Consider the following 72,089-nt stretch of genomic DNA (forward strand, 5'->3'; position numbering starts at 1 on the left):
TATTCCCAAGTAGTTTCCTTCATTACTAATCACAAGGAGCAAGATATAGAATCAAGTGAAAGGTCTACAAGCAGATGGATAAAGAAAATGTGCTATGTATACTGAATAATACACTGAGCCAGATAAAAATGAAATCATCATCTCTAACAACTTGGATGGAACTGGAGATCATTATGTCATATGAAATAAGCCAGACACAGATAAAGAATACCAAATTTTGTGAGTTCTAGCTCATGGAAGTCACCTGGGGCCTGGGTTTGAGGTGGGGGTAGAAGTATGTTAGTCAAAACATAAAACACATTATTTGGATAGGAAGAGTAAGTTCAAGAGATATCTCATACAATAGTGGTCATATTACAACAATGTGTTGTGTATTTGAAAATCACTATGAGAGTACATTTTAGATATCCTCATCACAAAATATTATAAATATGCCTAGTAATTCATATGTCTGGATCCTGATTTAGCCATGCTATAGTATATGCATATTTTTGGAACATCACATTATACTATTGTATACAACTTAAAATAATAATAATAATAAATAGTACTTAGAAATTTACCCCAATTTTTCATTTTAAATAACATTTTAGTTAGATGATGTGAGATATAACATGTTTAGCATTTCTTATTCTTCTTTTTATTAGTGAATTATGAGTTACAAATAGAATATAAAATGATACATCTCCTATATTAATTGATTAATTTTATGCCAGTTATTTTCATTTTAATACCACTCACACTTCTATTACAAGTGATGTCCTAAAAACATGAGATTTTACTTTTCTTATCAAAGGAAGGCAATTTCATTTTCTACCTCGGAGAGCATCCAATGCAAAATAGCGCTGGCATAGTTACATACGTACTTTTATAACTTCAATATCATAATATTTTGATTTTGCTTTACATCACATTCGTTCCCAGCTGGTGGGCAGCTTTTGTTTTAGCTTTGTGGATTATATTAGAAGCAGGGGAAAGAGATATCACACACATTGTGAAACTAATGAGACCAACATTCTGGTGTCACTTGAGGATATGATAATATGTGTCTGCTTGATAGTCTTTGACTTGTTTTATTATTACAACACCTTACTTCAGAGGCAGTGGTACTTATCATTATTTATAGCATCCTGGAGCTTAGGCAGCAGCAGCAGAATTTAAGTACAAGGCGCAGAACCAGGAAAGGAGTCTCCAGGAGGACAGATGAGGGAGGCTGATGACAAGAACAGAGACACCGTTGATGATGGTCAGAAAAGAGGCCACATAGAGCAGGAGAGCAACAGGACTCCTGGAGAGCTGAGCACACACCCTCAGGTCAAATAAGGTTCAGGAAAAGCGGTACTTTCCTCTTTTATCAGTTTATTTCCTGGAAGCTAATTCCTCAACCCAGTGCTTCTAAAAGTCAATGAGCATAGGACTCTTCCAGAGGTCTTTTTAAATGCAGATGTGGATTCCAGAGGTCTGAGGGAGGCTGCAAATTCTCCAGCCCTAACCTGCTTCTGGTTGATAGGGGATGCTCCTGATATAGAGACCAGTATTATACAGCAAAGGGTGAGAGCGCCCCAGAAGGAGGAGACGAGCGAGAGGCACATGGGCAGTTCTGAACAAGGCAGGATTTGCAAATGTAGTGTATTTCAAATGAAAAGGTCAGCATTGCTGACGGCTGCTTATTATGGGTTAAAATGTATCCTACCTACAACAAAAAATATCTCGAAGTTTTAGCACCTCAAATATCTCAATGTGATCTTGTTTGGAAATAGAGTCTTTCCAGAGGAGATACTGTTCAGATGAGTTCATTAGAGTGGATTGTGATCAACAGGATGGGCGTACTTATGAAAACAGGAAATTCAGCTACAGAGACAGCCACGCTCAGTGTGAGACGAGGTGCAGACGCACAGGGCGAAGTCTGGGGAGCTGGCTCAGTGGGTAAGAATGCTCACTGCACAAGCATGAAGACCAGAGTTTAATCCCCAGCGCCCATGCACAAAGTGGCGCAGGGCCATGCCTATTTTATTCCCAGGGCTAAGGGGCGCAGAGCTCACTGGGGCTCCATGGTCAGCGAGACTCACTGAGAGACATGGAGCTCCAGGTTCCGTGAGAGGTTCTATCCCAGGGAAATAAGGTGGCGTAGAGATCGAGGCATCTCTTCTGTCCTCTGCATGTCATCACGTGGGACACGTGCATCTCTACACACAGGTGCACACCCACCCCCCAAAAGGAGGAGGAGGACGAGAAACAGACACACGGAGGGCAATGTGGCCGAAGCTAACCAGTTATACAGCTAACAAAACAATGAACACAATACTGACGGGTTTGGAGGAGATGATGTGGGAACTGAAAAATGAAATATTTAAGACCCATCTATGCAGCTAACGTTTCTTCAGAACAGTCCCACTGAGCCAAAAGACAGATTTTTTTTTTTTTACCCTTTCTGTACTTTATATCACTGGTGAGGACACACCACTGGCAAGTACTCCACAAGTATCAGGCTGAGTGTTCACACCAGGTAGCGCTGCCGTGGACACTGGAACAGCAGGAATGTCACCACGCAGTTTGTGTGCTCAAGGGGCGTGTGGTAGATTTGTGTAATGTTGGGGATAATCACGGCAGTGAAATCCTCACAAAATCAGCAGCATATCACAACAATCTGCAAAGAGAAGGAAAGCATCTTGAGGAAGGGCGGTCCTAGTCTAAGCCCCTGCTGGCCTTGCACAAGTGATCAGGAGTCTTGGGACCCTTTCTCACTATCTGTAAAGTTCAGAACCCAATTCAGTTAGGAAAATTGTCTGATGCCATCGTCTGACAGTTGGATGGCAGAAGAGGCCATAAGAAAAATAATGTTGCTCCATCCAAGAGACCTTCACCGTGTGCTGGGAACAGGACTACCGGCTTCTCTCCCCTCCTCTGCGGAACCGGGAATTGCCAGACAAGAAGAATTAGTTTTCCATCCAGGGAGAGTCCTCAGCCCTTCGAACCTGTTTTTCAGATAGATGCAGACATGCAGAGCTTCACTTCTCTTGAGCTCACGGGATGCCAGGGAAGACAGGTTTTCAGGGGTGTCACACAAGCAAGCACAGAGCGCCTTAACGAAGATCTTGGGAAGTGAAACTGCGCAGCGCTCGGGAGCTGATGAGGAAAGGGCTCAGTGAACACTGCTTCTCTAGGGAAGAGCTCCTAACGCTGGAAAGCAAGTGGAAGCTCAGCAGCGGTGGCCCGGGGGCGGGGGTGCCTGTGCTCAGGTCAGAAGGTGTTATCCTGAGGCTGGGGAGGATGTAGAACATTCAAGAAACTGGTCGGGCGTGGTGGCGCACGCCTTTAATCCCAGCACTCGGGAGGCAGAGGTAGGAGGATCGCCATGAGTTCGCGGCCACCCTGAGACTCCATAGTAAATTCCAGGTCAGCCTGGGCTAGAGTGAGACCCTACCTCGAAAAACAAAAACATAAACAAGAAACTGAATAGAGGCCAAAGCAGTACAATGAAAGAAAATGGGTCCTGGGGGGAAGGGGATGTGATTCTGCAGGTTGAGGTGAGGTTGGAGATGATTGATTCTTTCACAACAGAAAAAGAAAGCCCTCTTTACTTGGGTGTGGTCTGTCCTGGGAAGACCCTGTGCTGGAGGCATGGTCCCCAGGGTTCTGGTGTCAGGGTGGGGTGGGACTTTGTGAGGGGACAACCGGATCAAGGCTTCTGTACTCAAGGGACAATGTCGGGTTCAGAGAGGGGTGGGTTCTTACAGGAGTAGAGTGACCTTCCCAGTCTCCCCCAATGTTACATACTGTTGCAATGTGACCCTCAGGCCTTCTCCAGAGGCCAAGAAAATAGAACTGCCAAGAAAAACCCCAACACAGGCACACGAGAATGAGGGTAATGAGGCAGGTTGAGCATGGTAAGAAGGGAAGAAGGGGGAGGGGTGACCAGAAAAGACTGCTGAAGATTCACATTTAAACAAAGATCTGATCGAAGTGAGGGGTGCATCAGGCCAAGATGTGGGGACAGAATGCTAGGCACTGAGGTTGGAGTAGGAACAACCAATAGAATCATTGTACCATTACTATAATAACAAATACAGTTATGTTATAGAAACACATATTTGAATGTTGTATAATATAATGTAATCAAAACTTATTCCCTTCAATTTTGTGGAAGAGGGGGAGCGGAAAGAATGTCAGAGCCACATGTTGAGTCATGATATCCAGAGACATTTATCTTACCCATAACTGTGGGCTAACTCCACAATGCATGAGCCATATACCTCAACAAGGAGGAGCCAATGGGGAGGGGGTAGGTCACGGATGAGCCTAATAATGGTGCCAAACTGACTGTATTTGCTGAATACAAAACTAATTAATAAAAAAATAATAAACAAAAAATTTTAAAGAAAAAAAAACTTATTCCCTAGAGCTCTCTCCATGAATTCACTGTAGGGGCTGGTGGGGTTCTCCTGGTGTCCTCTGCAGGGCTGGAGAGACTACAGCCCCGTCACCGTCACCCTCCACTCCCATTGTCTTGGTTCCAGCACAGTCTTCCCTTGCACCCTAGCCATAGCTGTAGGGATAACCTTTTGCAAATATGTCTTCTTCCCAATGCATTAATGTGAGCGTCATATTTCGCGTTTAAAAGAAGCTGACCCATGCTTGACAAGGATTTACAGAAAGTGGTAGAAACTTTGGTCCTGGTAAAAAAGTTATTATACATTTGGAGATGTTGATTCAAAGTTAAAAGTGCTAGAACGACACAAATGTAAACATCACCTATTTTTCCTTGAGTATATTTTATATGTAATTAAAAATAAGCATTCGTGGTAACTGAGGCTTTCACAGTAAAAACGTTAAATTTTCTTTGGTTCTTGATTAGGAACATTGAATACCAAATCATTTTGATTTCTGCTTTAAAATTTTAGATGTTTCCTCAATTCCTATTCCATGTAGAAGAAATATCTGACAAGAAGAGGCAACTCACTTATGAGAAATTGTTCATCCTAACCGGTAACCAAAGACATGCATACAAGAAAATAATGAAATTGGCCTTCATGTTTTCCAACTCCAGTATTTACTATTATTTGTTGATGACGTAGGAAAACAGGCTGTCTCATGCTATGCAGCACTAGAAAACTTTGTAACAATCATGTCTATAAAGTTATTTGGGGGCTGGAGAGCTGGTTCAGTGGCTAAGGTGCTTGCCTGCCAAGCCTAATGATCTAGGTTTGATTCCCCAGCGCCCACGTAAAGCCAGACGCACAAGGTGGCACATGCGTTAAGAGTTTCTTGTGCAGTGGCTGCTGGCCCTGATATGTCCATTCTTTCTGTCTGTCTCTCTTCTCTCTACATCTCTCTTCTCTCTCTATTTCACTGCTTGTAAATAAATAAGTAAAACCAAATTTAATGTTATTTGGCCATTGAATGCCCTCAGTCAAGCTGAATAAACAAGCTTCTAAGAATTTCATCTCAGAGATAATCCCAATGATAGATACACACTTCAGGATTACTGGCAGCATCCTCCCTTCAAAGGCAAAAGGAACAGTATAAATGGCCAATAATAGTGGGGACAAGCTAATTGTAGGCTGCATACCTATGATGCAACCAGAAACACAGCTATGGAAGTAGACCATCCCGCTAAGTGCTAAGTGCTGAGGTCAGCTGGGAAACTTCTTAAAAGCTGTAGATGCCAGGGCTCTACAGGGAGAGTTAAGGGGTCAGATCCAGGTTGCTGTGTTTTCAAAAGTCCACACAGGTGAGTGGGTGAGGGATTGAAACCCACTAAATACAGGGCAATAAATAACATGGATGAATGAATGGAACACTCATAATGGGCTAACATTTAAGGATAACTAGAAAATTAACCAGAAGAATAAGTCACACCAGAAGTTTTTTGCTCTGGGTAGTAGCATTACAGATATTAATCATTATTATTATTACTATTTTATTTATTTGAGAGCAACAGACAGAGAGAGAAAGAGGCAGATAGATACAGAGAGAATGGGTGTCAGGGCCTCTAGCCATGCAAATGAACTCCAGATGCATGCGCCCCTTGTTCATCTGGCTTACATGGGTCATGGAGAATCAAGTCTCAAACAGGATCCTTAGGCTTGACAGGCAAGCGCTTAACCACTAAGCCATCTCTCCAGCCCCAATATTTTTTAATATCTCCCTATACTTTTAAATTTTCTGTAAAATGTATGATTTTTAAGCTTAAAACAGTATCAGAGGCTGGAGAGATGGCTTAGTGGTTAAGGCACTTGCCTGAAAAGCCAAAGGACCCAGGTTCCTCAGGACCCATGTAAGCCAGATGCACAAAGTGGAGCATGCATTTGGAAATTTTTTGCAGTGGCTGGAGGCCCTGGTATGACAATTCTCTATATATCTCTCTCCTGCTTTCTGCTTAAAAATGAATAAATAAGTGTAAAACTTGACAAAGCTTCATTTTGCTTTGAGACAAAGCCACCACCTTCATGCACAGAATGGTGTACATTGCTGTCCGTTATCTCTTCACTACTGAATGGAACAGGAAATGCTTCAGGTTTCTTTCATGTCTGCAGAACATTGTATTGCCAAGGAGAGAGCCCCTTCCCCAAGATCCCATGCGAGAGTCATACCAGAGAACAAAGAAAATGCAACCATTACAAATTTTAAAAAGGACTTTCCTATAATATGATGTCAACTTATAACCTGCCTTTTCTAAAAAGGAATTAAAAGCCACTGTAAGATTACTATTTGCATGAATTAATTCTAAGTGATGCTACTTATCTTTAGATAGCAAAATGTTTTCCATTTTCAAATGGAAATAATTTATCACCATGATTTAATTGAAAAGTGCTTCTAAAGCTATCCACTATTTTGAAAAAATATTTTATTTTACCTTTGATTAGCATGTATTAATTACACAGACTAACAGGTTTCATTGTGATATTTCAATGAATGCATTCAGCATGACACCAGTCAAATCTATGTACTTTCCTTCTTTTGTTTTTGTTTTTGTTTTTCAAGGCAGGGTCTTGCTGTAGCCCAGGATAACCTGAAATTCACTATGTAGTCTCAAGGTGGCCTGGAACTCACAGCGATCCTCCTATCTCTGTCTCCCTAGTGCTGGGATTAAAGGCATGTGCCACCATGCCCAGCTCTTCCTTCTTTTTATTCTCCCCCCAGTCTGACACACATTCCCAATCCCTAGTAATCATTGTCTACATTCTGGCCAACTTTCTTTAGCGTCCACGTATGAGAGAGAACATACAGTATTTGTCCTGTTTGTCTTGCTTAAAATTATGGTCCATCCATTTGCTAAGATGGCCAAACTCACTGCTCCTTATGGCTGAATAATGCTCCACCAGCTTTATTCAGTTGATTGACACATATTCTGATTCCATGTCTTGGTTAATAATGCCACAATAAGCATAGATGTGTGGTTTCACCTTTGGTGTGCTGATTTCATTTTTAAATATTTATTCAGAAATAAAATTAGTTAGGTGTTATGGTAAATCTATCTTTAGTTTTTTGAGGAACCATACGTTAGGAACCTTCTCATTGTTGGGCAAAAAAATCAGTTCAAGGAAGGAAGCGTTTACTCCATAGTTCCAGATTACAAGCATCGTGATGGGAAAGGTGCAACAGCAGGAGCCTGAGGCAGCTCGTCACATAAAGTCCCCAGTGAGGAAGTGGAGTCAGGAATGCTGCTGCTCAGCTTGCTTCTTCATTCCTGTGGTGTTTTATTTAGCTTGTGTATTGACAACGTCCCTAAGAATACATAATATAATGTGACCATATTCCACTCTTACCACCTCCCGTTTCCCTCTTTCCCAGCCCCCCTCCACTGAATCCCTTCTTCTTTCCAACTAGCCTATCTTCTATTTTTCAATTTATTAACTAATTTTCAGACAAGACAAAGCAATACACACAAAGAGAGAGAGAGAGAGAGAGAGAGAGAGAGAGAGAGAGAGAGAGAGGGGGGGGGGGGGAGAATGGGCATACGAGGGCCTCCAGCCACTACAAACAAACTCTGTTGTTGGGCATGTACAACACAGAGCTGTTGTGGAGCTTTGCCATGGTTTACACTGATTGTCAACTTGACAGGACTTCGACTTGCCCCTGAGGGATTATCTAGACTAGGTGAGCTTCTGGGTATGCCTGTGAAGGATTCATTAGGTTAACTGGTGGTGGGAAGAGCCACCATATCTGTGAACAACATAATCTTATGGGCTGGGATCCTGGACTGAATGCAAAGGATAAAGCATCACAAAGTAGCCTTGGCATTAGTGAACTCAGAGTGGCTGGTGCTATGTGCCCAAAACCTACATAATTAGGAGGGAAAAATAAGGGCATCAAAATAGAAGGTAGGACTGGAGAGATGGCTCAGCGGTTAAAGTGCTTGTCTGCCAAGCCTAACGACCCAAGTTCAACTTAGATGCACAGGGCAGCATATGCATCTGTGCATAATGACATGATCATATGAATAGATGCAGGAAAAGCCTTGGAGACACACCAACAGCCTAACACTCTGAGGAAAATTAGGTACAAAAGGAGAATACCTAACAAAGGTTAAACATGACATTATTTGTTTTTTCTTTTCCTTTTCACTTCCTTCCTTCCTTTTCTTTTCTTTTTTTGGCTAGCTGAGGGAGGCACCTCACCATGTTGCCCATCATGTTGGGCAACTAAATAATTGGGATTACAGATACATGCTACTAACACCTGGATACTTTTTTAAAAACTGTGTGTGTGTGTATGTGTGTATACATATTAACAGGTTATGCTCTTTTATCCTCTCACCCCTGCTCCTGTTCACATGGGGGGCCCTCCTCAGTGAGGTTATGGTATTTGCTGTGTGGTGATGAAGGTCTCACACAGTACCTGTGTGGTGGCGGGGGGAACCCTGCCTCAAGTTATTCCTACACACTCTGTGCCTCTTACAATCTTTCTGACCCTTCTTCATGAATGTTCCCTGAGCCATAGTAGGCTTGTTGGCAGCTTGATTTACTGTTGAGTTCTCTGTAGCCTCTAGATTTCTGCTTTGATAGGTTTTGATTTATCACTGTCTGTTTCCATCTCCCTGGAGCTGGCTGTCAGTCTGGCAGTAAGAATAGTGTTCATGTCACTGTTTCCTCCTCAATTTCTCCTGGGCTCTGGCACATGCAGTGGAGGTGGCATGTCTCATGGTGGGCAGTCAGCTGTCTTCTTGTCTTGTTGATGGATCTTGGTTCTCTTCCATTTTCTCTACCATCTGTAAAAAAAAAAGCAGATGCTCCAAACAAGAGTGAGAGTAGCTTGGCTTAAAGGGGGGAATGCCAAGTTATTTGATAGATTTTTTATGTGAAAGCCTGTTCTTCTCCAGAGAACAGTGGGGGCTTCTCTCTGAAGTCTGAGTTTCCTGACCATGGGATTCTGACTTGGTTTCCAGTACCAAATATGAGTTCTCTCCCAGTGATCAGGCCTCATGTCCATTCAGAGAACAGTTGGTTGCCTGCAGAGCCTGTGTGCCACTATTGCACCAGGGTGTACTTCTTGTCTGGCCGGTTGATTTCATAGTCTGCAGGGTCCGCTGCTTATATTGGTGACCAGTGTCTTCCAGTGGCTCCCATAGGGCTTTCAAGTACTATGAGGGCTAGCCAGAAGGGAGTTATTTTCCCCTTTGGGTCCAGCATGGTATTGTGATGTTCTGTGACTTCAGCCCATGGTGTCTTTAGCAGTAGGGTCTTACCTTTTAGCTGTGGCAGGCAATCAAGTGTTTTAGCATGACCTATATAGTTTTTTGGATCTCAATGGTCTCCCTGGCCAACAGTTCAATGTAGAGAGCAACCAAACTCTGGGTGTGAGAATTACCAGCCAGAGTCCATGATTTTAAGATTTTGTCCACCTTCGATCCAGACTGTCCCCACATTCCCCTTTATTGGTGGTTATATCTTGTAGAATGCTAGCCAGACTGAGGGTTTCTATGGAACTGATTCATGCTGTCTTAACTATTGTGAATTCCCTCCCTACCCTGTACCCCTGTAATTCTGTCCCTCCCCTAACCTGTCATGTAAGCTCTCCTTTCCTCTCTCCTTATTTCTTCTCTCTCCAAGTCTCATTCTAGTTTAATTCCCATAATCCTGGTGCTTACCACCACTCACACTCATTTCCACTTGACCGACAATAGGAACCACAGATGAGAGTACACGTGGCTTTTGTCTGTGCTTATGTGACTTTGCTTAGAATATTTTTCAACTCCATCCATTTTCCTGTAAATTAAATTATTTCTTTTATTTTCTTTTCTCAGTTTTTATTAGCATTTTCCATGATTATAAAAAATATCCCATGGTAATACCCTCCCTCCCTGCCTCCCACTTTCCCCTTTGAAATTCCATTCTCCATCATATCCCCTCCCCCTCTCAATCAGTCTCTTTTTTATTTTGATGTCATGATCTTTCCCACCTCTTATGATGGTCTTGTGTAGGTAGTGTAAGGCACTATGAGTTCATGGATATCCAGGCCATTTTGTGTCTGGAGGAGCATGTTGTAAGGAGTCCTACCCTTCCTTTGGATCTTACATTCTTTCCGCCACCTCTTCCGCATTAGACCCTGAGCCTTGGAAGGTGTGATTGAGATATTACTCAGTACTCCAGTCACTTCTTTCCAGCACTATGATACCTTCTGAGTCATCCCAAGGTCACTGCCATCTGAAAAGAGAATATTGTCTACCCAAAGTGAGAGTAGCATTAATATACGAGTATAAATATTAAGAGAAGTGCTTACTGGGCAGTTTGATAATCATAGTATATACATTTTTCCAGACATCAGTTGATGTTACACCCCTAGGGCTCATGACTACCCCTGTTTTAAGTTTTCAGTATCAGGGATGTATCCCTCCCCCCCATGGAGTGGGCCTCCAGTCTAATTGGAGGGCAGTTTTTGTCCACCATGACAGATGTGCCACTAGTGCACCCATTGGCTCATTTGGGCTGGCCAATTATAAGGCTTGCAGTGTCCACTGTTGAGTATCTTCCCTGGTTGTATCTCTTTCTCCCATTGAACTACATGTAGAATGGCTTCTCCAAGCTTTCTGTCAGCTCATTTCTTTTCTTACCGCTAAGTAAGATGATGGGCTTCTGGGCTGATTCTAGCTCCTAGCTATTGCGAACAGAGCAGAAGCAAACATGGCTGAGCAAGTATCTCTGGAGTAAAGAGAGAAGTCTTCAGGGTATACACCTAGGAGTGGCATAGTGGGATCAAATGATAAATATATTTTCAACTTTTTCAGGAGTCCCCACACTGATTTCCATAGTGGCTGTACTCCCATCAGGAATGGAGAGGGTTCTTCTTTCCCCTTAGCTTCACCAGCATTGTTGTCATTCAATTTTTTAAAAATGTTTTTGTTGTTTATTTTTATTTATTTATTTGAGAACAACAGATATATATATAGAGAGAAAGAGGCAGAGAGAGAATGGGCATGCTAGGGCCTCCAGTCACTGCAAATGAACTCCAGATGCATGCGCCCCCTTGTGCATCTGGCTTGCATGGGTCCTGGGGAATCCAGCCTCGAACCAGGTCCTTAGGCTTCACAGGCAAGTGCTTAACCATTAAGCCATCTCTCCAACCCATCATTCAATGTTTTGATAAATGCCATCTTTACTGGGGTGAAATAAAATCTCAGACGTGTTTTTATTTGCATTTCTCTGATGACTCAAGATGTTGAACATCTCTTTAAGTGTGTAATGGCCATTTCTATTTCTTCCTTTGAGAATTCTCTGTTCAATTCTCTACCCCGTGTTTTGATTGGCTCAGTCTTACACTGACGCACAGCTGACTCTCTGCTGGTTTGTCTCCTCCTAGACAGGTGCCCTGGAATGGCATCCATACTACCCAGGCACTCTGCTCTCAGTGTCACAGTGGCATCCATCTTTGCTGGATTCTTTTGTAAAAGCATATGTCTACAGATTATATACTTGTATAATGATCAAATATGTAGAACTTGATTACTTCCTATGATAAACATATTTTTATAATCTCCACAACGAGCAAGAAGTGGAACTTGCATAGCCAACGTCTGCGCCTCATCACCAGCCTCTTTATATCCAAAGGAATCACAACTGGAGCTTCTAATAACACAGTCTTAACTGTTTGGCATGTTACATAAATAGACCAAGATAATATTTCCTCTCTAAGTGTTTGTCCTATGATAACACTATGCTTGTGAAATTAATATGTATTTCATAAATACCTATCATTTGTTTTTTTTTAATTGCTGCATAGTCTTTCCTTACATAAATGCAAACAATGTGTTAATATGTTCTACTGTTGATGAACTTTGGAATTATCTTCTACTATGAATAATATTACTGTTAAGTTTTATTACACATTTTAGCATACATATTTATGTGTATCTATTGGGCATATCCCTTGGAAGGAATTGATTTCTCAGTTATTTTAGTATGTGTTGCAAAAAAATGTTCCAAGGTGGTTGTAACAGGAAAATCTGACAGTTGCAGTTGCTGCATCTCCTCGCCTGCAGCTTCCCATCTGTAAGGTGTGAGGTAGGAGCAGAGTGTCAATGTCTTTGGAGAAGTGTCCACTGATTCACTGCCATCTGCTTAAAACAACGTTGCTCCTGCTGTTCCGAATTGGAAACACTGTAATAAGTCAAATGTCCAAAGAATGTAGCTCACTTGATAGAGTGCTTTTCTACGGGCTGGAGAGATGGCTTAGCGGTTAAGCGCTTGCCTGTGAAGCTTAAGGACCCTGGTTTGAGGCTCGGTTCCCCAGGTCCCACATTAGCCAGATGCACAAGGGGGTGCACGCGTCTGGAGTTCGTTTGCAGAGGCTGGAAGCCCTGGCGCACCCATTCTCTCTCTCTCCCTCTATCTGTCTTTCTCTCTGTGTCTGTTGCTCTCAAATAAATAATTAATTAATTAAAAAAAAAGAGTGCTTTTCTAGCATGCATGAGGCCCTGGGTTCCATCCCCAGCACTGCATAAAACTGGGTGTAGTGCACACCTGTTACCCCATCATTTGGGAGATGGAGGCAAGAGGATCAGGAGTTCAAGGTCATCCTCAGCTACCTATGGAGATTGAGGACAACATGAACTACATGAGACTTTGTCTCAAAACAAACTAAACTTAAAAAAAAAACTACCATAATTCAATGCCCTTATATGTGGGGTTGTTTCTGAACTTTACTTTGTTCCATCTCCTTATTTGTCTGCCACAGTCTTGCTGTCTCAGTCATGCTCTTGACATCCGCTCATTGAAGTCTGCAATGTCTGGCCTTCTTCTAGATTTTCTAGGCCATCATGGCATTTTCTATAGCTTCACTTAGATTTAAGGATTAACTTTCTAGTTTTCAACTAACAGTCACAACAATGAGTAAAGTCAGATTTTTAGGGGGATAGCAATGACTATATAAGATGAAGAATATTTACATCTTTATTATGCTGTCTCCAATGCTTGAATATTCTATACCTCCTTCATTTATGTTTTTGCCCTATTTTGGAGGAGGAGGAGGGGGCTTACAGCCCTGAATTTGTAGAAGACTAACTGCTGGAATTTTCCTATCAAGAAGTGGGCAAACTGCTTCTAGGAGCAGAGCCCAAGAAGTGGGAGACCTAATTCATGGTATACCCAGCCCAGGAGGGGGCTAGCTGCCTTTAACAACAGCCTGGGGACAAAAAGAACATGGAGAAAAGTTTAGTTTTAGTAATCAGTAAACCTGTTGCATCTGCTGTCATCACTAATCTAATCTTACCATGGCTATTTTTTCCTTTCCATAAAGGTGTTCTTTGGCATTTTTATTAAAAAGCCAAAAGAATAAAAATAAAAACCCAATAATGAGCAAAGTAGTACATTGTATATTTGGATATTCCTTAAACATTTGTTAAAGGAAGGGGTTTAAGGGTATGACTTGTTAGACTCTAGTGATCCAGAACACATGTCCACTCTGACCACAGGAGTAATCACATTCCAGCTCACCTGTAGACTTCAACAGATCTGTAGACACGTAGTTACTGACCTGGTTGTCTCCATTGCTGTGATCAGCACTTCTTACGCACATATGCTTGCTCTGAGTCGAGACCCCAATCAGGTCACTATGGAAATTAGCCAAAGAGCATGGCTTATGATCAGTCAGCATCTCTAAACATTGCTTGTCAGTATTGGTCATCTGTGCTGTTTGAGTCAAAGCAGAGAAAATCTAGTCACATTGCTTTAAGCAAGGAGATTACATAGTTAAAAGAGTAACTTTAGGGCAAGTTACAAGTAAGGAATTTAACGTGCAATAATCTCTGAAAACTTATTTTTGAAGTCCATAAGAAAAATTCCCACAGTTCTCTCCTATAGTTCATTCCCATATTTTATTCTTATTCCTCATTTCCACAGTTTGTTCTTATAGTTCATACCCACATGTTTTATTGTCTCTGTGTGTAGATGTACAGAGAGAGAGAGAGAGAGAGAGAGAGAGAGAGAGAGAGAGAGAGAGAGGGAGAGGGAGAGAGAGAGAGAAAGAGAGATCTGGAACATTTTTCATTGATTTATTTTTAAGAATTTAAAGTTCTGCTATTCTAAATAGTATTATTGATTTTTTAAAAAAATTTCCAGATGTTTGCTACTTATACACAGACTCACAAATGGTGTGGTATAGTGATCAGGCATCAAGATACTGCAATATTCACTTACTAGCTCTGATAGTGTTTCTGTATGGTGTTTTGCAGGAAAAATATTTTATTTATTTACTTATTTGAGAGAGAGAGAGGCAGAGAGCGAGAGAACAGGGGAGAGAATGGGCATACCAGGGTCTCCAGACACTGCAAACAAATTCCAGAGGCATGCACTACCTTGTGCATCTGGCTTTACATGGATATTGGGGAACTGAACTCAGGTCCTTAGGCTTTGTGGGGAAGTGCCTTAACCCCTGAGCAATGTCTATAATCCTTGTATGGTCTTTTATTTGCACTGGATACTGTGGTGGTTTGAATGTGAATGTATGTCCCCCTGCCCCAGCCTGAGGTGTTTTTGATTAAATGAGTAACTTAAGTCTCCAGTACCCTGGCTGGAAGAGTTATCACTAGGGGAGGATCTTGGATTCCATCCCTAACTGTATGGTTGGGTGTGGAACTGTAGTCCAGCCCTAAAGTGTAAAAAGAACAGCAAGTACTGGTTTCCCATGTTTGATGCTTGTTGGCTTTTGATAATGTCTGCCTGCTCGGAAGTGATCCAGGTTCTTCCACCACTGATGGTGTTTCCCCTGATTCTGTAAGCCTGAAGTGAACCTTTTCCTCCCATAAGCTGCTTCTCATTAGATGTTTGTCCCAGCAAGGAGGACCTGATAGTCTGTGAATAATGACAATTTTTTTTTTACATCTCTATAACAATGCAGAATGAAAGTTTATATAATTTCTATGTTGGGCAAAAATACACTGTCACATACAGTGTAATGACTATAGAGTTTCTCACCCTGGAGTGGTGGTACTTTATTATTATTATTATTATTATTATTATTATTATTATTAAGAGCATAGTTTGTATGGATACATCATGTGTTGGTATCTTTTCCCTCCTCCCTGTCCCTATTCTGCTGAGGGTCCTCCTCAGTGGGGTTGCTGGTATTCCCCATGGGATTGTGGATTAAGCCCTGTGAGAACAGCAGTCAGATATGGTGTGTGAGGGCAATGCCTCTGGATATGCCCTCCCAGCCTGTGCCACTTACAATCTTTCTACCGCCTCTTCCACAAAATGCCCTGTCGTGGGTATGTTTTAAGTCTACGACAGTGTTAAGCTTTCAGGAGCTTCTGGATTTCAGCTTTGGTTTGTGTTGACTATCCTCAGCATCTATCTCCTTCATCCTGGCACAAATTGTCAAGCTCGCCATGGAAGCAGCACTTCTTGCTCGTCTCTGTGGTTTCAACCTGGGCCCTGGCTAAAGTGCAGCTGGTGGTTTATCTCTTCCGATCTCACGGCCTTCTGGAAAAGAAAAACAGACTCTCCAACAAAGAATGAAGTCAGCATAGATTAAATGGGATAAGCACTGTTAATGTAGAGCGGTTTTGATGGCTGTAGCCCCTCTTTTGGCCAAAGACTAGTGGGAGATTATCAATGCAGAGCATACTCTTGGTCTCCATGGGATTTTGACCTCACTCCCGGCTCCAGCCAGGCATTCCTTGACCAATCAGAAAGGCGCTGGTTACCCACCAAGGCTGCGTGTTACCACTGCACACATGTGTTTACTTCTTGTCAGGCTGTTTGCTTTTAACTAGCTTGACCCTTGCTTGCTCGCTTTCCCCAGTGGCTTACACACCACTGTCCAGCACTAAATGGGCTAACTGGGGACTAACTCCCTTCCGGATTCCAGCCAGTCTCTGTGTTGGCAGCATATGGTGTCTTCAGAAATTGGGCCTTACCTTTTACCTTAGGCAGGTAATCAAGTGCTTTGACAGAAGCCTGTCTTGTTTTGGGGACCTCATAGGTCTCCCTGATCAACAGCTCAATGTCATAGCAACTGATTTCTTGTAGTGGGAGTTATAAGCCAGAGTGAAATGTCTTAAGGTTAGGATTCATCCCACCCTCTCCAAGGCCGTTCTTATCAAATGTTGCTCCCATAGTCTTTTGAGGATTATACCTTTTAGTCTACTATGAAGGAGAAAGGTTTCTGTGGTTCCAATTCATTTTAGATTTAGTGTTGCATTTATTTCCCCCCCAACCTCCCATTCCCTTACCCCCAGACCCTTGCTTCCATATTGTCTGGCCCTTGAGTTGCCTGTCAGATATGCTAGCGACACAGCTGCTCCGGGTTAGAAACTGCGGATGAGTGAGAACATGCGGTGCTCGTCTTTCTGTGATTGCTGTGAGATCGCCGAGTATGATCCGTTCTGAGTCTGTCCATTTCCCTACAAATTTCATTCTGAATGAAAGTTTGGGCAGCAGATGTTCTTGCCTCCTTCCCAGGTTTCCAGCCTCAGGCACCATTTAGTCAGTTGTTGGCTTTTGCTGTTTAGAAGTTACCTTCAATTGCTATGTTACTCTAAGATGTTTTTAAAATTAAATTTCATTCAGTACTTTTAGTTAATTAATTAAAGTATGTGATTTTCTCCTTTCTTATATTAATGCGGTGAGTCATAGTAATCGACCCTGGCATAACCAAACCAGACTTTCACTCTTAGCCATATTGTAATGTTCTATCTATTTATCACTAAATTTGGCTTGTTCACATTTTAAGAAGTTTTTGTACCTATTTTCATGAATGAAATTGACTACAATTTTTCCTTTTTTGTAACATTCCTATAAGATTTTTCTTTCTGGATCATACTAAAAATGAGCTCATTCTTATTGTCTCTTCTCTGGAACTGTTCAGACAATATTCATATTATTTTTTTTCTACCTATTTAGAAAGAATGATTTATGGAGCCATCTGGGCCTGGAAATTTCTTGGATAGTAATTATTAAATAAAAAACCTATTAATTAAGGGTATAGCCCGTGCTGGCCTTAAACTCCTGACTCTGCCTCTTCAGCAATTTCCTACCCATGTGAGCCAACACCATCAAAGGGCTGAGAAGACGAGGCAGGGAAGTGCTCACACCAAATGAGGCCTGCTTATCACTCGAGGATCGGGGACCACTGTGGAAGAAGTGGTGGAAAAATGTAAGAGCCAGAAGATGGGGAGAAGTGCTTTACAACACTGGCTTTTACACACAAAGTAAACATTGCATTCATGACCTCACAGCAGGTATTGTTACCTGCACAGTATCAAGTCCACCAACTTGTGAATGGTCTGATGAAGGAAGGAGGAAAAGACACCAAACTAAAAGAAGAACTAGTTAAAAAAGAAAAAGGGGTCATGTGGAAGGGACATGGAGACGACAACATAAAATCAGAGCAGGGGATTGTGATCAGAATACATATACATGTACATGTATGGATACCATCAATAAAACAGAAAAGTAATAAATTAATAAAAATATATTGATTTACTTAATGTGATAAGTAAGCTTATATTTCAACTTGACTATACCAGAGGGTACTCAAATTGTTGCTTAAACAATATTCTGGATGTTTCTGCAAGACACTTTTGGGGTAAGAATAGCATTTAAATTGGTAGACAGAGTAAAGCAGGTTTCTCCATACTGTGGAGGTGCCTGAGCCATAGTGGAGGGCTTGAGTAGAACAGAAATGCTGCCTCCCTGAGCAAACCTCCTCCTGGGACTCCAGCCTGTTTTAGGTGAACTGGAAACACAGAACTGGCTTCACCATGGGCTCTCTGGGCTCTAGCTTACTGACTCACACAACAGCACATGGACTCTTACTACCAGCCTCCAGTTCACCGCCAGTTCTGTTTCTCTCAAAAACCCAAAGTAATGCAGTTCTATACTAAGGATATTCAGATACAGATGTTCCTTGATTTATTGCAGTGTTATGTCCCAATAAACCCACCATACATTGAGCATACTTAGCAGCCCTTAACCTACTGTGTTCCACAGTAAAGTATGGTGACTGCATGACCCAGTGCAGTGTGCTGCCTCTGCCCAGCTCCAGGAGAGAACACTCACATGCATTGCTAGACCACAAGGAGATCAAAAGTCAGTCTTTGAATCACAGCCTGTACTCACTATGAAAAGTGTGTATCACTCTCATACCATCATAGGCAAAAAATTATGACAAGCCATTGTAAGCCAGAGACCAGACCATCTGTATAGAGTAATATCTGGCATATTTACTATATTCAATGTCTTTACCATGTATACTGTGTATTCTAATTAGTAAGCACAGTATATCCTTCCTCTTATTTAGAGCTGTGATATATTTCTTCAATTCTCTTTTTAAATTTTAATAAAATTTTCAACATATAGGTATATATCTTTTTTGTTAGATGAACAGTTCCATATATTGTCTTTCTGAAGCAATAACAAATGGTATTATGTTTTTAAACCCTGACATGTACAAGTTCATTGTTAATATACAAGTAAAATTTATTAAAAATTTCAAAGCCCCATGACCTTCATGAGCTCACATATTATTTATAGAATTTTTTTAGAGTGGCATTTTCTACATAGACAATTGTATCATGTTTAAATACAGTTTCCTTTCTCCTTTCTGCTGTTTCTTCTCTTATTGCACTATCACATCAAGTGCTAAATTAAATAAAAGTGATGAGAGTAAATATCTTTGCCTTATTTCTGATCTGATGGGAAAGATTTCAGCTTTCAGCATTAAACATAATGTTATGGCAGGCTTTTGTAGATATTCTTGACCAACTTGTAAAAGAACCCCCTCTATTACTATAACTCTGAGAGATTTAATCATGAATTGATTTGAATATTTTGAAATTCCTTTTTTGCATTGATTGATATAATCATGTAATTTAACAAAATGGACCAAAGTGATTTTCAGATAATGAATCATCCTTTTATCACTGTTATAAGCTCCTTTTGGTCTTGATATATAGTTATTTTTCCTTGTACTTTATTAAAGGATTATACATCTACATTCTCTAGGGTTATTTTTTGGAGTGTTTTTAAATTGAATATTTTTATTTACTTATTTATTGGAGAGAGAGACAGACAGAGAGAGAGAGAGAGAGAAAGAATGGGTGCACCAGAGCCTCCAGACACTGTCAATGAACTCCAGATGCATGTGCCTCTTTGTGAATCTGGTTTACATGGATACTGGGGAATTGAACCTGGGTCATTAAGTTTTACAGGCAAGCACCTTAACCACTACACAATATCTCGAGCCCTTGCAGTCATTTTTAATGTGTTGTTTATATCTGGTTTTGGCTTAGGGCCTTACTAGCTACAGAAATTGAAGTAAGGAATATCTACTTTTCTTTTGTTTTCTGGAAAAGATTACATAAAACTGGTGCTAATTCTTTAAATATTTTTGAGGTTTTGTTTCTTTTTTAAAAAACATATTCATTATTTGTAAGGAGATAGAGAGAGAGAATGAGAATGGGCACACCAAGTCCTCTGGCCACTACAAACTTCAAATGCATCTCTGTCTTTTAATAGATACATCTAGATCATTTATTTTTTAAATACTTATTTCTTTGTTTAAGAGGGAGAGAAAAGGAAAAAGAGAGAGAGAGAAAACAAACATGGGCACACCATTCATTTGCAATTGCAAATGAATTCCAAAAATACATTTCACTTTGTGCATCTGGTTTTACATGGGTATTGAGTGATTGAACCTGAGCCATCAGACCTTACAAGAGTCTTTAAGCACTAAGCAATCTCTACAGCCCCTAGACCATTTATATTTGATATAATTGTTGACCTGATAGGGCTTAAGTTTGCCATTTTGTGTTTTGTTTTCTGTTTGTTCATTCTGTTTTTGTTTCTCTTGTTTTCTCCTCTTTATGGGTTATTAGAACATTCTTTATAATTTTCTATTTGTCCAACATATATTAAGTGTATTTCTTTGTATAAGTTCTCTAATTATTGCATTATTACATTGTTTATACATAGTTGGCCGCAACTAACTGGTGGTCTTCTTTGAGACTTAAGGTGGCTACCAGGTCTTCCTTCTCCTCGATCATTCAGAATCTTGTTTGCTTTATGTGTGAAGTTCAGAATTTTTAAATGGACTTTCTGAAAAATTATCCCAGAAGCAAGGATTCATTTCTATGAGTTTTGATCCAAAGTTATAGTCATTATAATAAACACCACATGTAAGTTTAGTGCATCTGAACTTTATCATCTCCCCAGATTTACCCACGCCCTTTTGGAGACTATCACCTCCTTTATTCCCACTCATCTGTTTTTGTTTTTGTTTTCTTTTCTTCCTTATGGCATTGTCCTTTTGATAGATAGAACCACACAGCATACAGCCTTCTACTCCAGGCTCCTGTAACTCAGCATAATGCATCTGACAGTCATCCATATCTCTGCATGCTCCCATAGATTGTCCCTTTCTGGAGCTAAGTGGTGTCCACTTCAAAGGACACATCCTAGAGTTTGTTCATCCAATCCTTAGCAAAGAATACATTTGGGTTGTTTCCATTTTATGGTCATTATAAATAAAGCCATTATAAATGTTCACATACAGGTTTTAGTGTATACACAAATTTTCATTTAACTTGAAAAAAGTGAAAAGGAGTAGGATTATTTGGTCATAGTTGAAGTGCAGAAACAACTTTATGAAAACCCTGAAAACATTTGTTTTCCTTAAAGTGTCATTGCTAGCTGCCCTTTTTTTCCATCCCCTCCACAGAATATGAGAATGCTGCGGCTATAACACACCTATACCCACACACAAGAATAAAAGCAGCTTCTCATCATCACATCCAGAAACATGCAGTTTTTTTGCTGTTGTCATTTGGTCCCCTTTTGGTCATTATAACTGATGTGTTTTGGTATCTTATGATTTTAATTTTAACTTTCTTAAAAACCAGTGATGGGGCATTTGCTATGTTCTAGTTGTCATCTCTATATTGTCTGTGGTGAGGTGACTTTTCAAATCTTTTACCCATCCTTAAAAATGGATAATTTGTTTTCTTATTATTGAGCTTTGAAGAATATATGTTTTTTTTCTGGGTACAGCTTCTTTTTTTCTAAATGTTATTTGAGAATATTTTCTCTTAACAGTGTCTTCAAAAATAACCTAAAGATCTTATTTCTTTAATTTTAATTTTAATTAATTCATTTGCAAGCAGAGAGGGAGAGAAAGCAAATGGCATGCCAGGACCCCCAGCTGCTGTAAACAAGCTCCAGATGTACATACCACTTTGTGTATCTGGCTTTATATGTGACTGGGGAATCAAACCCATGTCATTAGGCTTTGCAGGCAAGTGCCTTAGCCACTGAGCCATCTCTCCAGTCCCCAAAGATCTTATTTTTAAGCAAGTCCAATAGATCAATGATTTCTTTAGTATATTTTGCTGCGGGCATGTTTTTCTTCTTTTTGCATGTGTGTGTGTGTGTGTGGAGCGTGTGTGAACTGCTCATCCATGTGTCTCATTCCAGGTGGGATCTCTTCCTTAACCCAGAGCTGCCTTTGGTCAGTGAGCCCCAGCTATTCTCCAGTCTCTGCCCCACCCTGCATTACAGAAGTGCATGGCCACCCCCAGACTTTCATGTAGGTTTTGGGGAGTCAGCTTCAGGTGGTCTCAGGCCCTTGAAGACCTTCATGTTATTGCAGCAAGCACTCTTAACTGCTGAGCCATCATCTTCTGAGCTCTGATTTTGATGATTTTTTTTTAAAAAAATCCTTTCATGCTCACAAATATTTTTTTTTCTTTTTCCTGAAAATGTTTTATTAACTGCAGATGCTGTTTGTGAGAAAGGATAAGGGCAATGTGAGGCTCTGGAGACAGCAGAGTCCAGCTTCCGTCGTACAATTAGGTTGGAGGCAGATCACTTTAATCTAATTGGAGATGGGGATGACTGCGGTCTTGGTTCCAGGCTTTCTGAGGGCTGGCTTGTGTCTTGTTTGCTGCCAGGCTTCAGTCACTAGGGAGGGAGGGTGTGCACTGAGAGCCTGGACATTTCAGGCAGCTCTCCTCTTGGTGCAGTTTCTGTCTCATCAGTCCAGGAGACTGCCCAGAGCTCTGCTTAGCTTCTTTTCATTTCAGCCACTGCTTATAAATCAGCAAAGAGCTCAGGAGGGATGCTGAGCCAAATGCCAGGTCCTCCTGTGCTTCCCTCTGTTCAGCATCAGGGTCCCTTGAGCACACAGCAAAGGCTCTTGGATGCCTTTAGGCTTCCTCCCCACCCCCACTTAAATGTAGCTTTATAATTCTGTTCATTGGGAGGGCTGGTTTGATATAAGCTAGTCTGATGTATCCCCAAGCAGAACTCCTTCCTGTCAGGTTTTCACATTGACTATTCAAGAGATCTATTTTTAGCTCAATGTCCCAGAGAGTAAGTCTCCTTCGAGCAATTAGCCTATGTGGAGAACAGAAACCTAGTAACCTGCAGGCACACATCAGTGTGGAAAACGGCTTTGTTTCCCTGTGAAAGTTAAGGAAAGAGTGGGTTTCTCTATCCTCTGTATTTCTGGAAGGATGTGTTTTACAGTTTAGAATGAGAGTCTGAAATTTAGCCACCTGCACAGGCTTAATATAACAACCTTTTTTTTTTTTTCACCTAAGTAGATCAAAATCAAATTACTTTCTCCTTCAGTTGTTTTATGTGTTTATTCCCCTGCTCCCTACACCCTCTAAAAGGTTAGAGCTTGAAAACAAGTCTGTCAGGTGGTATCTGGCATTCCATCCAGGACTTAATAGTGTGGTTCCCCCAGGATGATCCAGGACGAAGAAATTTGTCTTCAAAGTGTCAGACTAGAGAGATAAAGTTTCCACAGTCAACATCAAATCTTTGATAGCAGCTCAGAAATAATTGAAATAAGAAACAGCAGATATGAATGTACATGCCTCAGCTTTCAAAACCGAAAGTAAAATTCCCTCTAAGAAGTGGAATGGGATGCTAGGGAGCTTGTTGGGGCTCATTTCCAGTGGGACCAAGTTCTGAGAGAACAAAAGTAAGGTGAGTGGCAGACAGTTTTATGCATTTTATGCAAAAAAGAAAAGAAAAGAAAAGAAAAAGATGATAGAAGCCAGAGAGCTGAAAATAAAGGAGTGGTCAATGGTCAGGCTGTGAGAGGCAATGAAAGATTTAGTTCAGGAATGGGCTGCTTGGCTGAGAGAAATGGCTGAAGCAAGGATTGATAAAATATGGATCTTCCCGGGGCTGGATAGATTGCTTAGTGGTTAAGGCACTTGCTGGAGAAGCCAAAGTACCCACGTAAGCCAGATGCACTAGATGGCACATGCATCTGCAGTTCCTCTGCAGTGGCTGGCACCCTGGTGCGCCTATTCATATTCTCTCTCTCTTTCTTTTTCAAATAAACAAATAAAATTATTTTTTAAATATGAATCTTCTGAGCTGCCTACGCTCATCTTTAGAAGATATTTGATGAGTGTCATTTGCTCGCTGCACTGAATACAAAGTCATCGAAATTAACTGACCAAAAGGGCTGGGATTAGAGTCACCTGTGCTGTTCAGTCCTGGAGTGACCTAGAGGAGACCATTCTTTTTTTTCCTAGGCTTCTACAAAAAGGAAGACTTTAAGTTTTTGCAACTCTGTGTGTGTATTCATGGCTGTGTGTAAAGATTGTGTGTGGCGTATGCACAGGTATGTGCCCTTGGCATGCCCCATAAGCTTGCTTGCCGTGGGGTTGTTCCCCCAGATGGACTACCAAGCAAACCGCTCCACACTCTTCCACCTGGTCTTGTTTTGAGACAGAGTCTCCCTTTCCTAGTTATGGACCTGAAGGGCTGCAAAGTTTCTTGGGCTTCTGTTCCCCCTATGTGTGTGACTGGGGCTGCGGGTGTGCATGCCTGGCCGTGGCCAGCTGCTTTGTGTGGGATCTGGAGGTCTGGGCATTCTTAGGCCTTCAGAAGCCCTTGCACTTGCTCCAGAAGTGAACTTAACTGACAAGCCATCTCTCCTGCCCCTGAAAGGCAGATTTTTAATGAGTCAACTGTTAGGATTTTCTTTCTTTTTTAAAGTTGGAAATATAATCAAACTTTAAATATTGATATACAGAAGTATCTGGGGTCTATAATATATTTTCCTTGACATTTTTGCATTCAATAGAATTTACTGTGTTGGGACTTTGACCACATAGTGCTTTTTGTTTTTAGCATAGAAACAAGAATTACACACTATATACCTTTCTCTCTATCATCAGTCATATGTACAAAACAAACTGTAAATACAAATGTGTACAATTTTCAGAGAGCCTGGATCCATAAGCCTGATTGTGTATGAAAGTCATTACTTCAGAATCATACTGGGCTAAATTTCGTGGATAATGTGAACCCCTGTGTAGTCACTTTTGGATGAGTGGCATGTTTACCTCTCTCAGGAAGAAAAGAGACTTTGTCACCAAATATTTATGGAGAAACTGAAATGTTATATCGGCAGCTTTAAAAGACCTAGTGTTAACTCCATGCTGTACAGGATGTTATCTTAAATTATTTTTCATTATTATATTCTAGCTTCAAAACAAAAATCTAAATGCTTAAGTTATGAAAACTCAAAAACAATCTATAAAACCAACTTTGAGAACCACACTTCCTTCATAAAGTCATGGTGATTTATCTTATTTTTAAAACCCATTCCCTCATCTAGTAAACGGGTGACACTAATGTACCTTCATGTAATTATCTCCACATTTCACAGTCACTACTTAGTGACAGGGGAGGCAAGGATCTTTGAAGACAACATGGCCTTTCCTTATTATCATAAAGGTAAAGAAATCAAGGCATGTACGTACATGTAAGCCATTGTACCAACTGCTTAGAGGAGGTCACATAACAAGGAAGACTGAATGATGGAGGCCTATCTTATTAATGACCCAGATCATGCCCTCATGTCTGGTCCATGGTGCTTGATCAGGGGTTAATCTGAGCTAAGGTTTTCATGCCACTGTCATCACCCCTTCACTAGACTCATCAGGGATTTCTCTGAGCACAGATTGTGTCTAGGATTCATGAGCTTGCCTATGGGAACCACATTATTTCATGGACACGATGTTGGTAACACAAACTGTTCTCTTCTCGAACTGGCAAGGACGAAGGGCCTAAAGGTCTCTGAGGACAGCGAAAGGAAGCTTGGCTAGAGAATGCACTAAATGAGATTTCAAAAACTGTGTAACTTTCTCAGGTGGAGATTCACTAATTAGGCTGAGGAACCAGAAGGGAACAAGATGCTGGCTAATGTGTACTGAGCATAATTATGTGCCAGGCATTTTACCTACACTAGCTCCTTTAATCCTCTTGATGGTCAGGTGAAGTTAAAACCTATTTTCCCAGCTAACGTAGAGAATGTAGAGGCTGGACAGATGGCTATTTTGCCCATGGTTGTGCAGTTTCTGCAACATCAAAGGTGGGCTCTGGCTGTATCTTTTCACCTCATGATATCAAATGCTGCAGCAGATCAACCCGAGGAGACATGTTGTGCACTATGTTACAAGGAATGGCAAAATGAATCATGTGCTTTTCTGCCAACAACAGACAGGACCAGAAAAGCAAGCAAGTGGGGGGATGGTACAGTCCTCAGGGTGGCGGTGGGCCTGTAGCTGAGTGCAGAGATGGTGACATTCTGAAGCGGGGACAGGCTCCAGCCAGCATCTGTAGCTAGGAGTCCCGCCAGATATCACCTGGACATGCTCGGCTTCATGGAGCCTACAACTTCTTTTAAAAAAGTGGGGGGGGGTGGCTGGAGAGATGGCTTAGCGGTTAAGCGCTTGCCTGTGAAGCCTAAGGACCCTGGTTCGAGGCTTGATTCCTCAGGACCCACATTAACCAGATGCACAAGGGGGCGCACGCATCTGGAAATCTTCTGCAGTGGCTGGAAGCCCTGGCACGCCCATTCTCTCTCTCTCTCTCTGCCTCTTTCTCTGTCACTCTCAAATAAATAAATAAAAATAAACCAAAAAATTTTTTTTAAAAAAAAAAAGACTGTTATTTTCTCTTAGGCAAGCACTGATTGCAGAACTGAACTTGAAGGGCTCTGTGAACTCGGAGGTGGAAGCAAGGTCCAGGTCCACAGCAGGCCTCTTTACTGGCATTGTATGCAAACAGACAAGGTGGAGCGGAGATTTCCTGATCTTTTGCTTCAGGATTTGGGGCTAACATTGTTTGTTTGCTCTCACATTATTTGTAGGCTCCAAGTAATTGTCATATAACCTTGAGGGCTGGGATTGAGAATTATTCCGACTTTCATGGAAAAAATTGGTAACTGTGGAAGGGTTAAGGAAATATTCCCATTAGACTTTGGACACATTTGAATTTTAATTATACAATGGTAGAAGATCAAATTGGCAATCTGTAACCTTATTAAGTCTCATACTTACCTCCCCTGCCATCTTTAACAGAGGCCAGAAGCTTAGAGTTTGCAGAGGATGCATAGAGTGCTTGATTTAGCTGCCCTTAGGACATTCTCTGTTCCCAGTGGTCAGTGAGAGCAGCTCTCAGTTCCATGCCCTGTTTGTGGCATTGTGGGCAGGGACAGGCTTCACTAGCAGCAGAGATCCTTTTTGAATGCCACAAAGCCAAGCGGAGCATGAGATGTTTCAAGGCTTTCAAGAGCATTTATTTTTATGTATTCAGTCAACTAGAGGTCAGTTTTTATATTTAAAAAAATGTGGTCTGGAGAGATAGATGGCTTAGCAGTCAAGCGCTTGCCTGTGAAGCCTAAGGACCCTGGTTCAAGGCTGGATTCCACAGGACCCACGTTAGCCAGATGCACAAGGGGACGCAGGCGTCTGGAGTTCGTTTGCAGAGGCTGGAAGCCCTGGTGTGCCCATTCTCTCTCTCTCTCTCTCTCTCTCTCTCTCTCTCTCTCTCTCTCCCTGCCTCTTACTCTCTCTGCCTGTCACACTCAAATAAAAATAAATAAATAAACGTTTAAAATAATGTGTGTGTGTGTGTGTGTGTGTGTGTGTGTGTGAGAGAGAGAGAGAGAGAGAGAGAGAGAGAGAGAGAGAGAGACAGAGAGAGAGACAGAGAGAATATGAGTGCTGCTCCCAAGGCAAGTTTAATATATGACAAAGTATTTACAAAATGGCTCTGTCATAGTATGCGCTTCTGTTAAAGCAAACTCCACCGGGGATACCAGCACGTGCATCCCCCGCTGCCCTCCCGGCCCTCTCATGGTAAGAAGGCCCATCGTGCACTTGGCATCATCTTCTACCTCAACAAACTAAATTTTCCCTGGATTCTCAACATCCTACAGAAATCAAGCAAGATTACCAAATTCTGCTCTCAAAAGCTGGCAATGGAAAAGTTACTGCTCGTGTGAATGTTCTGTTTGGTGCCTGTCACCTTGTCTTAATTTTCATCTCAAAATGCCTATTTCTCAGATTCACAGACCACAGACTGGACTTAACAATATAAAAGAAAGGGAATTTTGCTGAGAGGTGCAACAGCTATTTCCTTAATAGAGAAACAAACCCTTTTGTTTACACTAGTCTTTTAAATAGAAAAAATATTTAAGGGCTTTCTTATAGGAAGTTGTTGTGGCTTTAAATGCTATAAATGTTTATATGACTTTTCAAACATAATGTAAGTTCATGATCTGGTGAGTAATTAACCCTCAACTTAGCTTTACAAGCATAACCTATGGCCCACATTGACAAGAGTTATTCTAAATTTAGTGACAAAACAGAAGCTATATCTTTCAGAGGCTGTGTATTTTTCTCCATCACAAAATTAGGAGAACTATTAGCATTCACAAGATGACCCCCAAAGAGTTTGTGGTATGTTATTGAGTCCTATGCAGGTGATTTCAGTTATAATCTATTTGGGAAAATCCATGAAAAGATATAAAATTAAGCACATGCTTGTATGTAGTACTAATTCATGATATAAAAAGTCCTGCTAGGGCTGGAGAAATGGCTTAGCCATTAAGGCATTTGCCTGCAAAACCAAAGGACCCAGGTTCAACTCCCCAGGACCCACGTAAGCCCGATGCACAAAGGAGCACATGCATCTGGAGTTCATTTGCAGTGGCTAGACACCCTGAGCACTCATTATCTATCTGCCTCTTTCTCTCTCTGTCTCTCTCTCTCTCTCAAATAAATAAAATAAAAATAAAAGTATTTTTAAAAATCCTGCCAGACTGAAATTAAAAAAGAAAGCAGCATTATAAGCATGTAGAATGCAGCTTTCCCTTGGGACAATTCAGTAGAAGGGATTAGCAATGTTAGAGACCCAGACACTGATGTGACCTCATTTTTCCTACCAAAGAAATATCCATTGGAAGTAATTCCTATGAGTGATTAACCCTGAAGCAATTAGACCGTGTCATACCCAGAACTGAGAACTGAGACTGTTCTTGCAGGGCTCTGCCAAGCACAGGCTGGGGCCTTTAGGAGAGGGGCCTGAGCTGCCAGGCATGGCTAAGGACCCCCAGGCTACAGGAGGCCACTCCCTCTCCAAACCCAGCACACCTGAATTTAGGCTCTGCCCATAACCCTGTAACTTTCGGCCAGTTGCCTAGGAAACTCCTTATCAGCCTTCACACAGCCTACCCCCCTGAGACCCTAGATCACCTGACCCCTCAACCCCCCACCATTGCCTACGTGCTAGAATGAATGTCCCTATATGCTAATTAGGCATCAGAAATGAACTTGGTATATCCAATCCCTTTAGGGTCCTGCCCCCACCCTCACATGCTTATAAACTCATTTCACTGCAAGATGAAAAGTACCTACTACATGCCCTTTTCCCTCCTTTCTTCCCCCTACCGCACCTCTTTTCTTTACCTTCACCTGACTTAAAACTCCCTGTCTTTGAGGCAACCTGTTTGTCTCATTGCACAAGAAAGCATGGAGACTTATAGTGAGAAGTAATGCTTTAGGCTAAGCAGTCACTAAATAAAAAGAGCAATCACCACCGTCTGGTATGTGCTGATTATCAGCAAACATATTAGATTAGAGTTGCTCTTGGAATGCTGTAAGTCATGAAACCATGACTGAAACATGAACTTAGGCCAAACAGCACCAGAAAAACATTCCTTTCTAAAGTTGTCTAGACACTGCTCTGTGAACAGCGCTAGCGTTCAGCCCAAACCTCCTGTGTTCTGTCATCTCCATCCCTTCTCACATCCTTTTGGGTACAGCCAGCTATGCTATTGCTAGTACTACTTTGTTGTGGTGTTCAATTACAAATAATTGCAAATTTTTAAAAAAATGGTTTTTGTTCATTTTTATTTATTTGAGAGTGATAGAGAGAGAAAGAGGCAGATAGATATATATAGAGAGAATGGGCACACCAGGGCCTCCAGCCACTGCAAATGAACTCCAGATGCATGTGCCCGTGTTTCTCTTGATAAAAGAAGTTGTCAGCTGGGTGTGGGGGTGCACACCTTTAATCCCAGCACTCTGAAGGCTGGGATAGAAGGATCACTGTGAATTCTAGGCCAGCCTTGGACTACATAGTGAATTCCAGGCCAGTCTGGGCTAGGGTGAGACCCTACCTCAAAAAAAAAAAAAAAAAAAAAAGTAAGTTGGCTGTTTTGCTAATGTTGCAAATGTTTCTTGATCAATGACTGAACCAAGAGTGTTGCCAGAGACTGATTACTGCCTTTAAGAGCCTGCGGCAAAACATACATTATGTTTGCTCTTAGCCCTCACTTCCAGAAGGATTAAGATACTTTTCAAATTTGACACAGAATTCCCATGAATGCTTATCTCCAAACTGGGACAGTTTCTTCTACTTTAGTTGATATTTTATTTTCTCATGAAGTTTCTTCATCACTGGATGGTTCTTGGTGCCTCTTTCTGCAGCCCCATTACCAGTACCATTCTTCCCAATAACACATCCGTGGGGTGGACAAAATGAAGGCCAGCCAAAGCATCCCTATTATTGACTTAGCATGCCCCAGTCTCTGCATATCCCTAGTTTCTGGAGGAATCTGATACTATTTTGGGGGCAACATTTCCAAAGCAGCAGAAGAAAATAAAAGGAGAGAATAAGTTCAAAGTTGCCTTATGATCCTAAAATTACTTGTTTTGAACCACAAATGAGCAAAAGATGACTTAAAATGCACAATTATGAACTATAACTTATCTTGTTTCCTTATATCTTTAACATTTATTTTCACAATGCATGGTTATGTTTGAATGTATAACAGATGATAATTTAACATGCTAGGATATAAGAAGTAAATAATAGTATGCTACATACTTTTTACAGCAACCCCATGACATAAGGCTGTGGGAAATAGGAATTATCTTCTTCAATGTAATCAAGTTCTCTGTCTGAAAAAAAAAAAAGGCCTCTGATTTGTTTTTGATGCTTGTGTCTCAATGACACCTATAGGTTTTATTCTTTGAGATTCCCTAGAGGAATTAAATAATGTTAGGTCACCTACTACAATGGCAGTTCTGCTTCCAGTAGCAGAAAATTAGGCTAGAATCCTCAAGAGATTTGCCAGTAAAATTAGCAGCAGAGGGTATAAAAGCAGCAACTAATTCTGCTAAAAAATGAGCAGAAGGGAAGGCACTAATCTTATTAGCTGCTATGTCATCAGTCAAAATAGCAAGAGTGTAGGAAAGGGTCTCTGAAAGCTATTTTCTCATTAAGAGTTCCTGTTTCTCTTCTTATTTGAAGACCAATGACAGGGTGAAGGATAATGGGAGCCAATGAAATCCAGCAAAGGCAAAAAGGCAGGGTTGTGGATTGTTCTGTCAAACAATACCATAAGAGCTGGGCACAACTTGACTACTGCACTGACACACGTGTCACAAGCAGTTGAACTGCTAATGACATTTATACTGAAGTCAAGGCAAAAATGGCCCTTCTGGTAGGGTTAGCGCAAGTGGGTAGCCTGCTGCTATCAAATAGGAAATGCAGACTGTCTGCGGAGGGACAGTTTATCTTGGACTGGTCCACCACACACAGTGGTCAGGACATGAAGATGGATTATAGAACATGGGATTGGCTCATCTCACTGACTTCTGTCTTTAGCAATTATGCTGTTGTGTACTTGGTGTCTAGCTTCAGTCAGAGAGAGTGGTAAGGATGCTTCTATTATGTAAAATTGACTATATAAGTTTCCAAGTTAATAAAAGCCTTTAGTGAAACATCCTTTTTTTCTGAAAGGAAATGGCCTTAAAAGCTGTATAAGATGGGCATGTTGATTAATGCCTTTAAGTTTAGCATTCAAGAGGCTGAGGCAGGAGGATCACAAGTTTGAAATCTGGGCTGTATAATAGGTTCAAAGCCAGCCCGACTCACTTGGAGAGATCCAGTTTCTGAAACAAACTATGTAAGAGAATGTTGATCTCACCCATCAGCACGGCAGGAGTCTAGACTAAATGCTCAGACTGGCCTTTGACGTGTTTTCCATTCCCTTCATGCAGAATGCCCTGAATTTCATTTCTAGCTTTTAGGTCCTCTGATCTTCCATTTGAAAATTCCCTAAATCCCCTTCCAGTGTTAGCATTTGAATTTGTGGCTAATCAAATCTGAGCCACAATTGCAGTGGATTACTATAGACACGTGTGTTTGCATGGCATCTTGTAAAAATATTAAGGAAACAGACAGGACTTCTTTGTCACTCCATCCCAAGGTATTCATGTAATTTCCAACCAGAAACCATCTCTGGTAGCTTGACAACAGGGACATGTGAAAATAAAAACACAATTACCTTCCCATTTCCACATTCATTGTAGAGTCAATCAAATATTAATTTTTTTAACCTAAAGTGGTTGTTGATTTTTCTTTGAACACAAGGCATTCTTAGTGTCAATATAGTGATTCAGGATGAAAGACAAAACAGTCTCATGTGGTAACTTTCTTTTCTTGTTTTTGTTTTTTTGAGGTAGGGTCTCACTCTAGCCCAGGCAGGCCTGGAATTCACTATGTAGTCTCAGGGTGGCCTCAAACTCATAGCAATCCTTCTACCTCTGCCTCCCAAATGCTGAGATTAAAGGTGTGTGCCTGCTCATGTGGTAACTTTCAAAGAAATTTGTGGTAAAGGCAGAAGGAGCTCTGGGGAGTGAATACCCCCCCCCTCGCTCTGAGCTTGACCAGTATGCTCCAAGATGCTCTTTTTCTTCACTGTATTGCCTAGTTTAGTAGATAACAGTCATTGGCTAATTCCTCAACTCTCCACAATGCTTGCTTTCAGAGAAGTTTGCCTCAGTTTCTCAAGCCAAGGCTAGAGGCTGGACCTTTGGACTTGCCTATTCTTGGCTTATAGCTGCCATACTTATTCTTATTTGACTTTATTTGCTAAAAAGTCCTGTATCAGTTACTTTGTCATCACCGGGACAAAGTACCCAACCAGAAGCAGCTTAAGGAACGAAAGGCTTTATTTTTGGATTACAGTTTTGAAGGGAGTCCATCGTGATGTGAAAGCAGGGTAGGAGCAGACAGCTTGCATCACATCACAAAGAAGCATAGAGAGAGGGCTAGAGAGATGGCTTAGCGGTTAAGTGCTTGCCTGTAAAGCCTAAGGACCCCGGTTCGAGGCTCGGTTCCCCAGGTCCCACGTTAGCCAGATGCACAGGGGGGCGCATGTGTCTGGAGTTCGTTTGCAGAGGCTGGAAGCCCTGGCGCGCCCATTCTCTCTCTCTCTCTCCCTCTATCTGTCTTTCTCTCTGTGTCTGTCGCTCTCAAATAAATAAATTAAAAAAAAAAAAGAAGCATGGAGAGAGAGGGAGAGAGAGAGAGAGGCAGGGCCAAGCTCTAACACCTCAAGGCCTTCCCCCAGTGACACACTTCCTCCAGCAAGGCCCACCTCCTAAAGGTTCCACAACTTTCCCTAACAGTACCAACCAACCAGAGATTAAATATTTGAACACATGAGTCTATGGGGGGGGGGCATTTTTATATTCAAACCACCACAACTCCCTTAATTTTTGCTTCAGGAGCCATTTCTCCCTGACTCTTGGCCCATAGCATCTGATGGCTCCATAGCTACACCTGGCTGATCAGTGACTTGAAGCACCATGCTTCTTAACTCCTGCTACTGGTCATGTGATTTTGTACATTCTATTTATTAATAATCAAAATGGCATCACATCTTTCATTTTAGAGAAACTCCCTTTCATTTACACAGGTGCATTCCATCTTGTGTGATCACAGAATCATGGCTCCCTTCATGATAGTGGCTGTTCGGTACTTGCCCCTGCTTCAGTTTCCCGAGCTCCTCTTGGATAAGACACTATTGATTTTGAAAGTCACAAAAGCTAATGTTTAGAAAGGAATACCAAGGAATACACAGTTAAGGCAGATGTAGGGGTAAATGAATAGTATATAGGAGCACTCTGCTCCACATCCAGGTAAGGAAAGAAGACAAGAAGGTAGATACCCCTGAAAAAGTTTACCATATCACTGTGTGCAGAAAGTGATGGTTATTGCCATTTTGTATACCACCATCACTAAAGGGGACGAAGACCATTACATCCAAACAAATATCCATCTAGAGTTTTGACTCATTGTCAGGAGAGGTGGCCTAGCATAGCATAGGAGTTAAAGCCAGGTTCACAGGTCAAATTGACAGCTTCAAATACTCTTTACCAAGCTGTGTGATCTTGGTCTTGGGAAAGTCATGTTTTCATTTAATTTTTCTGTCTTAGTCATTCTGTCATGGTAATTTTTTGAAGATTTAGTGTATGGAAATGTTGACAACTATCAGGTGCACAGTAACAAAAGACAGTTTTTATTCTTTTCAGGTAGCACTGGGTTGTCTTAGTATTTGCTCTTTGTTCTTTGTACTCATAAAAGTCATTGTTGGTCACTTCATTGCTTTTAGATCTACACCTCTGCCTCTCCTGATCTTCCAGCACTTTCCTCAACTACCATTTTTTTCTTTTACTTATTTTATTTGAAAGAAAGAGAGAGGGAGAGAGATAAAGTGGTAGATAGAGAAAATTGTTGCATCAGGGCATCCAGCCACTGCCAACGAACTCGAGATGTATGTGCCACTTTGTACATCTGGCTTACGTGGGTCCTAGGGAGTTAAACCTGGGTCCTTTGGCTTCTCAGGCAAACACCTTAATTGCTAAGCCATCTCTCCAGCTGGTTCTACCATTTTTTCTGACATTAGTACCTGCATTCAGGTTTAAACTCAGTAATAAGATACCAAGAGGGATAATTTTCCCAGCAGGTCACGAAGTTTAGAAGCTAGGAGACAATGACTTGGTCCTATCCCACCACTACTAGCTATGTGCATACTCCTAGGCTTCTCCTGTCTGTAAAATGAGCATCACTCTCCCCTTTGCGCCTATCAGGCAGTGATCCTGGCATGGGGTGTAGAAGTTATTTGGTTTAGTGTGATTGTTATCTGAGCCACCTAAGATAAGGGTCACATCTGCCTTTACATCACATCCGCTGGCCACACCACATCACATGGTTGGCACTGTAGTATGTTTGTTGAATAAATGAATTGATATCTTGAACATAAGAACATGTGGGTTCTTGGGTCCTTGCTCTGGGGGCTGACCGCAGCAACCTGCCCCCTCCACTAAGGCACCCAGGCAACCGGGCCCAATGAGCGTGTGAAAGTAAAAGACTTTCAGGAGGAGTTTCAGTGAACAGTTCTACCAGATTTAGAAAGGAATGGGTACATTGCAGCTTAAAGTTGTAGGGGTGCAGTTCATCAGGGTGGGAAATGCTTGACAGCAGGAGCTGCAGGCTGGCTGATCGCACTGCAGTCACAGGCAGGAAGCAGAGAGGGAATGAGAAGAGGGACCAGGCTAGAAATCCTTAAGGCCCACCCCCAGCCACCCACTTCATCCTGCAGGCCTCCACCTTCTGATGACTCCACAGCCTTTTCAAACAGTCATGAGCTGGGGACCGAGTGTTCAAATAGATGAGGCTATGGGTGTTGGGGGGAGGGCATTTTATATTCAAACCACACTAAAGCATTTCCCCAGTGTGATGGCCGAGTTAATCTTTTGACTAGGCCACAGAATTCCTAGATATCTGCTTAAGCATTGCTTTTTTTTTTTTTTTTTTTTTTTTTTTTTTTTTTTTTTTGGTGTGGGGGTTGTTTGTTTTGTTGAAGTAGAGTCCCTATGTAGTCCAGGCTGACCTGGAATTCACTATGTAGTCTCGAACTCGTGACTATCCTTTTACCTCTGCTTTCTGAGTTCTGGGGTTAAAGGTGTGTGCCACCACGCCCAGCTTTAAGCATTGTTTTTGGACATGTCTGTAGGCTGTCTGTGGAAGAGGCTAACATCTAAATTCATGAACTAGGTAAAAACAATGTTCTCCCTTCCGTTAATAGTAACCATCCTAGCCATTGAGGGATAAGCTAGAACAAAAGGCTGAGAAAAACTGAAATGGCTCAATGCCTGACTGCCAGAGCCAGAGATGGACCTTTTTTTTTTTTTTTTTTTTTTTTTTTTTGCCCTCAGTGTTCCTGATTCCCAGACCTTCCAACTCAGCCTGGAACCTACAATGTTTGCCCTCTGGTCAAATTTTCTGAGTCTCTAGCTTGTAGGTGGCAAGACTGTGGGAATATTCTGCCTGTCTAATGGTGTGAGCTAATTCTGCGTAACAGATCTTGCACTGTGTAGAGTGCATAAAGATACGCACACACATATACCTACAGACCAGCACACACGCACAGGCACGTCAGGCTCCATAGTGTGGGGATGTTATCCAGGCTCCCTGATCAGAGGGGTGTGAGTGTGCCAAGTGCTTCCTGAGTCCACTGCAGCAAGATTGCTCCTCTAGAGCCTTCTCAGGTTTCTTTGACACTCCAAGGTTGCTCTCAAACTTTTCTGGAGATTTTGTGACTTACCCCAAATATCCTTGACGTCATCTTCTGCCCAGATTGTCTACTTTGTTTCTGCTGCTTAGGATCTGGGAACCTGAGACAATTAAGTTAAGGAAACACAGCCCTGTGTTACTTTAAACAATGCCAAGAGAGGCAGACTTCTAACCAATGACAGAGGAAGAGGAAGTGAAAAGAAGCGAGGAATAACTGATTTGCTGAATGTTATGAGTAACTGACTTTGTGACTGCGGTCTTAGTATCTCTGGCTATAATGAGGACAATTTTACACACACAGGAAAACAAGAACTAGAGAGGTTTTGGTCTGAGGTCTGTGAGCAGTAGTCAGAATTCAAATTTAGCTCAAATTCTTTTGCTTCCACCAAGAAAACAAGGCTAAATCACATTAGCAACTTAAAAGGTTCCAATTTAAATCAAGAGTTACAGCAGATAATGTAGGCATTGCCCCAGCATTGTAAAGAGTCCTTATAGCAACTGTGGCGACATGCAAGCCACGGCCAGCGAGGAGAGGCTCCAAACCGTTCAGCAAGTGCACAGTGAAGAACTGTCCTCCTGTGAATGCCCCACAGACTAATGGTCATTTCCTTTGCATTACTTATAATAAAAATATATAATAACCATGGGTAATCATTGTACAGACTATAGATGTTTATGTACAATGTGAGACTATAATAAATAACATTACATGTTTCAAAATTATTAAAAGAAGCTATTTTAGATATTCTCACCACAAAAAAAAGCAAAGTTAATTAAGAACAGGTAGTGCTCAGAGACATAGGAACATGGTAAGGAGGTAATTAACCCCTGTAGAAAGTCAACCATTTAAGAACTAGCTAGTCTGGTGGTATAAAAGTGGGAAAAGTGTCTGGGAGCACATTGTGGGTGCCAAAGGGAACTGGTTATGAGCTTGTAGTTGGCAGATTGGAAAAGTATCCATTTGGTACTTAAAATTTATCTGTTCAATGACAACACAAGTAAACACACACTATTTTGTAGAGTTTGAGTGAAAAGGGCAAAAGAACAAATATTGCATCCTTGCTATCCTATTGTGTCCCAGCCTCAAGAAAACCTTTGTCCAAATTTACATGAATGAAAACCTAGCTATCGGCCTCATGTTATGCTGAGCCCACTGTTCAGGCCATTGGTTACAACTGTCAAAACTTCACATAAAGGCAAATAGACAGCTCTCTGTATCCCAGGTTGTACATGCTTGGATTCACCTAACCATGCATGAAAAAATGCTGATTCTTTGGTGTGTGCACATTGGTGTGTGTAGAGCATGTGTGGTATGGTATGTGTGGTGTGGTGTGGTGATTGATGCAACATGACGTAGGTATGGCGTATGTGTGTGTGTGTAGATGCACTTGCTCTATGCATGTGCCTATGGAGGACCGAGGAGACTGTCCGGTGTCCCATAGTGTTCATCCACATTTCCTTGAGATAGAGTCTCTCATTTAACGAGGGGTCTGGAGCCCCAGTTCGTCTACAGTCTCTGCCCTTCCACGGACATATGTGGCCACTCCCAGCTTTTCCACGAGTGTGGGGGAATCAAGCAAGCTCAGGCGATCCAAGGCCTGTCGGGCCTTCATGCTTGCATGGCCAGCGGTCTTTCCCATGGGGCCATCTCCCTAGTCCTAGAAAGGAGTTTTTAAAATTATGTCTGTGCTGAACATGTGCAGATTACTTTCTTGTCATTGCTCCCTAAATAATTCAGTATAACACTATTTATATAACATTTACATTATATTAGTCACTGAAAGTAATTGAGAGATGATTTAAAGTATACTGTATGATGTACATATATGAAAATACTAAACCATTTTACAGAGACCTGAGTATCTACAGATTTTCCTAATTTAAATATACCCTTGGCTGATATATAAATACATAAAATTATGTGCATTAACATAACATTAGGATTCTACTCATGTATATATTATAATGTTTTTAAGACCAAACATGTCTATCTCCTCAAACATTTATGATGTTATATGATGAAATCTTCACCAGCTTTTAAAAATTTTTTATTTTTAAAACTTTTTATTTTTTTAAACATTTTTTAAAATTTATTTGAGAGAGAAAGAGAGAGTGAAAAAGAGGCAGATAGAGCTAATGGGCACACCAGGGCCTCCAGCCACTGCAAACAAACTCCAGATGCATGCACCACCATGTGCATCTGGCTTATGTGGGTTATGGGGAATCAAATCTGCGTCCTTAGGCTTCACAGGCAAGTGCTTTAACTGCTAAGCCATCTCTCCAGCCCTCAACCAGCTTTAAAAAGTAATATATTTTTTATATTATTTATCTATCTGAGAAAGTGAAAGAAAGAAGGAGATAAAGAGAGAAAGAATAGATGTGCCAGAGCTTCTAGCTCTACAAAGAACTCCAGTCACATGTACCACCTTATACATCTGGCTTACATGGGTCCTGGGGAATGGAACCTGGGCCCTTTAGCTTTACAGGCAAGTGCCTTAACTGCTAAGCCATCTTTCCAGCCCTCTCACCAGCTTTTTGATAGCTGCACATCAGTAATGTCTGTATATGCTATGCAATAGCTCACTAGGACGTTTTCCTAACAGTAACATAATACACACCCATGAATCTTTCCCTCCATCCTCCTTTCCCCAAAGACTGGTAACTACCACTCTACTGTCAAGTTCTCTCTGTCTTCAAGTTTCATTATAAATATTAACCACTAGGTTTCACTATAAAATTTCCATATATTCCATATAATGCCCTGCTTTAATTATATACTGTCCCCTCACTTCTATACCCACCCCCAGTACTTTCCCCTTCCCCAATATCCCTCTTGTTCCAGTTCACCTCCCCCCCACTTTCAACTTCTAAGAAACCAACTATTTTAGACTCCATCTGTGAGTGAGATCATGAAGCACTTGCCTTACTCTCTGTGTCTGATTTATTTCTTCCACCATAATGGTCCCCAGTTCATATATGTTGGCACAAATAGTGAGATTTTATTCTTTCTTATTGGTCAAATGATATTCCATTGTATAGACTACCAAATTTCCAAATTTTCTTTATTCACTTACCAGTTAATAGGCATATTTCAGTTCCTTTTTTTTTTTTTTTTTTCCAAGACAGGGTTTTGCTCTAGCCCAGGCTGACCTGGAATTCACTGTCTCAGGGTGGCCTCGAATTCACAGCAATCCTCCTACCTCTGCCTCCCAAGAGCTGGGCCATTTCATTTCTTTTGGGAATATACTCAGGAGTAGGATTTCTGGATTACATAGTAATTCTTTTTTTTCAATTTCTGAGGAAAATTCATACTTTTTTCATAAGGGGTGAACTAACGCCAACACTAACAACGTGTAAGAGTTCTTTTTTTCCACATCCTCAATGGTACTGATTACATTTATTCTCTCAGATCAAAGCCCTCTTCCAAAGGTGAGGTGATAGCTCATTATGGTTTGGTTTGTACTTGACACATAATTAGTGATGATGAGCATTGTTTTTCATATTCATTTTGGCCATTTGTACACTCTTTTGAGCACCATCTATTTAGAATTGCTGCCTACTTTTATCTTTTATTTATTTTTGAAAAGAAGAATTTCATTTATTCATTTGAGTAAGAAAAACAGACCGAGAGAAAGAGTCAGAGAGTGAGAGTATGCACATGCCAGAGCTTCCTGCCACTGTAAACAAACTCTGGATGCATGCAACACTTTGTATATCTGGCTTTACATGGGGACTAGGGAATCAAACCCGGGACTTCAGGCCTTGCAAGCAAGGGCTTTTAACTGTGGAGCCATCTCTGCAACCCAGTTGCCTATTTTCAATCATACTTGTTTTGTTTTGTTTGGTACTGAGTTTCTGAATTGTCATATATTTTTGATGTCATTATCACATTAGATATTCGTGCCGCAAGTGTTTTGTGTCTTCTTGTGGATCGTCTCTGCACTCTGGTGACTATTTACTACCCAGAAGCATTTTAGTTTTATATACTCCCATTTTAGTTTTTGTATATAATAATATATTTGTCCATGTTTTATGACATTTAGGTCTATAATCCATTTTGAGGTCCTTTTTGTAACTGATGAGAGAGAAATCTAGTTTCATTTTTCTGCATTTGTATATCCAGTATTCCCAGCACCACTTACTGAAGAGATTCCCTCTTCTTCAGTGAGCATTCTCAGCAGCTTTGTCACAAATCAGATGTCTGTAGCTTTGAGGATCTTCTTAAAGGATTTATTCTGTGCCATTCATCTATATGTTTGAATCCATGCCAGTATCACAATATTTTGCTAACTGTGGGTCTGTAGTGCGTTTTGAAGTCAGGTAGTGGTCATTTTGGCGTTCACAGATATGTTGGTTAGTTTCAGTTGTCAATTTAATAAGATTTAGAATCACCATGAAAACAAATCTCTGGCAATTTCTGTGGCTCTCTACAAATGCAAGTGGCACTGTTCCATAAGTTAGAATCCCAAGTTGCATAAAAAAGGAGAAAGTGGGGCTGGAGAGATGGCTTAGCGGTTAAGCGCTTGCCTGTGAAGCCTAAGGACCCCGGTTCGAAGCTCGGTTCCCCAGGTCCCACGTTAGCCAGATGCACAAGGGGGCGCATGCGCCTGGAGTTCGTTTGCAGAGGCTGGAAGCCCTGGCGCGCGCATTCTCTCTCTCTCTCCCTCTCTCTGTCTTTCTCTCTGTGTCTGTCTCTCTCAAATAAATAAATAAAAATTAAAAAAAAAAAAAAAAGGAGAAAGTGAGCTGAGCGCCACTCTGTCTCTCTGTCTGTCTCTCTTTCTCCTGAAAGCAGATGAAATGTGATGAGCTGCTTCACGGTACTGCTGCTATGCCTTTGCCACCATAATGGGCCACATCCCCTCAAACTGCAGAGTGATACGGACACTTCCTTCCTGAAGTTGTTTTGTTAGGTATTGGTCACAACAATGAGAAAAGTGGCTATTACAACACAAGTCTTTGAACTGGACTTCTATGGACAACAAAAGATACCAGTTCTTAGCGAAGTGTCCCGTTCTTCTCATCCTTGCTACTCCATTGTCATTCTTCTACTCCTCCTTCCTTTTCCAACACCATCACACAGGAAGCAAATTTCTTTACTACCCAAGTTATCCTTCCCTTGCTTTGTACAAATAAGCATGAGCACATGCATTCTTAACCTCTTTTCTTTGTCACATGAAGGGTGGCTCACTTGGTATTCTCTTTTGCATTTTGCCTTTCACTTAATCATTATTTATTCACAGAGATATTTCTAGTTTATTTTTTTTAGCTGCACAGTTCTATGGTATGTGGATTTTATTTATTCACATTCTTGTGTATGGACATTTAGCATGTTTCCAGTATTTTGCAATATCAACCTTGTAATAAGTAATCATTTTTGTAATCTGAACAAGATTCCCAAAAAAAAAATTGAGGGCCCTTGAAAATTAAGGTTTTGTAATTTTAGAGGTATGTCAAGATATGCTCTAATCTAATGTTTGTGTCACCCTTAAATTCACATGTAGAAATCCTAACCCCTAAGATAATGGTACTAAGAAACATTTGGGAAAGTGATTAGATCATAAACATTGAGCCTTCATAAGTAACCTTAGGGTTCTTATAAATAAGCAAGAAGGTTTCATCTCTGAGACAGAATCCAGGCCTTCATTAAACACTGGGTCTGGCAGTGCTATGATCTTAGGGCCCCCCTTCAGAACTGTAAGAAACGCATTCCTGTCTCTCATAGTCACCAACTTTATAATATTTTGTTACTTAATATATAAAGACTACTGATAACTACATTGCAAGGAAAGTGTAGGAGAAAAGCAAAAAAGAATGCCAGTCTTGATCTCTACAGACAGACAATTTATTAAGAAAAACACTGAGGGGCAGCAACCTTCCTGCAGAATGAAGGCTGAAGCACTGAGCCAGGCTGGGATTCAAACTTATAAGGAGGGTCCTAAGAAATATACCAGGTGCAGTAGGTAAGGAAATTGTAGCTGTTGTGTCCTTGTTCAGAATAGACTTCTTCAGCCAGGATTGTCTAAGGGAGAATAGCCAGATGGTCCTTGGTCCTTCAAGGCCATCTAGGATAAGGAGAGTACATCAATCAGGGAAGGTATCAAACTTAATGAGGCTGAATATCTCCTGTTGCTTCTTTATTTCCCATGAGTTTTAGGGATAGTTATTAACTCTTCAGTTCCCTTTAGTTTTCAGGCAAAGCTATTAACCCTTCATAGATAACCTCTTATTTCTTTTAGGTTAATTTGTTCTCCTAAAGTTTTCCAGTTATACTATTTAATTATCTGGAGTAAAGATAGCTCTCGTTGCGATTGTTTGTTTTTAACCTATTTAGTGGCCTATATTTGATGTCTTTGGTATAATTTCAATGGCTACTAATTCTAATATAATATTAAGTTGGAATGAAGGCATTGTTTCTAACATTAATGGAAATGCCTCTAGTTGCATTTTTTTCTTTTCAAAAATGTTTTTATTTAATTATTTATAAGGAGAGAGGAGAGAGAGAGAGAGAGAGAGAGAGAGAGAGAGAGAGAGTTGTGTACTGGTGCATCAGAGCTAGCAAGCACTGCAAACAAACTCCAGATGCAGGTGCCACTTTGTGTATGTGGTTTTACATGGGTACTAGGGAATTGAACCCAGGCTGGCAAGCTTTGCAAGCAAGCAACTTTAACCACTGATCCATCTTCCCAGTCTCTCAAATATCTCTCTTTAAATAACATGATAGATTGGTGTATGTGTGCATATATATTAATTGTAACACACTGAAACATTCCTATTTTTAGTACTTTAATTATAATAGGTTTTAAATTTTATCAGTTTTGTTTTTAGCATCTGTGAGATCAATTTCAGGAATATTGTCCTTTAGATCCATTCATACAGTATACGAATTAATGAATTTCCTAATGTTGAACAAACCTCATACTATGATTACAAATTCCATTTATCATGGTATATTGCTAAAATGGCATTTGATTCTTCATGCATATATATTATATATACACATATACACACATATGTAATATAAACAGCATTTTTCACTAATTGGAAGTTGTCAGCCTATACTTGTGTGTATATTTTATTTGCCTGTCAATTTCTAATAATTCTCTCTGACCATTTTTATTTTGTTTTTGTTTCATTCTATGATTTTTTTTCCTGCCTTTCATTTATGCCTACTAAGGTTCCATGTGTCTTTTGGCCTTCAAGTACTTTGAAGTTTATTTTTATTATCTTTTATTTTCCTTTTATTCTATTTCTTTTTTGAGATCAGTCAAAAGTTATTTTTAACTCCCTCTAGTTTTTACCCATTTCTGTTTTTAATTTTTTCTGTGTTTTTTTTTTTTCTTTCAAGGTAGGGTCTTGACCTGGAATTCACTGTGTTGTTCCAATCTGGCCTTGCGCTCACTGTGATCCTCCTAACTTTTGATGTCCTAGTGCTGGGATTAAAGGCATTCACCACTACATCCAGCTTGTTTTACATTTTTTTTTAATCTTTATTTTTACTTATTTATTTGAGAGAGTGGGGGATAGAAACACAGAGAGAAAGAGAGTCAGAGAGAATTGGTTATGCCAGGACCTTCTGCCACTGTAAATGAACTCCAGATGCATATGCCACTTTGTGCATCTGGCTTTAGCTGAGTAATGGGAATCAAACTCAGGTCATCAGGCTTTATAACCAAGCACCTTTAACCCCTGAGCCATCTTTCTAACCCTCTATTTTTCATTTTTTAAATTACTAATTCCAGCTTATTTTTTATTTTAGCAAATTCTTGGCTTATCATATATAATTCTGCTTGGAGTATAAATGTACAAATGTTTTCTACCTTTCAGTTTTTCTTATGGAATGTGTGGTTGCTACCCAACTGTTCCATGTAAAAATTTCTCCTCTGATTTATTTTGCAATAACCCAGTATGCATTTGTTATTTCCTTTCATTTCTATGGTATTTTGGTGACTTATAAGATTTCTAGTATGCTTTAAGTGTTATTGCTCCCCTGTGTCCATGGTTGAAAGGAAAGTTGTGCATACACTACTGTTGTTTCTTTGATCTTATAGAACCCTAAACCTTACACTTCTTGCCCCTTTTTCTTTTCTCCACAAAATTTTTCCTGTCTTTTCTTCCTCATTTTAACAATATGCTTTGAACAATGCCTTGCAAACAACTCCTGACCAATTTCACCACAACTTCTGATGTCCTTTCCCTAGGATACATGCTATTTTGTCCCTGGACAGTTACAATATTTTCATATATAGTGAATATATTCTTTGGGATGGTAGTGTTTAGGGAAACTGGGACTTCTCTGCTAGTTCACTATTTTGGACTCTCCTGGAGTTTCTATCTGAGTTTGTTTCTAGGTGTTTCATCAGTATGGAGTCTTCTGCAGGACAGATATCAAGCCAGAGGGCAGAAGATCTGACACTGGAATGTGCTTTCCTCTTTTTAGTCAGAGCCACTTTAGGCTAAAGGTGTAGGTCCATGCAGATGTTTTATCCTTAGCTGTTGGTTCTAACCATAGGAAATGCCAGTGGGAGGTTGGACAGCTGTGACTACCTTCAGCCACCTAGAAACCACCAAGTATAGTTGTTTCAAGATTCTTGTCTATTATGTAAGTCATTGCTCAATCTTTTATTGACTTTTTGCCTAATTGTTGGTCATACGAACTCTTAACAGATCTAGTAACTTTTGTTTACAGGTAGGATAATGTACACAAAAAATCCATAGAAGTTTCAAGTACTGTTATATTCCACAAGAAAAAAAAATTTTTATCTTGCTTTGGACTGAATTGTCTTCCAATCCTGTGGGTCAATTTGACTATATTTGGAGATAAGGCCTCTAAGGAAATAATTAAGCTTATATGAGGGAATAAAGTATCACCTTAATTATATAGGATTGGTAACCTCATATTAAAAAAGGGAGAAAACTCCCCCTCTTTGTCTCTCCCTTCCTTCCCCTGTCTCCTTACGGTCCCATAAAAGTATATCAAGGAAAGACTACAGTGAGAAGATAGCCATCCACAAGCAAAGAATAAGCCATCATCAGTAGCCAAGTTGTCTACAATTTTGACTTTGTATATCCTAGCCTCTGGAACTGTGGTAATAAATACCTGCTCTTTAAGACACCCAGTTCATGACATTGTGTTGTGGCAAAGAAAGCTGAGAAATATACCATCATTAGCATAAAACAGGGTTTATTCCCTTGAAACCAACCAGGAATCAAACCAGGGTAAAGTTGCAGTAAGACTCAATCTGCTTCTGGTTTAACCATGTTCCTGGGCATGGCTTTCCCAAGGTTTTCTTTGCAAAAATGGCAGTTCTTTGGCCCTTCAGTATATGACATACTGCAAGAGTCACATTTCTGCCCCTCAGATGCTTTCATTTTACTTATTGGTCTCCTGCCTCACCAACCTCAGAACATAATAAATCTTTTCAGAAAGAGGTTGGACCTGTGTTTGAGGTAGGTCCTTTCTCTGATGAATCTTCATTTTCTGAGCTGTGTGAGACTGTGGGAGGTTTCTGTACAATGTGAAAACCCAGACTTGTGTCTGAGGCTCCTCAAACTTGCAAAGCCCCATGTGATCACTGAGTTTTGCTGGTTTCTCTGCTTCCAGCAGAGTCCCTCTACCTGGGTCAGGTCCATGCATCTGTACTTTCCCAGAACAGGCAGATACCCTAAAAGAAATTGCTGGCAATCATCAGATCACCTCAGAACAATTTTCTCTCTAGAATTTTAGTTCATTTCATCTTCATTGCTTTCACAGCTCTTAGATGCTTTTGAAAATGACTTTTATAATGTTTTCCATTTGTTCAAGTAAGAATATTGACCTATCACATCCTCTTCAGAAACACAATTCTTTTTCTAAATAATTTCTAATCTTTAGGACTCTGGCCTTCCAAACAGAGCTAGCAGAGCCAATCCATGTTTGTTAGAATGAATGAATAAATAAATGACTTATGCCAATTTTGCTACTTTACAGTTTTAATTGGGCTGTGTTTACCACTCTGTTCTAGAGGGCAAAATGTTATTTCAGTCATTCTAAATAAGGACTATGGCCAGATGTAAGAAGTTATGGTAAATGGCATATTTTGAAGTATGAAGAAGACAACCTAGATCCTGGACTCTTAGCTTTATTCTCATCAGTTTTTGCTTTTCAATTTCTCCTCAACATTCCCAAAACAAAAATTCACAGGTAAAATATTTGCTTGCTAGTTACTATCTGTCTTCCCAGAGAGACTGCATGAGACCAGGGACTTGTCTCACATGTGATTTTATCCTCACTGTCTTGTACCATGTCTCACTCACAATAGATACCCAAATCATTTGAGTCAAAGAATGGATATCACTAAGTCCTTCCATTGTCTGCCTTACAAATATTAATCTGAATAGAATAATAAACTAGAAGTAGAAATAAGACTTCTGTGGGTCATTGGCAATGATAGATACAATATGACTGTCAGGAACTGGAAAAGCAAGAGCTTCTGCAAGAACTTTGATTGAATAGAAATAGAAGTAGTATCCTGCTTGCAAATAAAATAATTATCACTTACGAGATTTCATTATCCAAAAATCCCATACATCTCAAACTTTGTAGTAGTAAACAAATTACAAGCAAAATTTCAAAATAAAGATGGCCCTGGAAGTGTTTTCATGTTCTGATGGTATCTGAGATATTGACTATTTGCAGCCTGGCATAGGGACTAGATTGATAGCTGAATTTGCTTATTCCAATGCCAACAAGATCATACACAGTGATTCAAGAGCAGAACTTATTTTGAGGAAACTAGAGTTAACCTTATTATTTATTACTTGATTTTTTTTTCTCCACTAGAGAAGATTCCTCAATTAGATCTGTGTGTAAAAGGAGTACAATTTTTTTCAAAAATTGCAAAGCTGGGCTGGAGAGATGGCTTAGCAGTTAAGGTGCTTGCCTACAACGCCAAAGAACCTTGGTTAGATTCCCCAGAACCCACATAAGTCAGATGCACAAGGTGGCACATGCATCTGGAGTTTGTTTGCAGTGCCTGGAAGCCCCGGCACGCTGATTCTCTCTCTCTTTCAAATAAATAAATAAAATATTTTTAAAAATTGCAAAGCTATATAAAATTATTGGTTCTAACTATAAATCTGGATAGAGAACAAATCAATTTGAAGTAAAAAATTGAAAAAGATTATGAGATGTTAAGATATATATATGGGGTTGCTGAAAATGTTTAACACCATAATAATTGACCATAAGAGATGACTACTATTAAATATTGTAAAAAGTACATCCCTTTCCAACTTGATTATAATTCGGCTACAAATGAAGCAATAGCAATAGGACCTTAGAGAGTGAAGAAAGCATATGGACTTCAGAAGAAGGCAATAGTTCTAAATTCTAATCTTGCCCCCCCCACCATGTTCAGTAATTGAAGTAACTTATCCAAACTTCATTGTCTACGTTTGGAGCATGGGCTTACTTGAGAGAGCTCACGGGACCATCTGCCACCCACAGGGGATAACTAGGGTTAAGGGGAAGAAAGGGCGGCTGTTGGTTGTGTCAGTGAGACCAGCTGTAGAGCAGTCACTGGAAGAGGCAAAGACAATGGCAAAGACAATACAAAGAGAGGAAGCAGGTAGAGCAATGACACAATATTCCTTCTTTTAACCATGACAGAAATCTCAGGAACAAATCTCAGGAGACTGGCCAGATAGAAACAAAGATTCTTGTCCAAAGTGCACAATTTGACTCTATACCAGGTTGCCCTGACAGTAGGAGCCTGGTTTTAATGCAATAACATACAAAGAAAACAATTCCTTAACTTTACTTTATGAATCAGGAATGGAGTTTGACAGAGGATTAAGTCATAGACAAATCAAAAGAAAAGATGATGATTTCTATAAGAAAGGCTTGTCTTCTTCTTGAGTGCTAGGAACATCTAGGACTTGCAAGCTGAGACTACCTTGGGCTCACTTGGTGAGAGTCAGAGTAATAAAATAAATAGTAGCCAGGAATGGTGGTGCATGACTTTAATCCCAGCACCCAGGGAGGCAGAAATAGCAGGATCACTATGAATTTGAGGGTACCCTGAGACTACAGAGTGAATTCCAGGTCAACCTGGACAACAGTGAAACCCTACCTTGGAAAACCAAAAATAAATAAATAAATAAGTTAAAAAAAATCTATGTGGGTTTAAAAAGTTTTTGTTTATTTGCAAGAAAAGTGAGAGAGGAAGAGAGAGGGAGAAACACACAGAGAGAATATAGGTGCACCAGGGGCTCCTAGCCACAGTAGTGCAGGCACCAAAGCGACAATTGATTGAAGACGTTATCACTCTATACTAGCACATGATTATCTGACTAGTGCTGGCTTCCTCACCACTCTTTCTTTACCTTGGACCACGAGCTGCACACATGTTCTCTTAAAGTAATGATAGTATTTTCATGTTTTGTTTTAAGCCTTAGCCTACCAATCAAAATAATATGAGATACATGTTTTTATTGGTTATGAAAGCTAGAGAAATGAAGCATAATTGCCTGATAGACTAATTTCACATTTAAAATGCTGACTCTAAATTCAACTTTTAATTTGAAGATCTGGGAACTTTTAAATGAAATATCACAGACTTTGTTAACTAAAGAAAACATGGAGCCCTCTAAATAACTGATGTGTATTACCCTTCTCTGCTACTAGGAACCACAGGAAAAATGGGTTTTGCCATGATGTATGTACAATTCTGCAATTGATCAAAAAATGTTGAATGGAGGAATGAGGAAATGAAAAGATACAAAAAGGAAAGCCTGTTGAAAACCCATTTCTATTGTGAGGGTCTCAATGTGGGCCTTTAAGAACCTTTACTTTCAGTAGCCTTCCTTTCCTTTTCAGTTTGGAATATTAAGCAAGCCATATCAAACTAAGTACTCATTGAATCTGTCTGAAAATGTTCTTTCATGAGCAACTGGTAAGACTAAATAAATTACAAGGAAGAGAATATTGTGATAAAGTCAGTGTAGCATATTTATTAGATGATTTTTAAAGACTGTGATCTTTAAAATAAAAGGTTGCATTTTATTATAGCAACTTAAATTCCATTAACTTTGCAAGCATCTAACTGTTGCTGGGCTCAGGATTTAATAATAGATTTTGGTTTCATTAAGAAATAAAATTTTCAGGGCTGGAGAGATTTCTCAGTGGGTAAAGCACTTGCCTGCAAAGCTAACAGCCCCATATTTGATTTCCAAGTACCCACAAAAAGCCAAATGCACAAAGTGGAGCATGCATATGGGGTTTATTTGCAGGGACTAGAGGCTCTGATGTACCCATTCTCATTCTCTCTCTCTCTCTCTCTCTGCTGGCAAATAAATAAATATATAATTTTTTTAAAAAAAAGAAATAATATTTTCAATCATTCTAGGCTGTTTTCCCCAAACATACTTTAATTGTTCACAAAGCATCTAGAAAAGGGCCAGGCTAAGCCTTGTGGATGGTTCAGATTTATGGGGCTAAATGGCCACTGTCCCCAATAATAATTTTTCAAATACACAAAAATCACTGAGTAGAAAACTTGATTGTTATTTGTCTGAAATTTAATTCTTTGTTTGTTTGTTTGTTTTGCGAGGTAGGGTCTCACTCTAGCCAAGGCTGACCTGGAATTCACTATGTAGTCTCAGGGTGGCCTAAAACATATGGTGATCCTCCTACCTCTGCCTCCCAAATGCTGGGATTAAAGGCATATGCCACTGCATCCAGCTGAAATTTAATTCTTAGTAGTAAGCGGCTGAAACATCCTTAGTATTAGTTTAAAGAGAAAGGAAAGGATAAGAAAGAACAAGAACAGGAATTTAGAAATGAAGAGATGGCTTAGTGCTTAAGGCACTTGCCTGCAAAGCCAAATGGCCCAGGTTCAATTCCAAGCCAGATGCACAAGGTGGCACATGCATCTGGAGATCATTTGCAGTGGCTAGAGGCCCTGGCATGCCTATTCTTTCTCTCTCTCCCCGCCCCTCTTTCTCTATCTCTCTCAAATAAATAAATACAAATTTTAAAAATTAAAAAGAATGGGAATTTACTGACACATGTGAGTAGCACCAAGATCGCTCTCACCAGGCACGGTCTGGCCAGGGTTTCAGTGGATGGCATCAGTTTTCTTCCAGGTTTTAACTCAGATTTCTTAGTTTGGTCTTAGCCCTCAAACTGACATTCTTTTTTATTAACATCTATTTTACTTTGAATTAATATTAACTGTACATTAGTTTCACATATGTACAGAGTATGTTGTAACATTTCATTACATTATATAATAATATAATGATCATGTCAGAATAATTGGTATAGCAATGCAGAGCTATAATCTCAGACCTTTATCCTTTCTTTACATGGGGAACATATAAAATCCTTTCTACTGGCTTTATTTATTTATTTATTTATTTATTTATTTATTTATTTATTTATTTTGAGAGAGAGAGAATTGGGCATGTAGCCACTGCAATCGAATTCCAGGCGTATGCGCCACCTAGTGCTCACGTATGACCTTGTGTGCATGCGTCACCTTGTACATATGGCCTGCATGGGTTCTTGGGAGTTTAACCTGGGTCCTTAGGTTTCACAGGCAGGTGCCTTAACAGCTAAGCTATCTCTCCAGCCCTCTACTGGCTATTTTAATATTCAATTGATTGGTTGCTACTAGACTCTCCATTGTGATCCTTCTAAACTTGAGACTTAAATCCTCCCAGTATGGAATCAAGCAAAGAACAGGAGATAGAAGGAGGGGATATAACTTATTTTAACTAGGTGATTGTACCCAGTGGCATTAGGATATGGAACCATTTTTTAGTGGGGTTTTGTTTTGGGGGGTGGGGGCTATGTCTAGGTTGTATCATATATCACTACAGTGGTGAGAATGTATAGGAGAAAAAGCACACTCCTCGTGGATCTTAGTTAGTGTTGTTTATAATTATAGTAACTAAGCTTATGCATCTTCCAGTCCAAGCCTGGTTCATCATTCCTGTTTAAATTCTACTTTTGGCTAAAGCATTTTTAAGCAGTCAGTCAGCTTATATTGTTATGCCAGAGATGCACACATAGCTTTATCTCTTTCTCAAGCTTATCACATCTTGGTTTGCTGCATATTAAATTTTGACTCTGCAGGGAATGCTCCAATAATTTGGGCAGTTGCAGGAAAGAAAGGCATGTGGTAGAGATAAGATCACAGGGGAAGATGTGTGTGTTGATTTGCTGTGAGGGATGAGCCTGGTCCCTCCATGCATGAGGCTTAATTGGATTCAAAAGTTGGCTCTTGCTAAAAAGCACAACTGTAGAAAACTTTGGGACATAGCAAATGCTTGTGTTGCTAATAGATAAAGGAAAGAAAAGGATGCTACTGTGTGCAGCTAACTCATCTGTCTATGAGCATATTTTATTTATTATGACACAAACATCAAGGGCAGTTAGTCACATAAGCAATCCAGCTTCCAGAAGTTTCTTAAGGAAGGACATTCACGCTATATACAATGCATTGAGAACATTGTGGATTGAAGATTATGAGGTTTGTAACTTGGTCCTATGACCTCTATTTTCAAGACACTGGAAAATTTACTTAACCAACACATAACCCTCTATTTCTCTGCCCCACGGTGAAAATAGCAAATATCCTAACTTACAGCTCATTTGTAACAATGTCTCTCCCATAAACTAAGTTCCTTGGAGGCTGCATCTTATTTATCATTATGAATTCTAGTGCTTAACCCTATGCTGAGCAGTCAAACATGATTCACAAATATTTGTCAGATGAGCAGCTAAAATCTGACCAAATGATCAAACAGACAAATGAATGAAGCAAAGAATTAATGAATGCAAGCCATGGCATGGAGGCAAATAACAAATATGGTTTGGCTCTCCTTAAGAGGATTCCATGGTTGAACAATATTTTAAAAGTAGTTTAGAATTTATGATTCCCATGTTTGGTCCTGCACATTTTTCCTCTGGATTCCCTTTGTAGAAAAGAAGCAGAATAGTGACTCTCTTAGCAAAGAGGCAGCCAAGAAAATTACTGTTCTGCTAGCTCAGAGAGAAACATTAATTAGGTAAGACATGGGCAAGAAGCAAAATGGAGAGCTCATAAGAGTGAATCATATTATAATTAACATTAGTAATCCCTCTAACTTTTAAAGCATCAATGTCTTAGTGTAGAGGCCTTTGAATTATTCACAGTGTTCCTGAAGGAAGCCTTTGAAATCCCTGAAGATGATTTTTTATCTTTTTAAAAAGGTTCTTTCCATTCCCATCTAGATTCTCTGCACGAGTCCGTATGTTAGAACATACAGGATTTGCATTCTGGAAAATAAATGAGAATGTATGGATGTAAACCTAAGGCTCCCTGACTAATATATGTTGAAAACAAATGAACAGGCTCCACCATGGATAAACGTTCTGTATATGTGATTGTGAGATTTCTAGAATTATGTGTCCGGACCTCCTCTTTGATCATTGTTTTTAAATCATGGCAAAAATAAGTTTCAGCATCTATTGAAATTGTGTACATGGGCTTGAGATATGGGTTAATAGTTAAGGCATTTACCTGCAAAGCCTAAGGAGCCATGTGGGACTCTCCAGATCCCACATAAGCCAGATGCACAAGGTGACACAAGCACACAAGGTCACACATGCCCACAAGATGGCGCACGTGTCTGGAATTTGATTACAGTGCCTGGAGGCCCTGGTGCACCAATTCTTGCTTCCTGTCTCTCTCTCTCTCTTTCTCTCTTATCTCTCTGATAAAAAATAATAAAAATATTTTAGAAATTGTGTACATATATTTGGAGAATAAATCCACAGGTGTATAAAGTGAGGCAAAAGGATTTTGATAGCTTAGCAGTTAACGTGGTTACCTGCAAAGTCAAAGGACCCAGGTTCAACTCCCCAGGACCCATGTAAGCCAGATGCACAAGGTGGCACATATCCATCTGGAGTTTGTTTGCAGTGGCTGAAGGCTCTGGTGTGCCCACTCTTTCTTTATCTGCCCCCCTTTTTTCTCTCAAACAAATAAATAAGTACTATCAAAAGTGCTACTTATTTGTTTGTTTGAGAGAAAAAAGGGGCAGATAAATAAATAAGCACTATTTATTTGTTTGAGACAAGTACTATATCATATGGTACTCTTAAAAAATATATATATGTATATATAGTGTTTTGGTTTGGAGAGATGGCTCAGTGGTTAAGAGCACTTCCTGGACAAGCATGAGAGCCTAAGGAGGCCCAAGAGAAGTCCACACAAATACAACCCCTAGGACCCACATAAGCAGCTGGGCATGGTCATACCTGTTTGTAACCTTAGTCCCAAAGGGGAACAGAGACCACAGAAATACCAGAGCTTGTGAAGACAAAAATAATAAATAAATAAATAACAAGCTCTGGGATCTGCAAGAAAATCTGATTCAAATAAAAATGTACATGCACATATACATACATATATACTACGTATACCACACTGAGCATCACATACACACACACACACACACACACACAAATCACATTACACATACCAGCAAAACAAAAACTTATAAATGTGTTAACTTGATTCCCTTACTGCAGGAGCTGGAAGGAAACATGTTCTAGTTTCAGCCTGAGAAAGGAACAATGTTAGATATACCTAATTCTTATGTACTCTTCCCATCTTATTATAAAAGCTTTGACATTTCATATCAAAAAGCAAACTTCTAGTCCATTCTTAAAATTGCACCAGAGTTCCCCATCTAAGAAAAATGGCATCTCTGTCCATACATTTCTTCAATCCAAAATTCTAGAAATCATCATCAGTCTCATCTTTCCCTGATTTCCCATGCCTGGTGCATCAACATGTCATGCTGCTTACATCTCCGAAAGGACACCTCCACCTGTTGCTTTTCATTTCTTCTGGCATTGTCCTAGTTCTCTTATCATTGAAGTACCTCAGTGTCTAAGTTATGGACGCATATGAAGTTGTTCATCAATTTGGGTGAGAAATCTACAGAAATAGGTTTGTCTTCTTTTTCTTTCCTGTTATATTTCCTTGGAATTTTTTGAAGAATAAAAGCTTATAGGGTCAAGACTTGAGACATAGCTGATTTCCTTTGGATAAATAATACATGAATTAAAGAAGTCAAAGATGAGGCTATACCAGAATCTACAAGATTTTTACAGCAATAAGATTCATGGCCTTTAAAAATATGTAGAACAAGATGAAACAAATGTTTTCAGTAGATGTTCAGGTGCTCTTTTCTAAAAATAACACACTTAACCACAAATCAATGTTTAAAACCAGATGGTTAATGAGGGCCAGCCAGGAAACTCCTATAATTCACAGTAATGAGTATGGTAATGAGCTCCCATTATAAACTAAACTGCTTCGTGACACACTGCATCTATTTCAAATAACAGTGATTTGATTATTTCATATTTTTCAAAGCCCCAGAGTTAATTTAGAAGAAAAAATATTAGAAAGCCTGAGTAATGGATGACTTATCACACACAATCAATCACGTAGAAGGTGGCCTAAATTTTATTAACAAGTCTTGTTTAAATATCAGATGTCATAAGAAATAAAATAATACTCAAACACAAATAAAGATTAAGATCTTTCAAAATGTGCAAGAAGTACCATTACTATGATTGAAAAGAAATGTTTTTCCTTCAACTCTTTGATGTCTGCTTTTCAAATGGGATCCTAGGAAAGGTTATGTACTATTGAACAAAATGCTTAAGGGACTTTTCCACTATAGAAAAATGCCAGGGATTGAATTTTATTTTTAGTATCAAAAGCAAATATTTATTTTTATACTTAAAGTTCACCTATCTCAGAAATACTGTCTGAAAAGGTATTCCCAGACATACAACATGATACGGGCATAGCACACGTGCACACTGCTGAACGAGACCTTCTGGGCTTCTCTGTTTGTTGAAGAAGACACTGCATGGTGCTTTCTCATAAGATGGATGCTCTGAGCTAGGTAGTGACATCATTTCCGTCTAATGTATTCACATGTTGGTTTGAAATAGGAGTCATTGTAGTTGATATACATTTGATGCTCTATATTTCATTATATTATTCATTGCTTTGGAGAATTCTGAAGTATGCTTATTCTTCCTTCCTTCCTTCCTTCCTTCCTTCCTTCCTTCCTTCCTTCCTTCCTTCCTTCCTTCCTTCCTTCCTTCCTCCCTCCCTCCCTCCCTCCCCTCCCTCCCTCCCTCCCTCCCTCCCTCCCTCCCTCCCTCTTTCTTTCTTTCTTTCTTTCTTTCTTTCTTTCTTTCTTTCTTTCTTTCTTTCTTTCTTTCTTTCTTTCTTTCTTTCTTTCTTTCTTGTTCTCATCCCTATCCTTTCCCTACTTCTTATTCAGAGTTCAAACTGTAGCCTCAAATTCACTATGCAGCTCACTCTGTCCTTGAATTCCTGGTTTTTCTGCCTCTATACTGTGAGTGTTGGGATTACAGGCATGCCCCACTATACCTAGAACTGAAGCATTCTTTATCCCAAAATATGCTATAGAGGGACAAGCTTGAAAAAATTCTAACTGTATATAAAATTTCTGAATAGACCTCAGTTAAATTTACTGATGATTGGAATTATATTTTCTGAAGTGTGTAATACGGAGAATCTCTGGTCTAGGAGCAAAAAATGAAAAATTGATAGTGTGAGCCTGATATTGAAGACTGAAGGAGTTAGTGGATTTGGCCATTTTCCTCAATCAGTTACACTGGACCTTCACCATCTAAGAAAGAGATTAACCGTCTTTGAGAAATAGTACTAACTCTAAGAGGGAACATCTGGTAACAGCAGAAGTTTTTCGAGTAAATAACCCAACCTCAACTTTGTGAAGTTTGCAGTTTATAAGAACTGCTCATATGCTTCAGTGGTGGTAAATGCTATAAAATATGAACAGATAATATATGTCCAACATGATAAGAAAATATGTGCATATGCAACTATATATAATACTAATATAAAAGAGGACACCCCAGTGTTTTAGACAGTGGATGCAAGTAAATAATTTTGAAAGACAGAGACCAAATAAATTGATTTGAAACAAGAATAAAAGAGATTCTGTGCAGGAAAAGAAAACCTAGAATGAAAACAATATGACTTCAGTATCTACAGAAAGATGAGAGAGAGTCATGCATTCCAAAACAAGGACAAGATACCATGAAAAAGAAACATTTATGCAAGGCATAGTGGCACATACCTTTAATCCTAGCAGTTGGAGGGTTGCTGTGACTTTGAGGCCAGCCTGTACTACAGTTTTAGGTCAGCCTGGGCTACTGTGATAGTTAGGTAGATAGATAGATGGGGGGGAGGACTGATTTAAAAAAGAGCCTTTTTTGAAATTAAAAATACTATGCTTAAAAGGAAAAATTCAGTGGGAGCACCTTAAGAAACACTCTTGAGAACTTATTTTTGAATTTTTGAAAAGTGAGTTTAATAGTGATTGAACACATAAATCAACACTCAAATGAAAACAACTTTAACTCCAAGGAAAACTGAATGTGCAGAAAAGGAATCATGATTATACTATTCTACATTTCCCACTGATAACAGAATTTATGTGGTCATAATGTATTACTATAGAGTATTAATTAAAATTAAAATATCGCTTTACTAGAGGAAAATGGAATGAGAAAACTGTGCATATGGAGAGAGGAAGGGAAAAGGGAGAAAATTGAGTTATAGTAGCATCTTCCATAGTAAGAACTCATTGAAAATGTCACAAACTGGAAAATCAAGAAGGGACAGTAAAGAATCCTACTTGTATCATAAGGTAAATGATAGCATGATTGAGTCAAAGAAATAGAATTGATTGTTTCTAGGAAGTAAAAAGAGGGGCATGAATAGGATCAAGGTATATTGAATGTCTGCGTGAAAATATCCCATGAGAACCAGTATTTTGTATAATTGACATATACTAAATATATATATATATATATATATATATATATATACATATATATATATGCATAGATAGATAGATAGATAGATAGATAGATAGATAGATAGATAGATAGATAGATAGATGTTGAGGAGGACTGGGGCCATGCTATGCTTCATCACAAGCTTGAAAACTGCTGTGGCCTTTAGACTTGAACGGTTGACCTTAATAGAAATAAAAACTCAGGGAAAAAGGAGGATGAGGCTGTGAGGACGACAGGAAGATGGAGGTTTGATTGGTAACTGTCAGTACAGTTCCTGGTGTCTCCAAGACACATGTAATGAATACCCATGTCCTCATGTTGAATGTCTCCTGACCTTAAAAAAATTGATACAGTGTGTTCATATAGAATAATCTATTTGGAGACTGGCAAAACATATAGATAGTCCCAAGCAATCACCATATAAAACATTTTATATAAGATAATTATAGCCAAAAGTTTTTGAAATTTCTCTATATTAATCACCTTTAAAAGCCAAATCACCTTAAAATTTGTTTCTTTAAATAAAATATACATATTTCCTATAGAATACTTTAGAAAATACAGAAACACATAGAAAATTAATGCCAATCCTAGCATGCAAAAGTAATAAAAGACTTTAGATATGTAGTTTTATTTTTTATTTACCTACTGTGGTGGTTTAATTCAGGTGGCCCCCAGAAACTTAGGTGTTCTGAATACTAGGTCCCAGTTGAAGGAAATTTGGGGATTAACACCTCCTGGAGGCCAGTATTGTTGGGAACAGGCTTATGGGTATTGTAGCCAATTTCCCTTTGCCAGTGTTTGGCACATTCTCCTATTCCTGTTGTCCACCTTATGTTGGCCATGGGGTGATGTCTACCCTCTCTCTGCTCATACCTTCGTTTTCCCCTGCCACTGTGGAGTTTCCCCTCGAGTCTGTAAACCAAAATAAACCCTTTTTTTCCCCCAAAAGCTGATCTTGGTTGGGTGATTTCTACTAGCAATGTGAACCTCACTGCAATACCTACATACATGTATTGATACTTTTTATACTTGGATATATACCACACATGTTTTATTACCTGTTTTTTCTATTTGCATGATATGAACAGTTCCTCCTTTGTTAAATATTTATACACACTACCATTCAAATAACTTCATAGTGTTCAACAGATGTGTGAGAATTTATTGCTGTGTATAGTGATTTCCATATAGTACTTTTATAAATGGCACTGTGATGGGTAGCCTAGCACATAAATTTTAGCAGACATCTATTTATCTTAATGGATATAATTCCTAGAAATAGAACATCTAGAAACAAAAGAGGATGTATAATTTTTTAAATCTTGACAATTAGCTACCAAAATATCTCTCCGATTGAAATATCAGCAGCCCTTCTCCCTATAGAACATGCACTCCTTATCTTACTAGAAATCTTTCTCCTTCTCTCTCTTTCTCTCTTCCTTATCTCCCTAGATACCCTACTTCCCCTGTCTAATTTGCATGCTCCCTATCTCAACAGGTACCCTACTTCCCTTAGAGTAAACACACTCCACATCTCTCTAGATAGCCTCCAGTATATACTCCTTGAGCCCAGAGACCACCGTCTTAAATTCATCTTTTAAAAAATATTTTATTTTTATTTATTTATTTGAGAGATGGAAAGAGGCAGAGAGGAGGGGAGAGACAGAAAGAGAATAGGCACACCAGGGCCTCCAGCCACTGCAAACGAACTCCAGATGCATGTGCCATCTTGTGCATCTGGCTTAAATGGGTCCTGAGGGATCAAGCCGAGGTCTTTTGGCTTTGCAGGCAAGACCCTTAACTGCTAAGCCATATCTCCAGCCCTTAAATTCATCTTTTGCATTCCCTGCAATACCAAGTAAGAATATTTTTATTATTATGTGGTGAATATGACCAGCAATTTAACTAAGTGATGATGTTTGAGTCAAAATTATATTACCATATTGTAATAACAGTGATATGTACCAGGTCTGAAGCACGGCATATCCTTCCTTATACATAATCATCGACAAAAGCTATCATAGAAGACAAGTGGGGGACACATGGGGTTTATCTGTTACCTCTAGTAATGTATTCATATTAGTGGCCATTTTTTAAGGCTATTCAGATGTGATACTCATTAAAAGAAATCTGAAAAGCATAGACCATGCAGATATTGACAGAGGGATTATTCAGATTTTGCAGTGTTTCACATGAGAGGACAAAATTGAAATGCACTAAAGATATAAGCATAGATTAGGAAAGTAAGCCTCAGTGAAAATCATAAGAGAAAAATAAGCATTGATTTGATTCTCATATTTAATTGAGAAATTTGGAGAGGGAAGGGGGAAAAGAAGAAGGAGGAGGAGGGAGGGAAGAAAGAAGGGAGAAGGAATGTGTACTTTTTAAAAGTAACTCTCAAGGAAAAATCCTTAGCTCCTGTCCAGGAGTGCTATGCTAAGCTTCTTACCACAGGGATGGGGATTCAGTGTCTGGTCCATAGCAGGACAAATAGAAGCCCAAGCTACTGATTCCTGGTCAAGGAAGAGGCCATTAGAAGTCAGACACAGCTGCCAGAGGTGAGCAGCTGCTCTCACACACCCCAACAGTTGGACTTTGCTTCTCACAACTCTGTTCAACCTCCAAGAAGCCCTGGAGTCACCTGCACTCTCTATCCAGCTGAGGCCACTGTTCATGAGTCATCTGGTGCTCCTCCCTCAGAGCTGCTGAGATGGCACAGCCATTCTCTTCTGTTGTGGGCACCTTCTTCCTACGTCAAGCCAGATGAGGGTGCATTTGGAAGAATTCAAGCCCATGCCTCCATGGAAAGGGCTAGAACAACTCTTTTTGCACTGAGTCAGAGCAAATATGTAACAAGAAGGGCTTGAAAGATGTCTCCAGTATTTTTTTTTATCTCCAGTATTTTTATTTAGCCTTTTGTGAATACTCTTGAGGTCTTTGATTTAGTGAAGTTTGGTCCTGTAGTTAAAATGTAGAGGGCATAAGGATTTTAATCAGTTTTTATAACAAGCAGAGATCCTTCAGCCTCAGATATCATCCAAATATTTGCACATCTCTTGGCTTATTAAAATCTAACAGTTTTCCAAGGAGGTGAACTCACAGTGCCCATCTTAACAGATGAAGAAACACCTAATAGACAAGTATGCAACCTAAAACTAACCAGTTAGTAAATAACAAAGCCTAAATTTTAACATTGGGTCTTATTAGTTCTGACATCTCTCTTGATTTACTTTTCCCATTTGCTATTTTCATCTTGGTCCCCCTTTTTTTCTGAACTTTTCTTGTTCAAACTGGCTTTCAGCCAGCCACCATTATGGTGAGGTATTTAATAATATAATTAAATGTATTAACTGTTAAAAGAAAAATCTTTGGTTGCATTTGAATTAGAAACAACTGTGGAATGAAAACCTAATGATAAAATTATCAACATCAGCTTAATTATGAGATATTTCAAAACTACAATCTCAGAAGAGGAGATCAATGTTTTCTAGTGGGACATTTAATAGTTTCAACTCTAGAAAATTCTGAAATTCCGACCTTCTCTGCTGTAGTAATATAGACAGAGCATGCTTGAAAAGTGCTTGCAGTGAGAGTTATGAGAAACTGTATTGAGGTCTTGAGGGAAAATATGTATCTGAAAAAGAAAGTAGAGGCAGTGTCAGAATTCCTTTGTAGGAATATCAGTGTTGTTTCCATCTTTGGCCTCTCAGAAATGTCAATATGGGGCTGAAGAGATGGCTTAGTGGGTAAGGCACTTGCCTGTGAAGCCTAAGAACTCATGTTCAAATCTCCAGGTCCCATGTAAGCCAGACACACAGTGATGCAACATGCAATATTTGTGCACAAGAGGGTGCACGTTTCTGGAATCCGTTTGCAGAGGCTGAAGACTCTGGCACACCCATTCTCTCTCTCTTTCTCTCTCTCTCCCTCTTTCTCCCTCTCTCTCATAAGCAAATAAATAAACAAATAAAAAGAAATGTCACTATGAACATAAAGGCTCACCAATCCTTGTGAATCTTTAATTCATTAATTTGAACACTCAACATAATTGAATGATGGGGAGAAGGGGAGAATGAAACATCTTTCTTATAATAAGAAAAAGAAAATTCAATACCTAATTATCTTGGATGTACATTCTCAGATTATAATGCTGAAATAAATTTTGAGGCAGAAATATTTGGAAACTATTTTTCCTGGGTATATATAGAAAGCTGCAAGTGTAGGTATTTTAGTAATTATACAACTTAAAAGTCTATAAAGCAGGTATTCAATACATGTGAAAAAATATATAAGATCTGACCCCATGCAGGACGTACTTGCATATCATCCTCAGTGACCAAACATTTACTGGTATGTTTAAAACTCAGAACTAGGCTGTGGAGAGATAAAAGATAAAGGGTACTAAAATATTTTGAAACAGGAACTGGAGAGATGGCTTAGTGGTTAAGGTGCTTGCCTGTGAAGCCTAAGGACCCAGGTTCAAGTCTCCAGGTACCACATAAGCCAGAAACACATTGTGGAGCATGTGTCTGGAGTTCGTTTGCAGTGGCTGGAAGCCATGGCATGCTCATTCTCTCTCTCTCATAAATAAATAAAAATAAATTAAAATGATAAATAAAAATAAAATATTTTAAAAATATTTTGAAACAACCTGTGCTTAACTACCTCTTGACACATTAAAAAGAGAGCAAAGTGCAGTAGATGAAATTGTATTGGATGATGGCACGTAAGCTTTCTAGGTTATAAAGAATAATCTGTTGTATTCTTTCTGCTTTTACTTAATTTTCTAGCACAGAAGAATAACTCCAAGTAATTAAGTAACTCACCATTTTCTTTTACTTTTTTTTAAAGATTTTTTTTCCTGGAGGGGAGGCGGATGGTGTTGGGAAAATGGTTTAGCAGTTAAAGGAACCTGCTTGCAAAACCTGTTGGCCTGTGTTCAATTCTCAAGCCACAACATAAGCCAGATGCAAAACATAGCTGAAGTATCTTGCATTTCTTTGCCAAGGCAAGAGGCCCTGGCATGTGTACGCATGTGTGCATGCACACACACATACACACACACACACACATATACATATACATATACATATACATATACATATACATATACATATACATATACATTTTATAGATAATTTTCTCAAGGTAATGTTAGGCTTACAAAGGGGTTTTTAAAAATAGTGCAGAGTTTCAGAGGGCTGTGGAGATGGCTCAATGGGTCAAGTGCTCTCCATACAGCATGAGCATTTGGGTTCAGCTTGCTAGCACCCACATCAAAGCTGCTTGTGTACTCCTGTGATTATAGCACTGGGAAGCAGAGGTAGGAGGATCCCAGGGGCTTGCTGGCTGGCTAACTAGTTTAACCAATCAGAAAGCTCCAGATACAATGAGAAACCTATCTCAAAAACTAAGGTACAAATCAACTGAGTCCCCAACACGGGACTCTGGCTTCCACATGTGTCCCCACCAGCACATGTACACACATGCCCTCCCCTGCGCACACACAGACACAGAGTTTTGGGTGTTTCTCATTCAGCCTCCCCAATGTCAACATTTTACAAACCACAGCAATTATCTCTTTTAAAAAGTAGCTATTAGTACATGGCTGTTAAACTACAGATTCTAGTTGAATTGAATCATGTTTTTTGTAAATGTCCTTTAAAAAAATTCCAGGATCTAACTGAGGATTCCACACTGTACTGACAGTCATGTTTCCCCAGTCAGATCTGATCGGTAACACGTCCTTTCTTATGCTCTTTTCATTACCTTGAAGCTTTTGATGAGTAATTGTCAGTTATTTTGTGAATATTCTTCAGTTTGATATTTTTCTCATGCTCAGAGATTATGCACTACTACGAAAAATACCACAGAAGTGATATACCCTTCATGACTTTATTCGATGAGGGGTACATGATGTGGATGGCCTTCTGCTTGGTGATATTACTCTTGGTTAAAGTTACCTTTGCCAGGCTTCTCTGAGAAAAATTTGCATTTCCCCTTTGTAATTAGTAAGTATTCTTTCAGATTATGCAAATATACAATTTCTTCTTGAATTTCACCTGCTAAACAACTCACTTCTTAAGAGAGAGAGAGAGAGAGATGAATCCAATCCATTGATTTAAAAATTCTCCCAGCAACACCAGGAGCCAGAATTGATTGGTTGCTGTTATAATCATCCAAAAGTGGAGGCCAAAGCACCCTCAAAAGGGCACAGTTTGACATCCACACCAAGAAAACTCATTTTCAATAACTTGAGTGAGGAGCGAAAATAAATGGATAAGATGCAAAGTGAAACAGAAGGGATTCCAGACGGATCCCATGCTTATCAGAGCTACATTATCATTTGTATTTCTTAACTCATTTTTGTATCAGTGAGTTATAGGGCTCACAGATGGCTTAAAAATCAGTGTTCTTCAGATCAAGTACATAAAGAACTATAGGCTTTGGGGTTTTTGAGTCATTAAATTTTGGCAGGCAATTGAATGCCACTTGTTTGATTAGTTAAATAATTTCCCCTGGGCACTGAATTATAATATTGCAAAATCTGTACTCAGTTGCACTATAAAAGATGCCTTCAGAAGTATGTATGCACCACCTGCCCTAACCATAAGAAGCAAAATATTCTTTTTGGCTAAGGTTTCTTTGTTTGTTGTTTGTTTTGTCTCATTGTTTTATTGGACTGAAACTTGCTATGCAGACCAGGCTGGCCTCAAACTTGTGGTGATCTTTCTGACTATGTTTTCTAATTGCTAAGATTACAGGAATGTGCCACAAACGCCTAGTTCCTGAACTCAGTCTTTACACAATTTACCTGACCCTCCAAGAACTCCAACTGAAACCAACCGTGACATATAGTCAAAGGAATACTATTGCTACATAAATTATCATTTAATAAAAAGCAATATGAGGTTAATTTATGTAAAATATTTGCTTTATGAATGGACCTGTAACATATTGGTTTAATGTGGGTTATTAATCATATCAACAGCCCACATTTATTGTATACTTTCTATATGCCAAACATTAAACTCTTTACATAGCTTATGTTGCTTGATTGTTACACCTATATGAAATGTCAAGGACTGTAAAAGGTTGGGTAATATGCCCTATTTATTAGCCTGATACAGTTTTAGGGATGCTAACAGTAAACAGAAGAGTGTTGGTAAAGGGCTTAGTTGCTTACAGAAGCTGCATTAACCAGGGTTTCAGTAGTTTCTTGCACACTTCTCCAAGCTTCTATTATCATAGTCAATCCAAAGAGGGCTAAGTAATGTGCAAAGAAAGAGTGGATTGGGGCTGAAGAAGATGGCTTAGCAGTTAAGGTGTTTGCCTGCAAAGCCAAAAGACCCTGGTTCAATTCCCCAGGACCCACGTAAGCCAGATGCACAAGGAGGTGCACGCATCTGGAGTTCATTTGCAGTGGCTGGAGGCCTTGGCTTACACTCTCTCCCCCTCACTCACTCTCTCTCAAATAAATAAATAAATAAATTAAAAAATATTTTTTAAAAAGATTGCATTGTCGTATAGGAGAGAAGCCCCCTCAAATCTTGGAACCCTGAATCTTGTGAAATGGGCAGTAAGCATCCTGCTAATCCTTCCACAGGAAAACCCCATAAGAAATAGCCGTGGAGGACATTATAACAGAGAGGCCATCAGCACCTCTGCTCAATGAACATGCAGAAGCAAAATACAACCATAGAGAATCATCTCCCAACATAATTATTCCTCTTACTAATGAAGAACTTTAAGCTTGGAGAGGACTACATTAATGAAAGAAGGTATTTGTTTTCCAATGGGAGTGTTGTAGTATTTACAAATTCATTCAATTTACTGCACAAGGCATGCTCCCCATAAAGTGTTGTGGATAAACTCACAGACTGTAAAGGTGTAGGGTTGGGAGTAAAAATGTGTCTAAGGTAAGCTTTGTAATGGTTGTTTTTGAAATGAGATATTGTGATTTCTTTTCTGGGACATCATGTCTTAAAGTGTGACTGTTAGCATCCTCACATGATCGCACATTGACTGTGTCCAGTGTTAAAGTATGCTGAATGTAGGAAAAGCATGAGCTCCTGACGTCAGCGGAAGGCTGGGGTTCTGGTTTATACGTACTAACTGCCATTTCCTCATGTGTGAAATGGGGTGTGCAGGGACGCTACAGGAAGTAGGGACACATATACAGGAGCTCCCGGGACTGCACTCGAGCACGGAGTGAGCACCCAGCAACAGAAAGCCGCAGTGATCCGTGCAGGGTGACAGCGCCGTGCCTTCCACTGCCACCGCCTTCACAATTTGAAAATTCAAAAATAAAATCAGAAGGTGTTTTTCAGCCTTGTTTTTCTCATATAAAAGTTTTTGCAGGCATTGAGGATGTGTCATATTTAATCCAGCTTTTTTCATTCGAAGATTAATTTTAAACATGGGGTGAAAACTCTTCAAGCTGTCAAAGCTTTAGCTGTTAAAAACAGAATGGATGTTGTTCTTTTAGAAAGGTCTCCTAATATTTCCTGTAATGACTTGAAGCAGGAAAGCTCGTCATTTTCCCTAAAATGATGTGAATAAAATACAAGCATATGGTGGGAGCCAGAGTCAGGTGGAGCTCAGCAATCTACATGTGCCATGATGTATCCTGGTGATCACGTCAAAGAGCCTTGTGACTTCACGTGGGAATTGTGCTGTGCTGGAGACAGCTTTGTTGATCTTTCTGTGATTCATATGGAGAGGTGCTGGAAGATGAAATTGTTTTTCACATTCACTTAAAAGTTACTCCACAGTCATTAGATAAAAGCAAGAATAATTGCCTGCTCAGTGGGCAGGCTGCTGCAGAGGAAGAAATACTCATCAAACAGTTGTGGTTTTCTGCTTTGGCAGGTGGAACATCATCACGTTCCTTGGTGAGTTCTCCCACCCTGTAAAATTTAATGATTTGCCCTCCCCGCAGATCGCTGAACAAATTATTGTCCATGATAGCTTGATGTTGATTTGCTTTCGAAAGTCTCTCGGCTTTAACTAATAGTTGCAATCCAAATTAACAACAACCAAGGAAGTATGGAAATTATGGGTGCATTCTGGTAATTCACTCCAAACTAAGCTTGTTATCTGCATGAAATACAACTGTGGCTCCATGAATAATTCTCAAAAATGTTGAATTTAAAATGAGCACTGGGTAGGATAAACAGTAGTTGAATAATACTTAAACTCCGCCATCTGGTATTCTAGTATTTTAATGTGAACTGAATTTCTTTTATTAGGTGCTTATTTGAGATTCTTTCTATATGGTATCTTATGCAAAAGGAGCTCTATAAATTGGGGAGGACTATGAGTTATGATTCAGGACAGTTTTCTTTTATAGCAATTCTCTTAAAGAGAAACTCAAGTGCTAAAATCTCAGCCATGTTCACTAAGGGGCAACTAAAGAATTCCTGACAGAATTTCTCTGAATTTAGAAAATTTATTTGTGCGACTACATATGATTGGTTCATGTAGAGAAAAAGAGTAACTGAGAGAAGGAGAGAGGCAGGAAGAGAAGGTGGGATGGAGGGAGAGAGGGAAGGATGATTTAGTAATAGGAAACAAATACAAATAACTAATAGAAAAATAGTAAAACAAAAAAATAGAAAATATACATTAGTTTTAGAAAACATGAAATGGGTATCAAGAAAAGAAAATTTAATAGAATCATCATACTTGTAAGAAATGTCAATGGTAATTTTTTATAAGTTATGTAGTAATTCTCATAAATTATATACTAGTTTATACTAAGCTATTCCAGTGACTTAATGTGGGATTTACATAGCTCCCAAAATTTGTGATAGACACAGCGTTGCTCTCTGTAAGGGAGACAGAGCTGAATGAATTGTCCCCCTTCTACATGTCATCAGCAGATCCAGCTACCGAGGTGGCTGAGGTTAGTTCTCCTTTTAAAAACCCTCAACTTTAGTAGTTTCAAATTAGTACAAACCAAATTGGGGAATATATTCTGCATATGTTCCAAACAAAACTATGGTCTGCCTGAAATGTACCTTCTGATTCCAAATTTAGTTCTCACTCAATTATAGTAGTCTTCCTGTAGAAACCTATCTGTTCTGCCAAAAATAGAACCTGGACTAGTCTCTTAATGTCTATATGAATCAATTTCCTGAATAAGCACTGACATAGGAGTTAGTATTTTTAAACATACATTTATTTGAAAGAAAAGACACATAGAAGAGAGAATGGGCATGCCAGGGCCTCCAGCTGCTGCAAATGAACTCCAGATACATGCACTACTTTGTACATCTAGCTTTACATGGGTACTGGGGAGTCTAACCAGGGTTGTTAGGCTTTGCAGGCAAGCACCTTCACCACTGAGCCATCTCTCCAGCCCAAGAAGGTACTATTTTACAAAACAGTTTTGTATCCATCACTCATTCAGGGTTCACAGAAACTTTCTAAATATTTTTTTTCTTTACTACAGTAAATTTCAATTCAGAGTTGGTAAATGTTTGCAACAAGGTTATGCTAATTAAAAATGTTAGATCGATGGTGGCGCATGCCTTTAATCCCAGCACTTGGGAGGCAGAGGTAGGAGGATTGCCATGAGTTCAAGGCTACCCTGAGACTACAGAGTTAATTCCAGGCCAGCCTGGACCAGAGTGAGACCCTACCTCAAAAAATAAAAAAAAATAAAAAAATAAAAAAAAGTTAGATCCAGGCCAGGTGTGGTGGAGCATGCCTTTAACTTCAGCATTCTAGAGGCAGATGTAGCAGGATTTCCATCAGCTCAAGACCACCCTGAGAATACATAGTGAATTCCAGGTCAGCCTGGGCTAGAATAAAACCCTACCTCAAAAAAATAAACAGAAAACAAACAAACAAACAGAAAAAGTTCAATCCAGATCTCTTCTTGGGCTCTCTATGCTATGAAATCTGGGTGGAGTTAAATGCTTTCTAGATCTATCTTCTCTGATTTCAAATAATGATGTGCAGAATCTATTGTTATTTATACATCAACAATATTATACTAGTATAATATTTGTAAAATTTTATAATATTTTTGGAGAAAAAGCAAAAATGAAATATTTAAAAAATTTTTTGTTTATTTTTATTTATTTATTTGAAAGCAAGAGACAGAGAGAGAAAGAAGCAGACAGAGAGAGAGAGAGAGGGAGAGAGAGAATGGGCATGCCAGGGCCTCCAGCCACTACAAACGAACTCTAGACACATGCACCCCCTTGTGCATCTGGCTAATGTGGGTCCTGAGGAATCAAGCCTTGAACCGGGGTCTTTGGGCTTCACAGGCAAGCGCTTAACTGCTAAGCCATCTCTCCAGCCCTAAAATGAAATCTTTTATGACTAGTTAATAAAGCATTTCATTATACCTTTTTTCTACAGGAAATTTTTCCAAGTGTAATACTAAAAGCTACTGCTACTTTCAAAAGGATATGCTGTACTTTGAACTATATTACAGTCACATCTACTACCAAAGCAAAGCCAAAGACAAAGCGCTCTGGGAGCCAGAGAAGGGAGGTAACCTTAAGCCTTAAGCCACAAGATGGATTTAAAAATTCAGAGATGGGCACAAAGGAGCAAAATGGTAACTCAGAATAACCTCATCAGTCCCTACTTTATCAGCATATTGTTTTGACACCAAATGACATTAAGGTATATTATTTAATAGATAATAATTACAGCATTATGATCATCTCTTGGGTTATGATAATTATAAAACTCCTAGCAAAATAATGTAGGAAGATTTCACCTGAAAGATAACACATATACTCAAAATCATTGAAAATCGGAAGCCAATGTGGTGTGAGCTTTCACCACCATTGTCACTCTTGTCTTCAAAGTAATGTTTTCCTTTGTCTTGTTATGTATTTATTAAGATTCATCCCCCAAAAGGTCAAATGATTAGTACAATTTTCACTTTCTTATCACTTGACTTCCAAAAGTCCTAGAGTTCACTGGACTGAACATAAACAGCAAAAGAACAGAATGGACAAACAACAAAAATAAAGGGTCAGGATAATCAGTCCCCGAATAATCATGAACTGAAAACCTCTCAACCATCTGTAATTGCATAGCCTTGAGAAGCTGTACCCCATTTGCACAATGGAATTCTACCCAATGGTAAGAAAAAAAATTATACAAAAAAATTTGTAGAAAAATGGACAGATTTAGAATTATACTCAGCAAACTCACACAATCACAGAAAGACAAATGCCACATGGTGTCACTTACCTCCAGTTCCTAACCTGGACCTGGTTGAGTTGCTGTCATACCTGATAGGCATCTCAAGGTCCAGAAAATAAGGATGGAAGGGTATGGAGGTAGGGAAAGGGGGGGGGGAAACAAACACAAAATTAAATCCAAAATGAGCTGATACCATAGAAACCTTTACCCTTGGAGATAGCTTAAAAGATATAACCCTCAAAAAGAGTAAGAGGGGAACACCTGAAAAGTAGGGTTCTGCTGAGGATGGGATGAAGCCCAAGTTTAAAATTTTTTTAAAAAAAATTCTGTCTCTGACTGTAACTCCAAGTACTAGAGATTGGTTGCTACCCACATTGAGCTGTGGATTGGAGAGACTTATAAAGTCCCCAAATCAAGACAGCTTTCTATCAAAGCACTTGATTACTTGCCTGAGGCAAAAGCTAAGACCCTATTGCTGAAGACACCATGTGCTGCTGACACAGAGCATTGAGAGAACTGGCTGGAATTCAGAAGAAAGCCAGTCCCAGACAGTTAGGCTGTCTCCTGCTGGAAAGCACTACATGAGCTACTGAGGTAAAATGGCCAAAAACAGTCTCAGCAACCAGAGGTTTAAGCTACTCAGAAGCAAACACCCTGACATGATATAAATGCCAATGCAATAGTGGTACACAGCCTCAGTGGGTAAACAATAGCTTTCTGATTAGCTGAGATCCGCTCAGTGTAAAGGAACCCATGTCTGGAATTGGGGACCAGATCAGAATCCTATGGAGACAAAGATTATGTTCTCCCATGTGGTACTTTGAATAGACGGTGCCCAATATATTCAGGGTTTTATTAGCTTGTAGTTTGCATCTGTAGCCACTGGACTGGAGGTGGTGTCACTGGACAGATCTTAAAGTGTGGTGGTGGGTTTGACATTTCAATCTTAGATATGCAAAGTCTGCCTACCTGGAGTGTGCTGTGTTGTGTGGCTTTTGGTTTTCAGATTTGTGTGTTGCTTTCTGTGCTCAGTCCTGTGAAAGCAGACCAGCTTCTTCTGCCATTATGGAACTCCCCCTGGATCTGTAAGCTTCAATAACTATCCCTTCCTCCATATCTGTGCCTGGTCTGGAAGTGCATCTCAGCAAACCTGAAGCTGTCTGCTCTATCCCATGTCAAGCTCTTACTAGACTTTGGCTAAAAGAGGGGTTACATCCATCAAATTCTCCCTAAATTAATAATTCTTATCCCATTTATACTATGCTGACTTCACTCTCCGTTGGAAGCTAGTGAGACTGGAGGAAATAAACTACACCTCACACTTGAGCCAAGAGACAGCTGAATCCACAGAGGAATGGGGAGATGGGCAAAAGTGCTGCTTCCATGCTGTACCTGATAATCATCATGAGGTTATAGGAGACAGACCCTGAGGATACTCAACACCTACCAAAGTAGAGATCCGGAGGCTCCTAAGAGCTCATCACTGAAGTAGACTTAAAAAACTCATTCACCATGGCTCAGGGAATTTTTGCAGAAGAGGTGTCAGAAAGATTGTAAGAGCCACAGGTTGAGATATCATGCCCAGAGGCATTCCTCCCCCCAGATAACTGACTACTGCTCCCACAATGCATAAACCACAACCCCATGGGGAATACCAGCAATCCCACTCAAGAGCATCACCAATAGAATGGGGACAGGGATGAGGGAAAAGAGGGTACCAACACATGAATTATTCATATGAAATATCTTTCTGATAATAATAATAATAGACATATTAAAAGCCTTTTAAAAAGAAAGCAATGCCATGGAAAATGTTAATAAAAATTAAATTTTTTAAAAAGCCAGAGACCTCAACAAAAAAAAGAAAAAAGAAAGCAATGGAGAGAGAACTTAAGAATCTTGTGATTTTCCCAGAGTGAATGTAAGCTGAATTTCTGAAATTCAATGCAAAACTGTTAATTTCAATATCCACATAAAAGTGTAGAGATCCCCCCCCCAGAAAAGATGTACCCAAGCCAAAACAACTTGCCCACTTATGCTTAACTTGTAACTACATACACAGTGCAGATCTGTCTCCCAGCCCCATTACACAAGTAAGAAGGATGTCATAGCGGACCTTAGAGTATGTTGAAAACTGGGAACACAATAGTACATTGCTGTGGCAACAGCTTAAATAAGTAATACATAACATCAATTCTGAAATTCCCATTCAAATTCCAGCAGTGCATCAAACATCAAGCAACTGTTGAAGATGCAATATGACCAAAGCAAGAAGGGAATTATAATAATGTAGCTTGCAATATAACTTCATTTCAAATAACACCTTTCATATAAACTCATATCCAAAGTGCCTTAACAAATAAAATAGCACAGAAAAGTGGACAGCATGTGCTATAAATTCCAGAAAAGAGTGCAGCAAGTATATCTCTATATAAACAAATTAAAGCATTTCATCATAAAGCTAGAAACAGTGGAAGCAAACATGAAAAGGTATGGCAACATAGATGACCTTGGATTAGTTACAAGAAATAGGCATTGGTGAAAAAGTTATTTTTCTTTCACTCAGAATTTTTGAATGAGGTACTATTTTCTTTTAGTAGAATATGTTAAGCAGTGTTTTCAACAGAACTGGATTTCAGGGTGCTTTAGCTTTCGTACATTGCAGTCAATCACAAAGTAGGAGTGAGGGAGCAAACACTTCTGCTTCACACATGGCAAGCATCCTCTTGTAGGAAGGAATAGCATAGTTTACAGCACAGCTGTTGTCCTCAGACCAGTCAGATCCATAGTTTAGCTCTGTTACCTAAGGACAATATGGC

The sequence above is a fragment of the Jaculus jaculus genome, chromosome 13 (genome assembly GCF_020740685.1).
Source record: "Jaculus jaculus isolate mJacJac1 chromosome 13, mJacJac1.mat.Y.cur, whole genome shotgun sequence".
NCBI lineage: Eukaryota > Metazoa > Chordata > Mammalia > Rodentia > Dipodidae > Jaculus > Jaculus jaculus.